The 72,089-nt window shown below is 28.0% G+C and overlaps 5 protein-coding genes across 9 annotated transcripts in view; 2 read left to right on the top strand and 3 right to left on the bottom strand.

Moving 5' to 3' along the window:
- LOC135931387 (F-box/LRR-repeat protein 7-like) overlaps positions 1-1,734 on the top strand; it is a 6,898-nt gene extending 5,164 nt beyond the window's left edge. For both annotated transcript variants that reach the window (XM_065468453.1, XM_065468452.1), the window contains 2 exons: positions 121-251; positions 1,325-1,734. In XM_065468453.1, coding sequence (XP_065324525.1) covers positions 121-251; positions 1,325-1,545 — 352 coding nt within the window. In that variant the 3' untranslated portion in view covers positions 1,546-1,734. The remainder of the gene's footprint in view (positions 1-120; positions 252-1,324) is intronic.
- A 1,519-nt stretch (positions 1,735-3,253) lies between these two features.
- LOC135931021 (transmembrane emp24 domain-containing protein 7-like) lies at positions 3,254-8,595 on the bottom strand. Its single transcript, XM_065467869.1, has 3 exons — positions 8,423-8,595; positions 5,302-5,565; positions 3,254-4,338 (listed from the first exon to the last, which is right to left on the bottom strand). The coding sequence occupies exons 1-3, from the start codon at positions 8,567-8,569 to the stop codon at positions 4,117-4,119; spliced, it is 633 nt and encodes a 210-aa protein (XP_065323941.1). The 5' UTR covers positions 8,570-8,595; the 3' UTR covers positions 3,254-4,116.
- Positions 8,596-15,155: 6,560 nt separating this feature from the next.
- Positions 15,156-15,910, top strand: LOC135922979 (protein Abitram-like). Of its 2 annotated transcripts, none has more exons than XM_065457549.1 (5): positions 15,156-15,225; positions 15,266-15,308; positions 15,354-15,483; positions 15,527-15,611; positions 15,709-15,910. In XM_065457549.1, the coding sequence occupies exons 1-5, from the start codon at positions 15,159-15,161 to the stop codon at positions 15,711-15,713; spliced, it is 330 nt and encodes a 109-aa protein (XP_065313621.1). In that variant the 5' UTR covers positions 15,156-15,158; the 3' UTR covers positions 15,714-15,910. The 2 variants fall into 2 exon arrangements, with proteins under 2 accessions (XP_065313621.1, XP_065313620.1); XM_065457548.1 differs by having other exon boundaries at positions 15,527-15,670.
- A 125-nt stretch (positions 15,911-16,035) lies between these two features.
- Positions 16,036-33,332, bottom strand: LOC135922978 (N-fatty-acyl-amino acid synthase/hydrolase PM20D1-like). The gene is made up of 11 exons (XM_065457547.1): positions 33,202-33,332; positions 32,985-33,107; positions 26,569-26,829; positions 25,275-25,314; positions 24,358-24,577; positions 22,635-22,744; positions 21,206-21,336; positions 20,193-20,436; positions 18,417-18,567; positions 16,945-17,107; positions 16,036-16,297 (listed from the first exon to the last, which is right to left on the bottom strand). The coding sequence occupies exons 1-11, from the start codon at positions 33,323-33,325 to the stop codon at positions 16,086-16,088; spliced, it is 1,779 nt and encodes a 592-aa protein (XP_065313619.1). The 5' UTR covers positions 33,326-33,332; the 3' UTR covers positions 16,036-16,085.
- Positions 33,333-36,358: 3,026 nt separating this feature from the next.
- LOC135931376 (dynein light chain Tctex-type 1-like) lies at positions 36,359-57,136 on the bottom strand. Of its 3 annotated transcripts, none has more exons than XM_065468438.1 (5): positions 57,045-57,136; positions 56,726-56,852; positions 37,528-37,651; positions 36,958-37,035; positions 36,359-36,862 (listed from the first exon to the last, which is right to left on the bottom strand). In XM_065468438.1, the coding sequence occupies exons 1-5, from the start codon at positions 57,101-57,103 to the stop codon at positions 36,792-36,794; spliced, it is 459 nt and encodes a 152-aa protein (XP_065324510.1). In that variant the 5' UTR covers positions 57,104-57,136; the 3' UTR covers positions 36,359-36,791. The 3 variants fall into 3 exon arrangements, with proteins under 3 accessions (XP_065324510.1, XP_065324512.1, XP_065324511.1); XM_065468440.1 differs by lacking the exons at positions 56,726-56,852; positions 57,045-57,136 and adding exons at positions 48,354-48,395; positions 48,446-48,569 and having other exon boundaries at positions 36,373-36,862; XM_065468439.1 differs by lacking the exons at positions 36,359-36,862; positions 36,958-37,035; positions 37,528-37,651 and adding exons at positions 50,985-51,216; positions 51,734-51,785; positions 51,834-51,955.
- Between the last annotated feature and the right edge of the window lie 14,953 nt (positions 57,137-72,089).

The raw sequence follows: 72,089 nt of genomic DNA, 5'->3' as shown, positions 1-72,089 counted from the left end.
CTATAAGACCAAACCGTCTAACTCCGTTAATGGCATCTACTGTGAATGCAGGATTAATCTCAGTCGAGTGATATAGTTATCACTCTAATAACTCCCGCTTTTATATTAACAATTATAAAGGATATTAATAATCGGAATTCCGAATGAGTGCTGTCAAAAGATCCATTCCAAGGTACATATCGATCAATATATAGAACTCATAGCCCAAAATTGTTCAGACATCGAGGAACTAGAAATACAATGGGATTCTGGTAATAATAATTAATAATATTCTATATAAATTCAATTTTTTTTTTTAAATCGTGAATCTTATTATTGCAAAAAAATAATAATAATAACGGATATAAATGTCCTGGACAAAAATATCCACATTTTTGTCAAAAAAATAAAATAAATTTAAACGTTTCAAAAAAGGTGTAAAATTGGGGTATTTTTGTCCGGGTATTTTTGTCCACACCCGCTATTACTATCACTTACCAAATCATAGCATTTTTTTAAAGGTTCTTTTTTTTCAATCACACTTTCTTACTTTTTATATTATTTATTATACGTTTTACTCCCCTAACTTCTAATCCTCGATATTTCCTGTCCAAATAAATCATTTTCCTTCTGTACTCTTCAAAGTCAAACCTTAAAAAAATGCGAACAGCAATATATACATATATTTACCCTACCCCTCTTTATTCCCAAAAATATATTTTAGTCCGGTTTATTTTTACTAAAGCATATATTGCTTCTTAAGCGGGTATGCATTTTCTATTGATATTATATTATATGTATATAGTTTATGTAATTTAAGGGAGATAAAATTGGGCTTTAAAAAAGTGAATGGTAATGGAAATATTACTTCATAACATAGTCAGCCATTTTTGAATATTTATTGTAGCACATTTGCAATGGACAGTGTCATTATTACAAATACTTTTGTCAATTGCCATTCTCATCTTAAAATCCCAATATGTTTTAGCTGCCTTAAAATTTAATAAATTATAAGATTTTTATAATTTGCAATTGTCGAAATTCAGATTTATTGTAATTGTAATAGGAAATATAGTTTATTAAATTTAAGGCAAATAAAAACATTTTGGGCTTTTAAAACCAGCCATCTTTGAATATTTATTGTACCACATTTTGCAATGGACTCTGTCATTATTGCAAATAATTCTTTATTTAAAATTCGAGGTTCAGGAAATATTATTCTGACGATATACTCTCCAGGGAAAACAGAATACGGAAAATTTTTTGGGGAAAAAAAATGTGACATTTATTATTACTTAAGTTCGTGATGAATTAATTATTTCAAGTAATACATTTAAAAAAAAAGATATAATGAGGTTTAGCGAAAAATCTAGCAAATTTATCGATCATCTCAGAACCAAATGCAGCAAACTGAAATCCTTCGTGTTGGCTGAAGGGGAATATTACGAAATGGTGAAATCCAACTTCGAAAGAGCCGACAGATACCACATAGTGAGTTCGAGAAGCAATTGCGTCACGAGCGTCTTACCGCTATTAACCCATTATAGAAAATTGTGTTTCACTTAATACAATTTTTTTTTATCCATTGCTGAAAATGTTTACTTGAGTTGAATTAGAAAAGTAACTTTTTTTTAAAATAAATGTTATTTCCCAAGTTGTATATGTATCTTATTTTTTTAAAAAAAATATGTATATTGTTTGATTTCGATTTAGCGAGAGTTGTAATTTTTTTTTTGATAATAAATTATGATTACGCGTAAATATATGTGTGAACAATATATGTCGTATTGGGATCACTGATGTATACATAAACTATTAGGATTGGCGATTCATTTATTAAATGAGGTTAATAGTGTCCATGCATAGGAAGTCAGCTGTAGCGCCATTTTTTGTGGTTTGCACCTCGATTAAATGAATGAATGACTTTAATGTGCATTCATATAATGATAAAATAAATACAATTAGTCGACGTGCAAAACCACAAAATCGCGCTACAGCTGATCTATGCATGGATACTTTTGGTAAACAAATCTCCAATCTAGTAGTATATATACATCTATGATGGGATATGGACATTGGTGATTCGGAAGCTGAAGGCCATTTTTAAATTATAAGAATCTAACCGGAAATGTATTTCAAAATATAGTTATATAGTGTAAATGTATTTCGACATGTATCGAGTACAACAACCGTAAATTTCGAACAACTCCTTTATTTATATTGATTTATCAATATGAATTTTTTATATATAAATTAAATAGAGGTCTAGGGAGAAATTTGTTCAAAATTTATACGAAAGTTCTCTACACATGGTGGAATAAAATTTCCGATTAAATCGAAAATATCATCTGGTTGAATGATTTAAAATCGAGGGATTCCTTATTCCCCATGTATTCCATATCCCAATACAGCAAATATATATGAATTTGAAAAATAATTTTATCATTTAAACTTACTTCAAATATATAAAAGTACGACCCAGTCATTATTTTATGTTACTCGCTCATAGTAAATCGGCGGACCGGTTTTTAAGTTATAAAAATTTAAAAACCGATTCCGGACTATCCGGTTCGGTCTTTGTATACCTTCGCAAACTTTATTATAATATTTTATTTCCTCTAGACAAATTTTTTCCACTTGGATAAGGTCAAAAATGCCGATTGTAAAGCTTGTTTTTGAAAAAATTATTATGGTCCTGTCTTCAGTCCATCCAATCTTGACCGGGTGTAAGCTTTAAAACTTGTTTAGAACCAAACTTTGAAAAACATATTTTCTTCAGATTCCGGTTTCGGTTCCTTTTATAAAAAAGGGATTCGGTTTTCGGTTCTTAATTTTGTTCTATTTCCGGTTTTCAAGCTCTTATTAATAACAATAGAAAAAATAATTCTACGGCAAAAAAACCAGAAATCGGGTAATAATTTTAAGCGATCAAAAAAATATTTTGCATATGTTTACCGCTCCGAATATAATTAGCTAGGCGCATGAGGTCGCGCGGATCTCTAAAATAAACCTTCCGAAAAACGTCAAACTTTCTCGAACATTATTACAAAAACGGTAGCATTTTTTGTTAAAACCGGTTTCTGGATAAAATCGTTTTTAAGGATCGGTCCGTTCGTAGGTCTTAACCATACCGCTATCTTGCGCTATATTGAATTAGAGCTTTGATGATAAATCAGCTGATCATAAAAAAAAAAATTTTTTACGATTAAGATAATGTTTTTTTTTCCAAACTAAACACAAAAAGTTGAATTTATTTATTTGAATTAATCCGCGATATTATATTTTTATAAAAATATTATTACAAAAATTTAGAATAATGAAATCAAAATTAATATTATCTAACATACATTAAATAAGGTAGTTTGTTAAAACGAGTCAAACCACGTGACTCGCAGGATAAAATGAAGAATGTTTTTAAAGTGTATAAAACGAGTAAATAATATTTATTTATACAGATTGATTTTCGCAGATATAGTCTCTCGAATTATTATAAGGTTTTTTCCACTCTTCGATCGATTACGTATATAAAATTTTTGTTTAAAAAAAATTAGAGGGTGTGGGGTTGAATGGAATGGGGATAAGAGGACCCCTAATATAATTTCTTTTATATAATCAAACGTAATTGAGTTAGAACTTTATAGTAATCACACGATATTAGGCTAGTTAAATAATATAAGGGTAAATTAATAAATATAAATATGATAAATGAAAGTTCTAAGAAGAAAAAAAAATTTGACCAAAATTATAAAGGATTGATTGAGCTAAGGGAAAATGTAGTTAGAATGAGGGGATTCTCAGATCAAAATTACAATGATAGATTTTTTTAGAACCCTTTACACAAACAAAGCCAAAGAGACCAAAAAATTTATATTAGTTTTTTTGCCATAAAAGAACCGAAAATATACAAAGGGGATAAATTTTCTATTTAATAAATGAAAAAATACATTAAATCTATACTTCTTTAGATACAAAACAAATAAAAAAAATTAAGTAAATTTGAACCTCGGGCAACCCTTAATATTATTTAATTTACCCAAAGCCTGGATAAGGGGCAACAAAAAAAAATTATGCGCATGTATAATACTCATAATTGTAAAAAAAAACAATTGTTCTAACTACTCCACGATTATAGGCTTACTATCTCCCCCCTTGCTTATCGGTGAAGAAATTTCTGAGCACGACAATCTGACCAACACCTATGATGAGTATAGCTAGTGTTTCGGAAAGGGATAATACGGTGACCCGATTGTTGAGTTCTTCGCCGAATATCCGGCCCGATGCTTCGCTCAGTTTGTAATGTGTTTGATGTTCGGTTATCTCGTTGAGGTTATCGTGGATTGTCTCGGAAGCGGATTCCATCTTAAAAAATATTAAGCGCGAAATATGTTTATTTAAGCTACATGTTATATCTGGAGCCATAGGGCATGGCTATAAAAATCTTTACCGATTCTGATAAGATACTTTCAAGCCATGGCCTAATAACTTTTTTATTAGCTGCAGGTCAAAAATTACTGAAGTTGTTAAATATTAATACTATCTAGCCAATTATAAAAAGACGCAATAACCTATTCTCCAAAACACCCCCGCCCCTCTCCCTTAAATGATGAATCTATGTAAGTAAGAGGACAGCTGGGGGAGGTGGGTTGGTCAAATAAAAACAATTCCTCGGATTGAGCCAGACCTTAAGCAATAGATCCAATTTTTATTTAAAAGTAAAATAAGCACGAAATTTTAAATATTTTCTTTCCCCATTAAAAAAATATATATATTTTATATATATATACAAACAAATGATATGAATAAATTAATAATATTTAAAAATTATATAGCCACCAGGAAAATAATAATAAAAATAAGATCTGCTTCGTTTTTAATATATTTTTTTTAAGTTTTAGATTTGATACCTTATCAACGCGTATAAGGTAGTAAATTAAACAATTCCTTTATCTCACTCTACTAATCTCCACCCCTCTCATTCGCTAAGCGTGACTGGGAAAAATTGAAAACAAAAGCGAGCATGCGTAGCTCATCCATTTGTGTTTTTGTATTTGAAGGCTAAAAATAACGCTTTTGTTTTCAAATCAATTTAGTCGCCTCGAGCATTGGATTAGAAATGAGATTAGTTTGAAATAAAAAGACAATTAAAATGTCGCCCTTTTCTAATGATAAATTTTAAGGGGTAAGGGGGGGGGGATATCCTTACTGATATTGACATTAATTCCATCTCAAAATCAAGAGTGGATTTAGAATTCCGTATTTATCGGTCGGCTTAAATCCGATACCCTGGAGCGTTCGAGCGTGCGCGTAAATATAAGGGCGTACCATGGTAAGCGGATGGTTCACTGGCCCGGGGTGTTTTCCGCCGAAGGTTTCTTCCTCCCCGCTGACCCAATCGAAGTAAATTATTTTGTGGGAGAAGGAAGAGAATTCGTTGTTGAAGCAGGCCGAGTACTCGCCAGAAATGTTGGAGATCCATTTGAAGGATTCGAATTGTTTTTGGCGAAGGGAAAATAAGACCAACTCTTTGCCACGTTCTCCGGGGCCGTTGATGGTCAGGTCCACGTCATAATTGCCGCCAGAAATAACCTAGGAGGTTTAACGTTCAATTAAAACAATATATAAATGATTAGAAGAGTATCGTAAAAAAAATGAAAAGGGGGGCAGGTATGGCCCTTTTTTAAAATATTCAAAAAAAAAAGGTTATCATGTGGGGAAAAAAATATTGCTTTAATTATTACGTATAGTGAAAGCTTGTTTATTTTGGGGTATTTATAATTAGGGCAACTCCCTAATTTGGCCAAAATTTTTAGTACCAAAAATTGTGCGACTGTCTAATTTAAGAAAAAATATTTGGCCCCTAAGGTCCCGTTATTAAGCAAGTTTTAATGTGTATAATATTTAATTTTAAAAAAAAGGTAAATATACATTAATTTTTGTGTAAGTCGCAATTTCAAAATAATTACACATATTATTTTTTTTTTTTAACCAGTGCAAAAATCGTTTCCAAAAATAATCTTTTATTAGTAAATCTTTTTGTAATTTTCATGCAAAAAAAAATCTTTCAAAATGGAATCAAAAAAAAAAGTAAAGATTTTTGATCATAGCGAATTTTTCTTTATAGCAATAAAAATATAAAATAAGCAGCCAAATCCCAAACTACACCTTGAGAAAATGTTTAAAAATGGAAAGACAGTAGCAGAGATAAGGCGATTTGTATCGGTCGTTACTTCTAAATATTTAACCAATATTTATTGACACTACTCGGGTTTTTTTGGGTATAATGGCTAAAAAATCGTCTTAATTTATGGAGGCGCGTGCTGAAGAAAATTTTATTAGACATTGTTACACAAGTTAAGTTATTTTTGCTTTCTTCGAAGTTGTGTTAAATATATTTATTTTTTTTAAAAAAAAAAACTCGAAGCTGCAGTGATAGTTTTAAAAATTTTTATTAGCCGCTTTTTAGTCAACTAAAAAATTGAATATTTAACCAACTATACTATTGATATTGATCAATACATTATTATATTACAGTAAAACTTATCAAAATTGTGCTCTTGATAATTCGGGAAACTTCATAATACGACCAAAATCTGGGTCTCAACTCAACTTTGATTAAGACAGGTTTTAGTGTATATTAATATTTAATTTTCAAATATCATAATAGAAAATAATATAAACATTGATAGTACCAGGTTCAGGCAGGGGTACAAAATAAATAATTTAACAGTTTTTAGATTTAATCTATTAATTATTTATGAATAAAATATAAATACAAAGCATGTTTCTAACATAAGCCTGAATTAAAGGATATCCAATGGAAACTGCATTTACAAATATTTTGTTAGTGTATGTTATGTTGTTCATGTGCCTCTTAGGACAAGAGTATAGGAATGGTGGGAATGATTTAAAAACCTTGCCCTTTAAGGAACTCGTAAATGGAAATGTAGGATATTATTGAAATAAAACATACATATTCAAATGATACTAAATAGAAGACCCCCAACCTAATATCATTTTTTTTTCAAATAGAAAAAAAAATGAAGCTAAAAAGTAATTAATGAATAAAATGGAGATCTCTTCACTTACATTGATTAAACTGCCATTTGTGATGTGTAAACTTTCATCAGTAGGATTTTGTCTTAAACTGATACTTGGTCAAATAGTCTGAAATGACACTTTAGGGATCTACAAAAAAAGGTCCAAAACAATTGATAATTGATTTAAATTACTATTTTTTAAATAATGTCTAGCCACAACCTAATTTGAAAAGATATTTAAAATACATTATAAATTTCTTGGTTAGGTTGGGCCTTATTCAGGACAGGTTGGTCAGCCCAACCCATAAATTTATTTGCTGGCTTGTAAATTTGGTTAACCTACCTCTAATATAAATTTGTATGTCAATATCTGACCCAGTCTATAATATTAATTTGTATGTCAATATCTGACCCAGTCTATAATATTCTTTATGAAATGTAAGGAGATAATTTAGTCAAATTCTAAATTTTGTTCTTCAGGCCTAGTATATAATACATATATAAGTTGTCTGGCCCAAAAACCTTTTCCAGGCCCATAATTTTAGACTAAACCAAACTCCACTTTGCAGATCACTAGTCAATTTATTAATATTATATTCATTATTTAAATCTTGTTTCTTTACCAGTTTTGGAAATTGCTACATTTTACATAATGCTTGACTTAAAATAATACACAAGTATGTTTATACCAAACAACCATCCCTTATATTATTTTTAACCTGCTATTGCAAACTATTTGGCTTAGAGCAATATAATTATCAATATTGTTATTACTTTTTATTGTTTATTGAAACTCTGATTTACCCAAATCTAATTTAACCAATTAAATATTTTTTGACCACCATATATGTAACTCTCTATTATTTAAAATAGGCTAACATTGCCAGTATTAATAGATAAATAAGTAATATTTAGATTATTAAAAAAAACACAAATGCAGTTAACAGTTACAATACATTTATATATATATATATATGATGGCTAAAGCGATATTAAATTACCTGATTAAAAATGCTTATATTACAAATTAAAACTTTCCATGCATAAATATCTTGGAATATTGATAAGAGAATAAAACCTGTATAAAAAAATTATAATAAGGAGGCATTAGAATTATATATTTGCTTAAGATCAGTTGAGCAAATTAGAAACTGATTTAAAACATTGTAAATTACATTTGCAGATACTAATCTCACCTTAAAATATTTTTATATAACTTATTATAATATTTTATTAAAAACTTTAAATTAGGTTAAAAATATATATATTCATATAACATAGAATAACACATTAATGGCTATTAACTAAATTTTAAGAAAAAGTAAAAGAAATATAAATTTTATTAAAGTAAGAATTTTAAAAATTCTTATAAAATCAATTAATGATAATAATTATAAAATTTCTACTTGAAATTCAAATTTTGATTCAGTTCCTTTGTCAATAAGCCTGAAATAGCAGTTTTTTTTATTATCGGGCAATTCGAACGTGAATTCGTAAGCATTAATAAGATATAATTGTAAACATGATATAAATAATGATAGCAGGGTCCACATGAGGTTAGAAAACGTTTACAGTGACATTTAAATTCCGAAGGAATGTCATTTAATTAAATATTAAATTCGTAAGCGGAATTAATTATATTAAACATATTTATTTAACTAGTTTGAAAATTCATAATTACGACTATTGACCTAAATTATATTTAAATTAAAAGTTTAATTAAAATAAATATTAAAATTTAAATTCTTTGATGAACCAAAATTGGTATACAAATACTTCTCAATTTTATTTGAAAATACATGGTTTTCTTAATAGGCAATTTTATGTAATTACTTTTTAAAAAATATTTAAAAAGGGTAATTAATTTTTAAATTAACAGATGGCCTCAAAACGGACATAATTAAGTGCTCTGCAGATGGTACTAGTGTTGTTAAAATGCCAAATTTGGATGAATTTTTTAAAATGGCTCGATTAAAATTTAAACCTATATTATGTAAATATCAAGATTTGATAAATAGATGTGATATCCAAGCCTTCATGCTATCTATAAGTTAAATCTTATTATTTTGGTTATAATCTTTCGGGTCATTTAAAATCGATACGGATTGGGCCTAATAACACTAGATGGCACTGAGGTTGCCCATACCGGTACGGTTTTTGATTTTTTTAATACAAGTCCTATATAAGTTGTTTAACAACAAAATAAATAACTATTTATAATTGAGTCGTTAAATTAAAACATACTTTTTGGATTATCCCTTCAATGAAATATCAGAATACAATAAATATATTAAAAAACATAATTTTGCCTCGTCTGGCCCCAAATTTTTTTCAAGTGTTGTCCATAGGGTTGGGTTTACAGAACAGAAGATAATTATATCTAAAAATAATAATATAATAATCATCAAATTTCATTTTAAATTTATTCTATTAAGTTTTTTGTTTATAAGAAGCAATAGAAAAAATTATATAAATATATTTTTAAAAAATTTTAGAAATAAAGGTCATTAGTTCACGGTCAAAATTATGTATATTTATAATATTAAAAGACAGAGTCGAGTTTTTACAACCAAAATATTTTCTCAGTGTTGTTAAAAAGCCCGATTTATATCAATTTTTTAAAATGGCCCGATTTAGATTTTACTTAAAATAATATTATGTATGCATTGAGGTTTGGCAAGTAGATGTCCAATTATTTCTGTCAGCTATGAGCTAAAATCTTTAGGCTTACATAATGTTATTTTGGTTTGATCTTAATCAAGCCGTTTTTTAAAATCGACCTGAATCGGGCTTTCCTACGATTATTTTAATACTAGTTAATAAAAATAACATTCGTTTTCCTACATCTATAAGGGCAACATAATTACTACAAAATTTACAAAAATTCTTTTAAAAAAATAATATCTATTAAAAAGTTTTTTAAAAAAAAATTCCAGAAATATTATATAATACAATAAAATAAAAAACGTATAAATAAATATACAATGGATTAAACTCCCCCTAACGGTTATAATATTTACATTTCTTCGGAGATATTTTTAAAATATAATATGCTAAGGTGCTTTAATATATTTTAATGAATGTAGCAATGGCGTAGCCATAATTTTTTTATGGGGAGGGGGTGGGAACAAACCTCTGCTCATTGTTTTTTAGCCATGATAACTGGAATGCAAAATATTTCATATTTTAGGACACTAGATATTTATAACCATTCCCACAGGCTCCCAACGATTTTCAATAACATTCATTTTTCATTGTCATCATGGAAATTATGTTATACATAGTTTGCAACATCATTTTGACAAAGATTGTCTATAATTTTTTTAAATTAAAGTTTATAACTTTCCTAATATGAACAGTTGTATTTAAAATTATCATATAGCACTAATCAAAAAGACCTCAAATATATTATGAGTTTGTTTAAAAAAACTGATTAACAATCAGGCTTGCCAGGTCGTATACTAATAAATCTGCAGGGCAGGATAAATTTAATTCTAAGGGAAAAATATAAAGATCGCGAAAAATAAAATAAAAATATCTTCAAATAAGTATAAAAGTATCAAAATAAAAATCCATTTCATCATGAAGATGATGAGCTTCATCTATAGTGTTGTTAAACGGCTCTATATTTAAAAACGGCTAATCCAATATTTTACCCAAAAAAATTACTCAAGCATCGAGATTTCGTTAATAGATGTCCTAACCTTTCTGTCATGTATTAGCAAAATCTCTAGGCTTGCATATTTGGCTAGAAATATAGGGTTAGCCGTTTTTGACAACACTAGTAGGTATGTTTGGTGATTGAACTGGATAATATAAAAATATTTTCTTACTAGGAGAACGAAATATATTATTTATATATCTATACCTTTATCAAGAAGATTCTCCAATATTGTAATAAGGTATAGTTGTTGTGTCTGTGCTTGACATTTGTTGAAATAGGAATAAATTAATGATTGTTTTTTTTATATTGACAAATATATATAAATTGGAATATGACAAACTAGGCAAGTTTTATACAATGCAAAATAATTTAAAATTTATTTCTTAAAAAAATAATATAATTATCAGATTCTTCAGATCAATCATTATTTATAATAAATTAAAAACAAAAAAATAATTGTTTTTTTTTAATTTCAAGCATTTATTAACAATTTAGTAGATGGTCAAACTCCCAAACATCTCCTCCTCTCCCCACACCCTACGCCACTGGCTGGATTCTTAATTAGAGATTCTTATTAAAAAATAGTATGTTTACTTAACTTTCAAACAAATCAGCATTTTTATTAATTAAGTAATAAAAGAAATTAATGCATAAATACCAGTATACGAATGTGCATAATTTTTAGGTTTATTTAAAATGCTTTTTAAAAAAATATTTATATATTATAGACCTGTACGCTGACAGCGTTATCGGCAGCGGAGTTCAGCGTCTACATGAGCGGGAGGGGTAGGAACAGTTTGCATCCTATTTTTTGAGGGGGTAGGCTGCTTTAATGGGAGTAGGATAAATTTTTTGAGATGAAATAGGACAAAATTTATTGCTATAAAAATTAATACTTTTATTATAGAAATATTAAAATACAATTATCAACCAAATCTATACATTGCAAACAATCATACACATTGTTTTCCATATAAAACTTTCTGCTATCCTTTTTAATTTAAAAGGTTTAGATATATCAGCAAGCTCATAATGCCATAATAATTAATTCATTGTAAATAATGGATGTTTTAATTGAATTTATTATCTAAAAAATAAATTCTTTATATTCGCAAAATATCGATAGTTGGTAGTAGAGATAGATTATAAATTACTCTGAAAAGAGTATTAATTTATAAATTCTCTGAAAAGAGTATAAATAAAATTATAAAGGTGAAAATAATAATAGGGGGGTAGGCAAAGGTTTTTGAAGGGGTTTTGCATCCAGTGAAAATCCTGTCATGTAGACGCTGGCGGAGTTTCTTTTTTTCTAAACAATAGGCTGACGGCGGCAAATCGATTTAGATGCCGCCACAAATTTGGCTGCGGTACGGGGGCGTCAAATATTTTTCTAACTTAAATTTCTTAATTAAAATTATAAATTCATTGGAAACACTTTTAAAATAAAATTATGCTTTATAATGTTTATAACTATAATTTAATTGATTTTATTAAGTAATAATTATCACGTATAAATATTATTTTATTTAGATTTATAGGACATAATGATGATCTTTTAGAGTTTAGAGTGAGCCCAGCTATGGAAAATACACGCTAGCTGGGTGTGCTCGTAGCTGGAACGCACATGACCTTTCTAGCTATATTGAAAGTTTAGGAAAATCTTATTATCTTCCATAAATCGAAGACATTTTTATCTCTAAATTAAAAAAAGAAAGAAAGAAGGTGAAAATAAGGAATTAAGCTCTTTTTCTCGATTAGTTAAATAGTCCTAGTTGCTCAAGATTATCATTATGAATAGATGAATATTTGGTAGCCAATGACCTAAGATAATTTACAATATAGTATATACTATATTGTAAACGAAATAGTTTTCCTATATGTTTTTTTGTATAATTTATACTTTAAAAAATTATTAATTAAATATTGATAATTTTTCTTTTTTAATACAAATGATTGGAGTCAATTAAATTTGGGCAATCATTTATTATTAATGGAATATATTTTGAAAAAAAAAATATATCAGCCCCGACCAATTAATAATGCATTTAATTATTTAAAAAACCTTAAATTTTGAGATATAAATTAGAGATCTGCAAAGGTAGGCTCGACCCGAACCATTGTCAAAGGCGGGGACATCTCCAGTACCGGTGTCCCTGGAATTGGGAAAGGAGGGAAAGCAACGTGCGAACGGAGCCAATACGATATATAGGAAGAACAGCAGAGTCCCAGTCCCGGCCAGTAGCAAAAATCCCTGGAACAAGGAGAAGAGTAGAATGTGAGGAGGAACAGGAACACAGTCAAAGGGTGGCGGGTGGAGAACAACAATTCTGGCCTGTCGAAGATCTGATGGAAATAGATGAAGCACCAAGCGGAGTGGCAGCGGGGAATATTATGACAATATGGGAGCTATCGTTACTCGTTACTTCTAGAAGAAGGTAACGAATGGTTTTCTAGTGGTTCAACGGCTCGATTTGGGCTGATTTTTATGGCCAGTCCACGGTCGACTTGTTATTTAAATATTTTTTATAATGTCATTAAAGCGGAGTGGCAGCGGGGAATATTCTGACGATATGGAAGCGAGAAACAGGAAGCAGCGGATGTGGGTGAAAATCAACGATTGAGGGAAACTGAGGAGTTGTGGGAGCTCGAGGCCGCTCTCGGTAATGTGGGGAGTTTAGAAGGAGACTTGGGAAGTTGGTGGGATGTAATGATCAATGATTCTGAGATATGAAGCATCTGATAGGAGGATGCGAAAAGACGGTGGGGAAATTGAAGAATTATAGGTAGCTATCAAGGGATTTATTTACGGTGGGAGCGTGTCGAAGGATTCGTTATTTATATATTGCGGAATTTTAGTTGAGTAATGATTATTAAATAAATGATCGCGAGTTTTAGTTATTTTATAAATAAATGTTATAAATTATTGATTATTTTTAATGGGTGATAAAAGCTTTGAAGTTATTGTTTTAATTAATTAATTTTTATTATTTTTCATTTTGTAAAAATTGCGGAGAATAAAAAATAAAGGTAATCGTGAAAATAAACTAATAATTATATATATATTAAAATTAATATTGGTAACATTGAAATTAATACATATTCTTAATCGGGCCGTTTTTTAAAATCATCCCGAATCGGGCTTTTAAATAATACTAATTGATTGTCAGTTATCTTTTCGAATTTGAATAAGAAACCCTGCTGTGGCTTTGTTAAATTTAAAAAAATTATTATATTTTTTTATTTAAACATTTAAGATCGGACCCATAAACAAATGAGACATTTTTTGAAAATTAATTGGGCTAATAATTATCGGATTTTTGACCTTGATTCCGTTTGACATTATATTATTGTCAGTAAATAAGCTAAAAGGCTCCAGACTATAAGATATTGAAGAATTTAGTGCCAAGATTGGCTTTTGATATAATGTTACCTCCTAAATAGACACCCTTTTAGGTATGCTAGATTCACATCCCAATTGCAGTTTATTAGAAAGCCGTAGATTATTAGCGAAATAGATCACACAATTTTGTGGATTAGAATCTTTCAAAAAATAAATGACGTGTATTAATTTCTATTTGTTTATTGAAATAACATTACTTATAAAAAAATATCCTAATATATTTATACAAGTCTAGATAAGATTAGGAATTATTATGACATAGAAATCTGATCGGGAAGCAAAATTATTTTCAAAAAATTAGTTGATTCTTAAAACGTTGATAATTGAATACCATCAATCATGCTTCTCTAAATATAACACCACTTTCATCATTTGCACCAATTAAAGATGCATCTTCTTTATTTTATCCCGTGCAAATTTTTAAAAAAAGTGCTAAATTTAAAAGAATATAATGTTAGAAACATATAGGAATATAATTAAATTATAATCCCGATTATAAATAAATATCGAATTACAATCGATAAGTATATCAATAATAAAATTTAAAAAGAAATCTTAATTTGTATTTTCAAAATATAATTTGTATATTTAAAATTGGGTCATTTTTTCTAATCAATAATTATTATAAATTTATTTATATTTTATATGCTCAAAAATTTAAATATTTTTTTCCAGCGCAATTTTATGATTTAAAACTTTTAACCCGATTTCAAATACCGATAATTAAGTATTCGAAATGATTCTTTTAAATAACTATAATTCATTATCAAATTTTAATGTTCATCTTAGGATATTTTAAAAATAATTATCCACATCCTGAAAAAATTTCTGGCTATTTGCCTGCAGTAGAAACGCTGTTTTACTTCGATAAAGTCAAGATTAAATTCAAATGGATAAAAAAAATTTAATTAGTTTGTAAACCCTTTTCTTCCTTCTCCATCCATCAGATTCTTATCTATCATTTCATCATCTAATATGACATATATTTTTTCATCATTATTATTACTTGACAAATCTGTCAATCCTGACAGGTGATATGATAGGTTTTTAATTATTTCTAGCAAAACTAGTACGTTTTATGGAATATGAAGAAGATAATTTAAGTAAACTGAACGAAAAATACTATACAAAAATCATCGATAAAGGTAACTAATTTTTATAAATATATATATATATTTATTTAAGATTTCATTGGTAATGATATATGCCTGTTAAAGTTTTCAAATAAGTTTGATTATATATATTATTTGTTATTTATAACTTATTATAATAGAATAATTGTTATCACATTAGCACCATCTCATCCTCTAATAATAAGTGATTCCAAAATTAAAAATATAGATTTTCAAATTTCAAAGAAAGTTAATAGGCTTAAAAACAAGGTTTCTGGAAAAGGCAAAAAAGTTTATTTAAATGCATGTTAATTATATAAAAGTATATATTAAGGGTGCACAAGTGATAAAATTAAATTCATTACTATGCACAATTGAAACAGAAGAAAATATTTATAAGATATACCCTGCATGTGAAGGTAAATTGATTGAAATTAATGAAAACCTTATTACTAACCCTGATTTATTATTGCAAAAAGTAATTATATAATTTAATAATTATTTATGTCTATAAAGCCTGACAAAGAAGGGTATATTGCAATTATATTGCCAAAACTGGAATAAATTAATGAAATTTGAAAATCATGAAACAAAATTATTAAAAAAATAAGCTTTTAACAAAATATTTTTAATGTATAGTGTTTTTATATGTTTACAAATGTATGTGAAATATCTCCATTTATTAATTACATGTTACCACTAAATGATCTTTTCATTATCAAAATATAAATAAATATATTGAATATAAATGTTAAATATAGGAATTAGTTATAATAATAATTTATATCTTATAAATTAAATTTTTTCCAAATATGGCTTATAATAATTATTATATTTATGTTGATTAGATTAAAAAAAATTTTTTTTAGCTTAAGTTAATACAATATATATTATTAATCTTCAATCTTCTGATCTGCAAACATTTTATTCACTATAAAATGATAGTAAAATGTAACACACTGAGCATAATTTAACAAAGAAATCCTTTCATTGATGCCATGGACTCTATTTAGGTCACTTGATAACATTTTAACTGGTGAAAATCTGTACAAATCATCAGCCAAATCCTTAAAATGTTTAGAATCAGTACTGGCTGGGAATATTACTTTATTTTAATATGTAAAAATAATATTTTAAAAAATATATTATTTCATGCAAGTATCAATGTCATATAATTATACATAGACTTACGATGAATTCATTACAAGTATACATCAATGAAAAACAACTGAGAACGCCATATTAGTTATACATAGTATATAAAAAAAAATAATCAGAGTTGTGTATTTTACAATTGACTGATATTTGATCAGAAATTCAAATAAATGTTTTTAAAATGATATTAACTTAATTTTGTAATAAATTTTTTTATGCAGATTTTTTAGAGTATTTGACTCTACTCCTATCAATTGACCGACTTGACAACCATGAAAATAATATATTTCAAGGCTATTCTTATAAGAAAATATGTATTTATCAAACCAAATTCAAATAAATTAAAGTATTCTGGATCCTAAATAGTTTACCAAGATGGAGTGTCACGTGGTTCACATGATGACGCTTTAAAATGCGTTATTATGAATGAATCATCAGTTTAGGTATTATTATATGCCATTGGCAAGTAACTGAACAATTATTTGGCTCAAGAGTGATATGAAATTTTACCCTTATAAAAATAATCCTATTTTTTCTCCTCAAGGAAAAATGTAAGAAATAAAATAAGGAAAGTTGTAAAATTGTCGTGTTATTTACTGGGTAAGACCAAGGTCTCAGAGCCAAATATCTGTTTAATCATAGTGGCTAGGGACTCGAAATAGCGTGAATGAATGCTGGAGACGGGCACGGTAGGACCAGCGCAAGTTAAATGGCTTTTGACTCTGGTATCGTTAATGGCGTTGGCGTTAATTTGAGCTACCTTTTTAATTGCCGATTTAAAAATAAATAAATATGGTTATCTGTCTAAATTTTATATAAAAAAACACTAATTATTTTATTTTAGTTGGGGGGGGGGTGTTCAAATTATCGGATCATTATAGCAGAGGAAGGCCTTTTCAATGATAATAATGTGTTAGGAGTAAGTAGTGTTGTTAAACGGCTAACTCAATATTTTAGCAGGAAAAGTATCGCCTAAGCCTCGAGATTTCGATAATATATGTTGAGATCTTTGTTCCTTCTATGAGCAAAATCTTCGGGCTTGAGTAATATTTTTCTGGATGAAATATTGAGTTAGCCTAAATAAATATATTCTTTTTTTAAAAAAGGGCGTCTGACTCTATAAAGCAGTTTTAATTTATTAAATACAAATATTGCGGAGGAAAAATGGGAGTTTAAAAAAAAATGTTTTAATTGGGATATATCAATGGGGAATTCGGAATCTCAATTTTAAATCTGAAAAATCTTTGGTCCGACTCATTTGAGTAGTGAATTGTCAAAAACTGGACTAAACTTAAGACGGCTTTTAAATTGTAGGTCGGGGTTTCAGTTTCATCTTTGACATACCTACTAAAATATGCATCGATAATTTGCATTATTCCTATTCGATTCGAATAATAAAAACATTATTCGATTTGTTTCGTCTAATATTCGATTAGAAAATTAAATTCTCTTAAAAATATTTTCAAAAATGGGAAAAAAAAATCCATTTTGAATGAATCTTTGAATTATTTAAAATATTTATGATTTCATTTTGAAAGATTTCTTGTGCATGAAAATTATAAAAGGTTTTTTTGTACTATTTGGAATTTTAGGTAAAATTTGATCAAACATCTTTCTTTAAAAAAATATACAAAGATATTTTCTAAAAAAAATTTTTTTTTATCAAACTCTGGAAAAATTAGTTTATTAAATTTTTAAAGGTGATTTATAGATGTAGAAATAAAAAGTTCTGTAAAGGAACATGTTAAATACTTATAAATAATTTTAAATATTTATGAATAAGTAAAGTTATTCGAATTAGTTATTAGTTTCCGATTCAAATCTAATTTTTTTAACTCGTATTCGTAAAATCGAATCAAATAACGAATAATAAAAAATTTCTAACCGGAATAAACCATTATGAACCTTTATAATTAGCTGAACCGAACCTTTGTAAATTTTTTCTTACGTAACCATTATAATTTTTTACATACTGAACCGTTATAAATAACGGTTAGGGTCCCTGATTTTAGGTATAAACATTACTTATGAGCATAGACAAGGGGTAGGTGAAACTATAAGTCTATTACTTGTTCGAGGGTTTGAGAGGGATGAATTCTTTGGTTCAAGACAGCGTGAGCATGATTGGGCACGACGTTATCCTTGATTCCACTTTGAAATATGGTAACACAACTGGTTGTTCGTTGACAAGAGTTAAGCATAGAGTTGCGAGCAAATATCCTAAAATAAATTAATGGTTTTTTTGTAAATCTGTATACAGATACATTTAAAATGTACCTTTAAAACTTGTAAAATATAGTTTTAAATTAATTTAGCAGGTATGAGGAAATGATTACTCGTAAGGTTTATTGATACTATAAAAGGTGAATCATAATAGGATATATATATAGGTTTTCAAAACTAAAGTCTAAAAATTCCGTGTTTCCTACTAGATCCCCAGAGGTAAATAATTAAATGCTTGAGTGACATGAACATCTACAGATTTTATAATGATTGATAACCAATAGTATCCTTAAAAAAATATTTTTTTCACAGTTATTAACCCCTAATTCGTTGGCGTAGCCAAGGAAGAGTAGAAACTTATCAATTTAACATTTTGTCACCATTTTGTTGGGTTTATATTACTATTCCCATTCCTTCGAAAAAAAAATTAAATATTTAGCTAAATTTTTATTCATAGGACATAAATGTATCTGAAGGTCAATTAATTTCAGAATTTAAAAGGTATGAATGAAAGATCCAGTCTTGCAGATAATCCTCCAAGAAATAAAAATGGAAGCATTGCATACTCTAAAATATATTTTATTTCCAAATTATTAAAATTATTGTATATTTTGACAATGATTACCAATTAGTAAAAGCACGAATGAGAGGACCTTTTCTTTCATTACAGAAAATAAAAACCTATATCAAAATTAAGATATCTTAAAAAATGATAGAATAAATTAGCTTTACTCATCGAGATCTAATTCCCCAAAAACAGAAGATATTTTTATTAAACTTTTTTAAATAATTATAAAATGTTTAATTTTTATATTTATTTTGATTTACAAACCGGTTTATATAGCTATAATATTCTTTTTATCCATATTATATTCGCTCTCAATATTTTGAATTTTCATATTATTAAGTGTTCGAAATTATCATATTTTCAAATATGATTAGTTCTAATATATATTGTCTGATAATTAGTTCTAATAAATTTTTATCGCTCCAAAAAAAATCATTTCAATATAAATAAAATTATACCCTCTTCCCCCTTCGTAGGAAATTCCCGGCTACGCGCCAGAAGTGTGGCTTATATGTTACGAAATTATCCGAATATTATGATGGTACTCATAAAAGTATAATACCACCCTCTCTCTCGGCACACCAGTAGACAATAATTTTTGAGTTTAAATGAGGATAACTCCTCGATGATGAGAATATTTTATTAAAAAAACAAACAATAATAATTTTAATAATCATTTAATTATATATCATATATATATATAAATATTAAACTGAATAATAAAAAATGTATCGTAATTGTATGGGTATCTAGATACTTTTTCGCTCATACCTGTATCTAATACAATTTAAAGGTATCTTTTAATGATTTCCGATGTTCTGTAACTATATCCAAGGGGCCTTCTATTTTTTTCTGCACTTTAAAATTTCTAACATTTAAAAAAAATTAGCATACCTATAAAATATAGAATCTCTCCTACAGCGATAACCTAATACTATTTCAAAGATCAATGTCTGACATAAAACCGATTGCTTTAAACAAGGGGGGGGGGGGTTGGAGATTCTGTCTACATGCATTCATTTATTATTTTTAAAAATATACAAATATTTTTTACCATTTGCAAACGAATCCCCTAAACAAATCGGGATGAGAGAAAACGACCCTTTGCCACATAGATTTCATGTATGGTGCTATTGTTAGGGAGATAAAGCTGAACACATCCACGTTGTCTCGAGACAAAACTTTGGTTCCGATCGGATGTCGAACTCGGGTCACTCGCCTGATAGCTCGAGCCAAAATAGTTAAGGCGGTCTCAGCAGGAGGGATGGATGAATGGTAAACCCTCGAGTTGGTTTGTTCTTTATTCATTTATTTATTTAGTTATAATAAACAAAGATAAAGGTCCGGTATTCGGTCTTAACCGACTAAAGTATAAAAACCGAATTCAACTAGCCCAGTTTCAACCGAAATCGATTAAGGTGTAAAGTGTGAAAGTGATTAACCGTGAGATTTCGAAATCTCCTCTTGAAATTAAATCAATATATCTCTTACAAAGGATTATTAAAATATTATTCTAAAACATTGATTATAAATGCTAAACAGTTAGGTTCTGTACCATTGATATCTCTATATTATATTTAAAATTCATATTATGAAAATTTTTATATTAGATTTATCGCTTCAAAAACATTGGGGGGGGGGGGCATTTAAATTAAAATCTCACAACCATCCGAGGAATTTTGATGGTGTGAGATTTCGAAATATCATAGATCATTTTCACACGTTACACCGATTTCAGTTTCAGCCAAAAAGTATCTGGCCGTTGATCCTATCTATATGATAGCTCCTCGATATCAAAAATGTTATATTAGAGATGGTGTATTTAAATAATTTATTTTTTTAATTTTCACGTATTAAAACTGCTAAAATAAAATTCAAAAGTTAATTTGTAGTAAAATGACAAGTGAATTTTGTAAGTGATATGTTTGGTGGAATGAAAAATTAAATAAAATCTGATTTAAATCAATAGTTTATTTTTAAAAAAGGAATCCCTTGATTAAAACCGAATAGATTTTTATTTCCACAACCTGCCAGAATTTTTTAAAGAAAAAAATCTTCTTAAATTACCTATGAATTTTCCGTTTTTAAGGTCCGTTATAAATTCATTTCCGTGCCCCTCGCATTTGGAATGGGTTTGGTGAGCGTTCATATTGACGCTGAGGCGGAATCTAACCGTACTCTTTTCCGATATACTTATGCTGATATTAAAACAAATAAAACCATTAAAATTTTTTTTATTTAAACCATGCCCACCAAAACTAGCGATAAAAGATAATATATTAAAATTGGGGACCCTAAAACAACGGGATTCCTATTCAATTTCCGGTTAAAAAATTCGTTCTGTCGCGTTCCAGGTCTCGGATATTCAGGTACGCGTTTTTTATATTTAATCTAATTAATTAGGTCTCGGAATATTCAGGTACGCGTTTTTTATATTTAATCTAATTTTTTACATCTACTAAGCATTACTATTTGAGTATTGATTTCAAAATGACAACCTTTTAGACACACTAACCCGTAAATAAAATTATCCATTAAAATTCAAAACTTTGATTGTTAAACATTACTCGATTTTAGTGTACTTTCCTATTAGGACCTCCTCTTAAAATATCCGTGAAAAGTTAGTTTTTCATATATAAAGTCAGTATATCCACATTTCACTAACCTACCTAATTGGTGACGTTTGATGTTAATACAAGCGCGGCAGAATTTTCAGTGTCCGCCATTGTAGTACGAAACCAGATTTATAGATAACACAAAGCAAAAAGGGGATATGTAAGATAGCGGTAATTTTTAGGAGGTATAAAAAATATAAAAGAGGAGACAAATATATCTGATAACTAGTTTGGATCTGTTTTACTGATGCCATTATTTTGCTTAGTAAATGTTTTTATCGATTTGGAAAAGACGTTAAATAGATTATCTCGGGAGTTGAACTGACGGTGCCTGCCACAAAAGAATATTCCAGAATATACTGCTAATCTCATTTAAAAACGTATACGAAAGTGATTGAAAAAGTTTTTTTTGTCGGGTTGAATTGCATAAAAGATCAGAATTTTGAGCCCATTTTTAACCCTTCTTACCTTAGACACGCTAACGCGAGTAGACTTGCAGAAACCAACGCCGTGATGCGTATTGTATGAAAATGATAATCGTAAATATGTGACAAAAAAAGAAGTAAAATTGTGTTATTGGACCTGAGTGATTAGATGGGTTACGGAGATAGTGTGCAAGCGTAAGAGTAGGTTTCAAATAGGGGAGTACCCAAAAGCTAGCGATTAGAGATTTGGAGGATGTTCGAAGGAGATGGTGGCAAGAATTCCAGAAGGGGTAGCTAACGTGTAAATGTAAACCCCTTTCAAGTAATTTTATTTGAAGATGTGCTTTATATAAGTAGTTTGGTAATAAATGAGTGCGTGAATAAAATAAACCAACGAATCGATAGAAGACGGAATGAATTATGTTACGTAAGTAAAAATAAATAAATATTATATACCAAGCAACATTCCTAGGTCCATTGGCAAGCGGCAATATTGGTAAATCTGTGTAAACATTCGTTCCTTCATCCAAGATGAAGGACAAGGGCTTTTCTATGTCTGCACTTTCCTAAAAATATAACGAGTTCGGTTTGAGCACATTTTTTTTTAAAAAATATAGGCTACACCAAAACCCGTTTATTTTTCTTAAATTTACTTTTTAAAATTATCTATAATTTACGCAACTGTCAAGGTTGCTTAATGGAGAGTTCCATCAAAAAAATGTCATTTATTAATATCTAGACTGACCATCTCTCTAAATGCGTAAGTATATATCAGCTGGTTGCGCCTCCATCTTGGTTTCCAATTTAATAATTGATATAAAAATTTTCTGAAAACTTGAATATTAGTTTCATTTATATATATATATTATAAAAAAAAATATTATGTGAAACCAAGATGGCGGGTGACCAGCTGATTTGTATTCGACGATCATTCGCAACGCATTTCTAAAGAATGAATCGTCATTCTAGATATTACAATATGTTGATATTATATTTAAAAAGAAGCCATATTTTTATTGGTCATCCCGTTTATAATTGGTTCCCCTAATGACCAATCATATTCAATTACCCTTATGAAGATTATTTTTTCGATGATAAATATCACTTTTTTTTCTTCCCTTCTCATTACAAAATTACAATATCCAACGATTTGGGATTAAATATTTATTTTTGAATCTAAAACAAATCATATTTCCTCCCTTTTTAGATATATTTATGTATTTTTGAATATCCAATAAAAATATTAATTTTAATTTCGTCATTAACAATTATTTATTTTTAATAGCCTCTTTTAATAAAAAAAAAATAAAAAAATAATCGATAAAAGTTCATTTAATTTATATATTTTTTTAAAAAAAAATATTTAAAGAAGAAATTCAAGGACAACATAACTAAAATATGAATCATTAATATATTTTTTTTTTCGAAATTAAATTAGAAGAAAACCGTCAAAAATGGCGAATAGTCCTATATCCATATCACCAAAAAGGGAGAGAAGGGGTTAAGGGAGTGTTGCGAAATCGGTTAATTGGAAACATCCCTTCGAGGCGCAACGAATCAAGCTAAGCCGCCATAGTATTCGTTTAAACGGTTTAACATATCGCTTTAGTCTAAAACACGGTTCAACCGATGGTTTTCCTATTAAAACCCGATTCAACCGATTTTAGTCTATCCTCCACGACGTAGCGTAGGTCCCAAAAATTTGACTAAACCGTAATGGAGGCACCTTTCGACTAATATTGAGTTTGATATAAATAATTCACAATCATAGTTTTATTTGCCTATCTCTTGATTAAGATCTGGTTGAATGAGGGTGTGAAAAAAAAGACAAAAGTAAATGAGATTGGAAGGGAGACCTAAGGATAACAGTTTGACCAAAAAATTGAGTTAGAACGTTATAATAGTTAATCCACGGTGTTTTAGTTTTAGATTAATCGAGTCTATTTCGACGCGATTTTAAAAAATTGTTATAGTATATTCCCCATTCATTTTCAATAATAATGTATGTTTTAATTCTTGATTTTGAATATAATATAATTTTTTGGCGCGAAATTATCGCATTCGAAATCATATTCGCGCGAGATGCTAATGCCATAAAAGGGCCGGGATAGCTTAGTCAAAATCTCTTTATGACAAGGAACTACACTTCAAAAAAAACAATTATGAATTTAATGCTTACCAACTCTGAAGCTAACATCTCCGCTATAACCTTGGCCCCGTTAATACCCCCTACCTCTTCGTCGTGACCGAAGACTAGGTAAAATGGCGCTATATTTCCCAAATATCCAGAATTCGCTAATTTATCAAGATCCTGAGATTCATCGAGGAAATGTTCTAAGGCTTGCAAAACGCCGAGAACCACGTGTTTGCAATCCAATGTGCCACGACCATAAATGTATCTTTTGTTTAAAAAATATATAATCATATGGTAAATGAGATTATTGAATGCAATAATCACTAGCCCAGACAAAGTGATTTATTTATTTCTAACATACATTCGTTTCATATTGCGAAGCAAAAAAAACATAAATAAATTGGATTTCTGGGATACAAAACAAAGACTTTGCATTTGTAGACTTACTGAACTCAACCAGAAAATAAAGTGAATGATTGATTATTATTTTATTGACAATTTCTGTAGCAAATTATTTTATTTGTTAATTATATTTCGTATAAATCATCAAATATATATACCAATATATGATGCGTCGTGTTAATAAATAGCTAAGTAAAGTAAACGCAATTATCAATCACTTTATTTTCGGATAATTTCATTTACATCCTATAAATATAAGGATATTTTATATTAATTGCAAAGCCACAGTAACCGTCTCTTAAAAAGTTGCGTTAATTCATCGCTAAACGAAAACATAGCTGTATAATTTAACGTGATGTATTTTATAGGCGACGCGATTTACGCGCTATACACGCGGTTACTATAAACGAGGCCTAAATATTCTCTCTTTATATATAATTATTCATATTTTTCAAAAAAAATAATCCCTTATCCCTATTGGGTTAATTCCCTTCCCTATTCCTATTGGATAAGCTTGACAGCAAATATAAAAACATAGATATTATAACATCAGTTATTACCTATTTTCCCATTGTGTGTGTATGTCAGCTTGATCGTCATCTAAATTATTGATAAAATAAAATAATTCAATTAAAAATTCTCTTTTTATCCCCTTTTTTATTTAATTTTCTTTTTTAGGTTCAAATTTTTTTTTAAACTTATGACTGTTTTTCATTTGTTAATTTATTTTCATCATTTTGGGAGATTAACATTTTTTCTAATCATCTACCGAACACATTTTGCCCTAAAGGAGAGTAAGATTGGTGGGGGGGGGGTGAATGCCAATGTTATAATCTTTTGTGTCACAGGGTTCCCACCAATCACAACACATCACTAAGGTCAGACATTCAGTCTCTAGAAATGCGAGTGGCCAGGATGATGTCACACTGGAATGAGTGAGGACGAGAATCGTAAGGTGTATTGAATCTTGATGAGGCTATTTTTTAAATAGAAAGAAAACTTGGTTAGAGGGGTGGCCTGATAGGATTTGGCGCTATGTACTACGAAATGCCTGCCAAGAATACGGAGAAGGGCTTGTCACACCCGAGACAACTGAATGTATTAGGGCGTTTTAATCTGCGCGATTGACACCAAGAATGAAATAATGAATTATTGATTATCAAACTCGCTCTAGGTTGTAGTTCTCTATCAGTTAAGTAGGATCCTGATAATTGGGATCGCCAATTTCCCTTTCTCGCGTGGGCCGATTAATTATAGCACTCTATAATTGTGAAGATAGAGTTTACTTTAATTTTCAAGTCAAACCGATCACGCTATACATTTCCCACAGAAGAGTGTTGCTCCTATATGGTCGCCTTGTTGAATTCCCTCAACGAAAGAGATTAATTGGTACCAAAATCGAAAGCGAGTTGTCGGGATATATAAGCGAAGGCGGCGAAATAATTCGCGGTGAAAACAGATTTATTCAAATTTTAGGACACGTAAAGAGAAACCTACATTCCATCACAGCGGTCTAGGGATAACGTTGAGTTGTTTATTAGGTTCTTACGGCTCTTAGCCAAACATTTTGTGATGCGTGGGGAACTTCTTCCCGTTAATCATCGCACAATCATCCAGTATGCCGCCATCTTACCTAATAATGAGCTTTAGATTAAAGGCCCTCCCTTACGAATATAGGGAATCTCTCTAGTTGTTGCAGGCCACAACATTTGAAAGGTTCGGTTTTAAAAAGTGTACCGATATCGGATTACCAAAAAAAAGGTACACCCATAGTTAATAATGGAGATTTATTATACAAATAAGGTAGATAATGCTTAGAAGATAAAAAAAAGTTACAAATTAAGTTATGAATACTAGGGTTAGGAGGGTCAATCTCGCCAGAAAAGGGTTCGAATTTCCAATAATCCAGATCTTCGGGTATGACCGGTACCACGTCCAAATGGGCTATGATGCCCCAGGGTTTTTCTTTAATTTTTTTCGAATCTCCGACATCTTTTGAAGGGTCAGTTATGAGGTTTCGAGTTTTGAGACGCTTAAAATCGCAAACGTATAGTAAACTGAGTTCGTTTACCACGCGCCTCTTAATGCAGGGGCATGAATGCACCCTTGGAAAAGCTTGATTTTTATTTTTGAATGTAAAGGTGAACGTTTTTTAAAAAAAACTTAAATTTTATATCTTTTTTTTTTTAAAAAATCATCTCTCTCTATACCATCGTATCCTCTAATCTATAGGTTTATTTGTCGCACTTTTTTCTGTTCGGTTATCCAAAAAAATAAAAGCCGATTGTCTTAGAAAATTTTTCATTAGAGACCTGCCAATGGGTGCCTTGGTTTTTGACCCTTCCCCATCTTAATGTGCGTGCAGGCAGGATAATATGTTTTTTAGACAGCTGGTAACGAATCTTAGTAAATGAGAGTGATTTTAAATTTTTGTGGAGCAAAGAGTAAGGATTTTTAAAAAAAAAACCCTTCCCTCTCGTGTGCATAGTTGGTCGAACAAAAAACCAATTCACTTTTGGCTTATATTTTTAAGTGATCAGGGTGGGGTTGAGTGATCGGGGTGAGGTCTAGCTATTGTTTTTATTTAAAATGAACTCGGGGCTGTCGATTTGTTCAGAAATAAAAAAAAATTATACAAGAGCATCATATTCCTTTATCCGAATAGAATACTGGAGAAAGGTAGATAAAACCTATTTTTTTTGGTTTATTTATATATGGATTTCGACATAACGAGGTAATACCTTCATAAAAGAGTAAGCGCAACCAAGGGGGGAGAGGGAATATTCCCTTCCATAGCAAATCAGCCTGTTTTCTTAAATGTCATTTTCAGCTAATAAATCCCCCACCCCCCTACACAAATCCCCGCCCTACCCCTCCACCCTTAAAAAAATGTAAACAATATATCAACCGTAAAAGAAGAATTTGAAAGTAAAATTGGTAAAAAGTTAAATAACTTTATAAGATTGATGGGTATAATTAAAATATTCTTAGAAATGATAGCGTCCAATGCCTTCTTTCCGGTAATGTGTTATTTTTTTTTTCAACTTTAAATCAATTATTTTGAGCGCGTTTTCTAATTTTAACGGAAATGTATGCAATCATGTTTGGAATTACCTACCCTATCAATTTCGGTTAATTTTTCCACGAACTTTCAAACTCGATATAATTTATATCATAATTTTTATATATTTTTTTTATTTTTATATATAAATTGTTAAATTACTCAAAGGTTCACAGCAAAATTGTCTACGATTCATAGGATAGGTAATTCCAAACATGATAGAATATATTCCTTAAAAAGCGGTCAAAATTATATTAAAATTGTAAAAAATATCTCCCGGGAAAAATCCATAAAAAAAAAGAGTTGAAAACCTTAAAAAAATATAATAAGTTAACCAAAAAGGCATCCAATATAATTTATGGGTACAAAAAAAACCAACTTGATAAGTGCTTACCCTACCCTTCAATCCTAGATAACGCTGTTATAGTGTTGTTATATAAGATTTCAGCTACTTCTCTTCTCTTCTCTTCGCTACTCATAATATTATGTGAGCATCGAGATTTTGGCAAATAGATGTCCAAGCATTTTCTGCCAGCTACGTGCAAAACCTTTAGGCTCATACATAATGTTATTTTAGTTTATAATCTTAATCGAGCCGGTTTTTAAATCGAATCGGGCCGATTTCTAAAACCGACCCGAGGGCTCTTTAACAAAACCACCCCTGTACGGTTTAATAATGTTTAAAAGGTATACTTATAACTTAAAAATTCATTCTTATTCAGAAAGCTATCATAGAATTCTAAAAAAAAAAGAAAGAAAAGAAAAAGGACGCAGTTCTAAACTAAATTTTAATCCGAATTTAAAAAAATAAATAACAAGCAAGTAACGTCTCTCGAAATAATTTATAAGTGTTTTTCCCGGCAATATGTTATTTTTTTTACGACTTTTAAATCATTTATTTGAGCGCGTTTTTTTCGGATTTTACCGGAAATGTACTCTTATCATGTATGGAATTACCTATCTTATGAATCGTCGACAATTTTGTTGTTAAAACCATTGAGTCATTTTATAATTTATATTATAAAAAAATATATATATAGAAAATCGAATAATATGAATTATATTAAGTTTGCAAAGTTCGTATAAAAATTGTCTGAAACTCTTAGAATAAGTGTTCTAAACATGCTGAGATATGCTGAAATACATTTCCGGTAAAAATTGATATAAAGTTGAAAAAAAAAATAACACATTGCCGAAAAAAAACAACATATAAATATATGTATATGATAAAGATAAACAAAAATTAAAAAAATGACCAATAATTCATTTCTCATTTTCAAACAATGATTTTTTTTTTTTTTTCGTCCTTTAAATTTTGTTTTTAGAAAATCAAAATATTTTAATCTTATTTGAAAATGACCTCGATGAAGTGGCCATATTATTTATATATTTTATTTTTTTATTAACTAAAAATTAAATAAAAATTTAAAATGTAATATCGATTTTTAATTTTAAATATTTTTTACATTTAATTATCGCTAATGTAAAATGAGGGCAAGACCCGAAGCCCTGTCGGAACGACAATTTAGCATTTTAAATCTCCAGTTCCGAAATGAAAAAATCATTTGAATAAGACCTCCCCAAATCCCTCCCTTATACTATACAAAAATTCGTGATATATTTAAAAAAAATAGGGATGTGTATTTGGCCGGTCAAATATGGCCAAATTTAAATGAATATTTTTTTTTATAGGATAATATTATATATAAAATATCAATATTTTAGCCAGAAAAATATTGCCTAAGGCCTCGAGATTTCGACAATATATGTCTAGATCTTTGTTCCTTCTATGAGCAGAATCTTTGGACTTACGTTATATTTCTCTGGATAAAATAGCGAGTTAGACGTTTTCGGCTCAAAAATAGCCGTTTAACAACGCTATATAGTATTTATATATAATGAATCTACGTAAAAATTCTATAAAATAATCCGTAGCATAGCTAATTTTAGTTTTAAAAAACATTTGGCATTTTTACTTGAATCAGAATATTCTACAAGAATGTTTCGTTCTTAATCAATCAAAGGTTACGATATATCCTGTTTTTCAAGATCTTCAATCGATTCCTTCGTACGAATATTACCCCAAACCTACCAATTCCTAACTGAAAAAGGAAGTATAACAAGGAATTGTTATTAAGACATTAGTAGACACTTCTCTTAATGCTCAAGGTGGGCAAAGCCCGTTCCAATAACTCGAGGCTCAAAATCTGATTACTTTCCGCATATTTTGGCGAATTAAATATACCGCCGTTTTGACTTCTGAAATCTACGATATCACTAAAAATATTTTGATTTATCATTTCTTTGGATAAAATGCCTAATTCTTGTATCAGGTCACATGCTTCATCAAAATCATTATTAGTAAGATGATCCCCCTTGTATTGGTAGCTCCAATAATCAGCAGTGCCGAGCACATGTATTTGGATAGTTATTTATCTTTCAAACGTATTTTTAATTTTTTTTCTCTTCAAGTGGAGAAATTATAAAATCTTGGCATGATTGATGAATTATGTGTTTTCTTTCCAAATTATGAAACTCGTTTTTTTATGTGGGGCAAAGCACAATTATCTAGTGCTGTAAACGACCACAAAAAAAGAAACGAGTTACTGTTGCTCGTTACCTCTAGAAGAAGGTAACGAATGGCGTTCTTTTTCTTCGAAAAAGGTAACGGAGTTAGTAACGTCGTTACTTTGCAGCACTACAATTATCCCTTTGCATTTACAACATTAAGATAGCTAAAATGTTAAAGAATAGTTTAAAAAATTTTAAATTTATCGTCCATATTTTTGGAAATTTCCTTCGGGCAAATATCCAACTAATTCAACAGCAGCTTTCAGAGCTTTCTTACATATTTGTATTTGCTCCTTACACTTTATCCATGATGCCCATCATTTTTCGGTTAATTGTACATAATCTATAATATAATTTTCCGATATCCTCACTACGTCATTCGTGACGTCATGTCATCGGTACGTACAATATAGGTTAATGATGCTTACTACCTTAAGGTGTTACCTTGTCAAATTTGTATTTTGTTTATTTTTCATTAGGATAGGCACTACCAAATATATTTATAATATATATTTGAAAAATCGTGATTTTTGGAAAGCACCTGTGATCTAGTCGGCAAGAGTGTCGCTTACCAATCCGATGGTTATGTGGTTCGAATCCCAGCAATGATTGAGTCCGGCCTCCTATATATCAACCCCCCCCCCCCCCAAGGACGGAACCATTAAGTTAGATTAAGAAAATATTTTGTATACGTTGACTTGGTAGTAACTATCATTAACCGCTTCTTGTAGGGTATGAAAAAAAATGAAAGTTATTTTTTATTACGTAGTATTATAATAAGGGCAGGGGTGTATTGAGATAGAAGCGGAGGAGTACTAAGAACCTCACACCCCCCCCCCCCCCCCCTCAACCATGAAATTATATTAATTTATTTTTAGGTGTTAAATTTGAATACCTATCCTCATAGGCAAAAAAAATTTTTAAAGAAAATTATAGAGCCCCCTCCAAGCCATATTTATAAGCAAAAGTGAGAGATAAGATGGTCAAAGTAGAGGTGAAACACTTCAACAACAACAAAAAACATATTTTTTTCTAAAATAAAATATTTAAATTATGCTATGGCCTTCATTTTATTTTCTTTAAAAAGTATAGTATAATATATATATATTTCTATTTGTTTTAATAACTATTAATTAATTTAACAATAGAGTGCAGAATAGATCGTCCAAAAATATAAGAATAATTCGAGATACGAATAATATCGAGTTTAAAAATCCGGCATCCGTGTCGTATGATCATTTATATTATAAATAATTTATAATCTTAATTGAAGATTTCTATCAAAAGAAAAAAATCGATCATTGCTCGTCTTGTCTGGAAAGTGGAGCTAAAATATTCACCGAGGAAAAAAAAAATTTCTAAGATATTTTTCTTTGTTTTAATCGATTTATATGTTTTTAAAAAAAAATGGGTTCTTCAGTTTATTTTATCATTTTCGTGTAATATTTTGATTGGGTTAAACCGACTCATATTTTTAGAAAACTAAATGGAGTCTAGTTACCTTGTCAGTCAAAATCGGTCCGGACCATTTTGGAAAATAAAATAACTGGAAATCATATGGTTTCTAAACTTGATTAGAATGCAACTGACTATATTTTTTGGTAAAAAAAACAATTCTGATTGGGTAGATCTTAGCTGGTCTTGGTTGACTCTCACTAATTGTAGTAAATCATAAAAGGAAATTATGCCAAGACCTAAAGATAGGGGGTGCCAGAAAAATAAATTAATAATGTACCCCCTTTTAAAATGTTTAACTATTTAAAAATTAGATTGCAAATCTTATACTGCTGATAATTTATTTTTTTTATATAAATTAGAAATTATTAAATTTAGACTTGATGCCCAAGTAATCTTTCTTGAAATCACCAAAATATTAAATTAAAATTTTTTTAAACATTCTAATCACACAAGTTATATAGGAGACCTGCATTGGTACAATTTGCATGGTCCGGCCTGGACTTTTGTATAGACTAATTCATATATAAAAAATTTGCATGTTGCTTTTAAGTTAGAATTAATAGGGGGACTAAATATAGACTACAGTGGTCAAAATTTTAGCGAAACAATATTTAATTTTCAAGCCTGGAGCAAGTATTTTTTAGTTCATTATATGTTGATAAATTTTGGCTATGTATTGCAAATTGTTTAAAAGGGAAATTGAAAGTATATAAATAAACACTAAATGAGCAATTATAAGATTTTCATAATCATTTCACTGATTGATATAATTTTAAAAATTGGCTCAGTCATATTTGTTTTTTTTAAATTTTAGTAATTTTAAATGTTTAAACATAATCTAATGTATAAAGCCATATCATTTTTAATTCCATGCTGGGTCTGAATGTAAATTATCAAATTGTATTCCCTAATCAATGAAAGTAAAAATTCTTAAATTTGCAATTTTAAAAAGATTTGATACTTTATATAACACATATATATAGGGCTTACAAATTATAATTTTAGAAATGTAAAAGTATAAAGATAGAACAAGATATAAATTTCATATTATTTCCAATAAAATAATGATAGAAAAAACTGAACTTATATATCTTAAAAATATATTTGTTTTTTTGAATTCTTATATTTAAATACTTCATAAAAGTAAAACATTAATAATTTAGAAATATTGAATTAGAACCTTGTTCAAGGTATTTAATAAGAGCTTTAATTTCTGATTCATTCACATCTCCAATATCTTTAGATACAGTTTTGAATGTAATAGCTTTTGAAAATCTTTGGAATACCTTATCCCACTCTAAATCTATAAAAAAATTGATTTTAAGAATAGCATATAAGTTTTATATTGAGATATTTTTATGACCACCAGAATTCAAATATAAATTTTATAAAAATACCTAATAAAGGTAATTTTGAGACATTTTCGTGCTTAATTAGTTCTTTAATTTTTACTGTTTTATATAATAGATAAAAAATAAAGGATAATAATCCAGCTAAAATTGTTATTATAAATTCAAACATTTGAACATTAATAAAACATATGTTTTATGTTACTCCTCTCTTAATTGAGGAATTTTTTTAGTGCATATTCATAATAATAATTATTTTAATTAAATATAGTAATAATTTCTTTCGAATCTTGCGTATTTTGCATAGTTTGAATTACCCGGCTCAATAATATATGACTCTGATATAATTTATTATGAATTTTATTTTAGATCTATAGTTAGTCATCTAGCTCTGATTTCATAATTTATTTATCATTTTATTAAAGTAATTTCAAATTCCAAAAACATAAAACATTCTCCAATATTCCCCTTTATTATCATTAGTAAAAAATCTTGTTCAATATCTCTTCTTAACTATATGTTAATTTTTTTCCTTCGGAATTTTAGTATAGATCTTTAGAATGATTGAATTAAGATCTAAAATCGTGATAAATTTTTAAATATTAGTTTTGGTTTTAATTTTTGTTAAGCTACGGACTTAATATTTTTCAAATAAATGAACGGCAATTGTTTAGATATTATTATTACGTAAATTAAATGATTTATATGCGATTTGTATTCCTAATTTATTTTAAACCACAAAGGCGTAATTCAAAATCGGCTTGAACGACATATACCCCTTCATTAAAATTAATTTTAAAAGAATTCATGAATATTGCTAGCTACGTTGCTATAAATGAGTGAAATAGTTTCAGCTTTTCAAAAGGAGTTTCTATAAAATTAGGAAGTGATAGTTACATGATTTGTACGATCTGTAGTTATCAATTACTTGTATATAATATATTAGACAACACTTGAATATAATATTTTACTTATCATGGCCTTTAAATTAGAAGATCCAGGGCATTGAGCACAATCAAAAACAATTTGATAATGCTCGATTACAAATTATTTTTGGCAATATATTCTTATATCTAATCCTAATTAAATCTTCATTTAAAGTAATTTTATAATAAAATTTTAATTTTTACACTCCAAATCCCTAATGTTATTGGTAGGCAGGCGAGCTAAAATATATAGCTCGTAGATGGGTTGGTCGAATTATTTAAAATTATGAACGCACATTTTAAGAATATTATGCAAATAGATCTCTCGATTTGAACAATTTATTTTTCAAAACAATATGCCTAATAAACTACTCATTTTAATGCATCTGTTATACAATTTTATTGAATATTAAGTCTTGTCATTCGCTATAGTAGCAATGAGGTCTAAAAAAATGCAAAACTTTTTATAAATGGTGGGGGAGGGGTAGAACTGGGAAATATCACATTTCTAATAAACGTATCAATATTTTCATTTTCCTTAAGAATAATATTTATTTCAACCATAATCCTTAGTTTCGTATAGCGCCATCTATTTTTTTCAATTTTTTTGTTAAGGCGCATATTTCGGAAGAGCCGATAGTATCGTCAAGGGTATGACATCGTAAATATTTTTATAAAAGGTGTCTATATAAAAGGGAAATGTAAATTTCCGAAATCATACTCCCTTTATTGCTTAAAACACATGTAAAGAATATAGGCAAACCGAAAATTAAACTTAAATTGGCGTCAATTTTTTAAAAATTTTTGATAGATTTTTAGGGTTTTTTTTACCTTCAATATAATATATTATTTATTTCTTTACTATAAATATTTTAAATTTTACAGATTCCAAAGTGGCTCTTTTTTTTCATCTATATCTCGGGAACCAGGTGTGCTAGCAAACTAAAATAAATGCATTCTTATTTATTTTAACCTATCTAAATGATTCCTGAACATTTTAACAATTTTAGAAGGGGTCAGCCGTAATTTTACATATTTTATTTTAAACTAGTTCTTTTTTTTGTCCCTCTTTTGTTTAGCCTTAAATACATATAAATGAAATTAGTTTTTTAGGCCCCTGTTTTGTTTGATTTTATTACAGTAAAAGTAAAACATATGGTTTTTGTGTTTTCTCTTAATCAAGGGTTTTTCATATTTTTGAATTCCTAAAAAAGGTGCTCAGTAGCTATAAATTAGATATTTAAGTCTCGAAGATCGTCCTAAATCTAGAGGTACAATAACAGTTCCGAAAAGTATAGAGGGGTTGGTTTTATCCTTAATTATGTAAGATAAAACTAACACAAATGTCGCAAAAATGTTCATTTTTTTTTTACTTTACGACAATTTTATGTTAATTTATAATTGCGCTTTTTATTTTCCCTATAAAAGAGACTGATTTTTATGTTTATAATCTTCATATATTTTTTTGGTTTATAATCTTATATTTTCATAATTAATTAATTTTTCTAAGTGATAAAATTTAAATAAAGTTTTATTACGTGACAATTTTTATATCTAATAATTTGCGTTTTATTCCCGAAACCTATTATGGTCCATACCCACACCCATGGACTGACTGGCGAGGTGCCTCCTACAATACTACCCTTAACTGAAGCCCCACAAATTAAGACCCATATAAAAATTTGATTGATGTTTAGCAATATCATTGCATTATAATAGGTCTATAATAAAAGTATTAATTTTTATAGCAATATATTTTGTCCTATTTCATTTAAAAATTTAATAGTTAACACTCTAATAAAAGCATAACCCCCTCAAATTCTAGGCCCCTGAAAAAAATTGGATGCAAAATGTTCCTAACCCCCCCCCCCCCCACCCCGTTCAATATAGATGCTGCTCCTAACATACCCTTAATGTATAATGACGTTATATTGTAACTCTAAAAAGTTATTGATTGGCCATATATAATAATAGCATTAAATTAGGGCAAATTTTACCTTATGGCTGAAGAGGTTAGCCTAAAAAATATCATCAACAACCTTTACACAAAATATGTGTGTACCTGTCCGGAAGTTGAAAGTGGAGGGGGGGGGTGTAAGAACATTTTACATACATGTATCGTCAATGGGGAGTGAAAAATATTTAGGGCGGTTGGAAGTAAATCTGAGGGTGTTGCGACCTTTTTATAGACGCTGCTAACATTCGTATAATTTATCACGAGATAAATTTGGGATTTTATATTTTTTGGTTTTTATATAATTATAACAATATATTTCTTTATATTTGACGGGATAATATTAATAATTTATAACGTAAAACTCTATATTCACGGTCACAGACAGTTTTGGTTTTTTTTTTTGATATAATACGACATCAAATTCAAATTATATAAATAATGAAAAATAATGAACATGGCTTCTCTGAGAATATAGATATAGAGTCAATATATACATTTAAATATGACATGGGAACATGTAGAGATTTAGATTTTACAAAAAAAAATAGGATTTATGTATGAAATGATCGCCGTAAAATCTGAGGCCAATTAGAGAAATTAAAGAGAACTTTCTAACGAGGATAATGGTATAATTAATAGGGAAATCCCGTCTTAATTTGATAAAACTGCTTTAAGGCCGAATTTGTTGGATATGAATATTACCTTATAAAATTCTAATTATAGTTTGTTATATATATTGTGATTGATGCGTGCGTTCAAATAGCCAATCCAAACACGTTGACGATACAGTACATGGTTTTGTTTTCCCATCTCACGGTGCAACTGCCTAACAATAATGAATACACATTTAAAAATATATAATGTTAAAAAGGAAAAATAAAATAAAATAATGGAAGAAATAATATTTAAAAAAAAGGTAACCATCGGTAGTGTTATCCCAGTAACATGAGCTAGCGGTATGTAAACCAGCGCCATTTTTTTGCATTATAACGCACGTGACTTTTTTTTGATAATTTTACATAATTTTATCATAAAATATCAAAAAAAACTGACATTTATTTAAATCATGAACTAATCCTTTTTAACCCCCCCCCCTCTCTCCAACCCCAGTCCAGATGATACTTATCTATTTTTTTTATATGCTTTATCCTAAATATCAAAAAAAAATTAAATTAAATTTCACCAACTCTCAAAACTTTACCGAAAATAAATAAATAAGCTATTTTAAATTTAAAAATAAAAATATGTCCAAAACATAATTCTAGATTTTTTTAAATAATTTTAAATATTTAGCATATCGAAGATAGAATTTGCAAAAGTTTTTATAACTATATGTATGTTTTGAAAGTGGTTTTAAACACAGCGCAACCCTGCACTCACAGTTTTAACCGCGAATGCAGGGTAATACGGAAATGGTATATTTATTTTAAAAAAATGAATCAGCTGTGGACGTAAAATTAATGATCTAAAATAAATAAAATAAAAAATTACCGATATATTTAAAAGGTTTTCCCAATTTGGTCAAACGGGCCAAACAAGTTTCCACCACATTGGACGTCCATTGATTGACTTTCGTGGGTAGGTAGGTGTTGCCCCCGATTATGTTTTCGACTCCCTTTCGTAATTTTTTAAAAAAAACAACTCTTTTTTATATTGAAAAAGAGGAAACGGAAGTAAAAAATGATATTATGAGTTTCCGCTGACATGGCGTTGCCTGGATTTCGATAATGCCAATTACGTGTTAAAATTTTGAATTTCAAAAGCAATAAAAACGGTTAATTAATTTTTTTTTCTCTTTAAATTTTAATCGCGAGTATTACGTGAATGTGTTGGCGCGTAAAAAACTTGGAAGAGAAAATGTTTTCAAATAGACCATTTCCCCCGTATAATGTATTTCACACCTGACAAAACCTTTATACCCTGTAAAGATTAATTTAAATCCTTTTTTCTTTCGAAAATAATTTCTATTATTTTAACAATATTATACCCGATATTACTCAATATCTAGCTCCATATGGAATACATAAATATATAAAAAAATTTGCGACTATGTTTGTTTGTAATAAATTTTATATTCAAGTGATTAAAAAACTTGATTTTTGGAACTAATTAAATATTTAAATGCAATTTAGAATAAAAAATATTAATTAAAAAAAATATATGAATTAGAGAGGGGTTGAAGGGTGAAAAATGACAATTTTGAAGGCCTAAAAATCAATAAAAAAAACACTATTTATTTATTTTCGATTTCGTATCGTAAAACTAAGTATTGTAAAAAATATGTTAAAGCTAAAGGAATTATGTAAATGAGAACTGAAATAACAAAAAAAAATGGTATAAGAATATGAGCTGGGCATCCGTGGATGGGGCAAAACAATTTCCGGACCGGAAAGGCTCGGGTAAAATTGGCGGATAACTAGATAAAATATTTTTAGTCCCGTCCAAAATTTCGGCTCAGAATTAGGGCTAATATATGTCTTTTTTCTTTCATAAATATTTTATTAAGGAGTAGGGGGTAAAATAGAATAGGGTATCACGGATCAATTCATGTCATTCCAATCTCTAATAAAAAAAAATAGCACGATGCATATTATAAATACAAATTAGTTTGGTGATAGGATTATATAGAACTTTGTGTTCTTTCAGGCACGGAAATATTTGGAAAAATAAGTGGTATCATATGGATACCACCTCCCCCCCCCCCTCCCAGCCATATGTAGGTAGCTTCCCATCTAAATTCTGGTGCCTTAAAGGATTAGGGGTTTTTCCATATAAGTTATACGTGTACGCTGAGAAAAAAACATATGATAAAATCAGAATAATCCTCCATTTATACGCGTATCTTAAATTAGTTTCTGTTTAGAAGAGGGTTATCACTAGAATTTGATCACTTATTTATATGCAAAAAAAAGATTAAGGCTAGATTAATAGTAAAAAAAACGTTAAAATCAGGATATCGCCCTCAAAAACAGATGTTGGATACGAAAACCAGGCAAGTTTATCGCGTCTTGGTGTTTTTTTTGGACAGCGCGATCGCGCCTAATCTCCTAGATCCAGCTTAACGATTACATTCTTCCCTAGTTTCCACGGGGAAAGATAATACGAGCAAAATTTCGTTCCAAATAAAAATGATAATAAAAGTATATAATATGATAAAAAAAAATTAATCTTCTAAATATGAAAAATTAGAAAAAGAAGAAATTATTATAATTAATAAATTTTTTTAAAAAAATTTTCGACCTCTATTTCCGGGGCATTTATATATTTAATTCTTCCCACCTTCTTCTTAATTATGAATTGTTATATATAAAAAATAGATAAGATGATTTTAAGTACTTATATTGCGCACAAAATTACCGTTTGGCGTTAGCAACCATTTTAAAAACGAGAAATAGGTTTTCTTCGCTTTGTAATATTATATAAAATGTAATATAAATAACTTACTTATTAAAAAGGAATATTTAGAAAATTAAAGAAATAAGAAGGCAGACAAGACAAATTTTCTTTTTTTTTAAAAAAGCTTATTTAAAATTTAGAATCGACGGATATTAATAAAAAGGCAACCTCAATTTAAACAAGGGATGCGTTACGTTTTTTTTATTAAAAAATTGCGGCAAAACGTAAACGCTCAATTTGTGTGAATTATTATAGTAAAAATATAATTTCGAATTCTTTCGAGAATATTCGAAAGGTAAGTTTGGGTGGTTTAGGAGGGAGAAAAGATTGGAATTCGAAAAGAAAAAAAGGGCGAATCGCAAAGCAGGGCAGCGAACCCATAGGGTTCAGAAATTTGAAATTGTTTGGTTAAACGTTCTGAGATTACAGACCAAATTGAGACCGATCTATGGGCAACGCATCGAATGAACCCGGGGTGAGTTCGAACAATCGGTTCCGATTAAATTGCTGTAAACAAAATCTCTGCTAAAATATATAAAATCCATGAACCCTAATTCGAGCTCGCCCCTGTGAGGGGGGGGGGCAAGAAAATTTATAGAATTCTAACTTGCTAAAAAAAACTTGAGCCCTGTAATCATTTCAAGAGTTTTCTAAATATACTTAGCTTTTGGTAGAGATTCAAAGGCTAAGAAAAACATCGAACATCGGGCTGGATTATAGGAAGGAGATCGGAAAAACCGACCGCGGATTAGGGCGAAAGCTATAGGTCATAAGCTACCCTATTGGCATATTTAAAAATTATAAATCCCCTCCCCCTCTTGTATTTTATAATATTCCTGTTAACACGCAACGCAGAATAGATTAAAAGCGATATTAGGACACGTCAAAACTAAAACTATTAAGTTCTCTCTAGAAAATCTGTGGTGACTGACAATCTTTCACGTAGAAATTGGCAAACTGATGAGGAAGATAGTTTGTTTCGGTACCAGAAGATTCCATCAGAAATAAGAGACGGGTGGTGGGCGCGAAAAAAAGGGCCCAGAAGTCCAATTATGATATTGAACGGTCTCCTGCGGAGTGAAATTTAAGATTGAAGGGGGAGGGAAGGGATTTCGTTTATATTAACCTATTCCAACCGACCGATAGCGAGAATGTTGTTAAACGGCTAGATTTCGCCTATTTTAAATGAGAATTTTAGCCAAATATTGCGCAATATTTGGTTAAAATACATCAGAGACCTGCAGGCCCGGCCGTAAGCCCGGGTACACTAGCCGGGGTGTGGCTAGGCCGGAAATTTTTTAAAAAAAAACCCGGACCGGGCTGAAAATAAAATCGGGGCTGGGCCGCGCAAATGGTACCTTTGCAGGTCTCTGATATAGATGTCCAAATATTCCTGTCAGCTATGCGCAAAATCACCAGGATCGCGTAATAATTTTTGGTAAGCTAAAACATTGGGCTAGCCCGTTTTTTAAAAAATGGAGCTGTTCAACTACACAAATAGTTGGGACAAAATTTATTTCCGATTAGTAATTATTCGCCGAATGAATCCTCGAGAAACGAGCTAAACAAAGTAATTTAATTTTCAACAAAAAATGTTAAATATTTTTATAGAATGCAAAAACATTATAAAAATTCTCTCAAGGGTTTAATTACGTTCATTTAAACAAAATAAAAAAATAATAATATTCATTAAATCTTACAAGTTAGTAAAAGTAATCTTATCTAAATCTAACTATAATATTTTTAATTATATCAAAAAATTTTAAATAAGAAAAAAAATGAAAACAAAATTCAATAGAGAAATACGATATCACATTTTTTCCGTAGCAGAAAAACCAGCTGATTTTTCAATCGTTAATTCAATCATTTCCTCATTTTCAAATTGGAGTGGTCAAGATAGTAGAAAATAACAACATCGAAACCGTACGATATTTATTGCACCCCGCTGGAAAGTGATATTTAGTATTTATTTAAATACCACTTTCTCATGCCATATGGTTATTCATGGAGAGTGAGAGAGACAGTGTTAATGGTGTAGCATAAGAAGTAATATAACACTTCGAAAAAAAAAATTAAGGTAATATTATATTATTATATTTTTTTTCTTCTTCTAACAGTGATTGGTTAAAAAACATCTGTTCCGATGCGTAATTAACAATTTAACATGGCACAGCGGTTTTTTTTATCGATTTTCGCAAATTAGGTGATAATAATTTTAGAGTTTAATAAAAAAAAATTTATTAATGTTTCTTTTTTTTTCATGAATATTTTTTTCTTCAGAAATTGTAATTAAACCTGTTGCTGTTAATTATCTTATCAATTAAATTAATTCGTAATCCAATTATTTGTCGAAAAATTGATGATGAACAGAACGTCCGGTTTGAATTCAGTAAGGACATGTGTGTTAATAGCCAGATCATTTATCTCATAATTCGAGATGCACACTGAGCTTTCTGAAAGATTTTAAACATTGGGCGTGTAACGGGCGGGTTAAAAAAACAGTTTTTTTAAAACGATGTACGGGCTATGAGCGGTTTGAATTCTTTAAATATTTATCGGGCGAAACGAGCCGAACAGACCTCTATTTAAAACATATTATTTTTTTTGTATTTCATAACAAATCGAATAGCTTACTATCCGTATTCGCATAATTACGAATACGAATAATTTACTATTCGCTTCGCATTCGTTTCCGAATAAACGGCCTCCTATTCCATCGTAGCCGATGATGATGACGATGGAAAAAAAAAGGTTATCAGACAAATATTAATCTCCCCTCCACCTCCCCATACCAAATCTCCAAATTTTAATCTAATTATCAAAAAGATGAATTTTATTTGTTAAAATATCTTCATAATCAGACATTTATATAACTTCAAATATTATAATCAGTAGAAAAAAACGAATTATAATTTGTTCGTTTATAAAATAAAAATATGGTTTGAATCGAAGCGTGAACAAAATTTTTTTAAAAAAAATCTTTTATAAAATTTTTATTTTTTTAAACTTCAAAAAAAAAATACGGGAACTTATTTTTTAAAAATTTATCAAAAATTATTTTTTTGCTTATCAAAATTCATTTATTTTGCTATCAAAATTAATATGAATTTCCCATTTCCTCATGATATTTCACAAATGGAAAAGTAAGGGGGGGGGGAGAAGTTGTCGTTCTCTACTTTTCTTATCTTACCAAAAGCTAGACTTTTCGCGATTATGCTATTTCTTTTAGAGTTGACACTATGATATATATATATATATAAATATGTAATAAATATGCATTTCTTTATCTAAACTAAAATATTTGATATACGCGAGATAAAAGGTCAAATCTTATAAATTTATATTAAAAAATAAAAACAAAAATCCCATTTCGAATTTGATTTTTTGTCTTCTTGGATAAAATTATTGATTTTAAAACTGCCGTCAAAAATTTGCTTCATTTTCATTGGTTCAAAAAAAAATATGAGGAGACCAATAAAAATGAGGGGATCGGAAATTATCTGCAGATCGTTATTCACTCATAAATAGATCACATGATAAACCCACACGTAATCGATAAATTTACTCATTTTGATTCATTCACCCATATATTCATTTGAGATAAAAAAAAAATTACTCAATAGTTATTATTTATGATCATAAATAAATTAGAAAATCTTAAAATCTGTCAATTATTTATGATGAAATGAAAAGTGAAAAGAAATTTTTCTTATATATACTGGAAAAAAAAATCAAAGTATTTGAAAAGTTAATTAATTTTTATATATTAGGTTAAGTAAATAATATTCACATTATATTTTAAAAATAATAAATAATTGATTGTTAATAAGAACAATGTCAGATAAAAAATGACATTTTTATTATTTATTAATATTTCAATAACCAATATTAAAAAGATGAAAGATGTGAGTTGTAATTAGAGCAGGGATCCATATTCTTTCATACACCCCCCCCCCCTCCTCCCAGCACCCCAATCACGTTTACCAAAAAAAAACGCAGATAGAACAGTTTTTTTTTATCATTTACGAATCGAAAAATTAATAGATCAAAATATAAAAATTTCTTCAATTTCGATAAGAAAATAGAAAAACCTGTTAACATTTTTGTCGATGTCCAATGACGCGGACAAATATCCTTTAGCGCCTGAAAATAAGACAACAAAATTATTATTTTATCAATGTGAATCGTAATTAAATTTAAGAGCCAGTCAATTCTCGTGCCAACATATACAACATAATCAGCTGGTATATAGATCAAATTTTTATTTCTTAAATAAACCCTCACCATCTGCCCCTCCCCTGAAAAAAATTTGACGGTTAGAAATTTTTCTTCTTATTCGTTCGATAAGTAAATGCCAGTGTATTATCTTAGGAAAACACGTGACTACTAAAAAATCTTATCAACTTTATTGGGCGATCTTTGAATCGGGTCCATTATAAACTTCTCACAGCGATTATGTCAGTGGACAGAATATTCCAACGACACAGCTAAATCTACCGTATCTTGTAACTTCCTTTTATAAACCGCCATAAAACACGCTTCAGTGATGAACCATTTTTCAAATCCTCTGCCAGGCGTTTAATTCGCCCCGCCCCCTCCATTTCTGCGAAAGGATAATTACCCGCGTATTTATTCCTTTCTTGTATATTAAAAAATTAATTATACAATTTTATTTAGCTTCTCCGGCAAAAAAAAAATATATTGATTTTTGCGATTCATAAAAAATACTTATAAAATAATAAATTAATTCCAAAGATTACAATTTTTTATATATTTTTTTTTAAAAAAAGGGATTTTCCTAGAGGACACATAAACTTATTATGAAATATCGTATTTTTTCTCGACATTTCGCATGTATTTTTTTTTTCTCTCTCCGTTTCAAGGTCTTTTTCACGAAATTCAGCGCGAAAAAAAAAATGTCGATATTACAAAATTATTTACATCACATTTTTTAATAACCTTATATAGGGTAAGGGATTATTTAATTTAATTTTATTATTTTTTTTGGCTAAGGAATATATTAATATATTAAATAAAATTTATTGGAAAATCAATGATTATTATAATACCTTAATTAAGGAAAACTTCAATTATAAAGGATCCCTTCCTTCCTTCCTTCCTTGAAAGAAAGAAAGAAAGAAAGAAAGAAAGAAAGAAAGAAAGAAAGAAAGAAAGAAAGAAAGAAAGAAAGAAAAACAAACAAATTTAATTTAACATTAAAATTATTTTTAATATTAATTGTAGATAGTAGTATCCAGAAAAATATTACGCAAGCCTAAAGATTTTGTCTATGACACACAAGATTGAACATCTATTGACGAAATCTCGGCACTTAGGTTATATTTTCCTGGCTATAATGTTTAGTTAGCCGTTTTTAAAAAATCGACTCAAATCGAGCCGTTTAACAACACTATTCGGTGAATGAGAGTACTGTTAGATGCTAAGGGCTTAGAAATGTTGGAGGTAACATTGTTAAACGGCTCGGTTTCTAAAAAACGGCTAATAGTACGCACAAATTGAGCGTTTACGTTTAGCCGCAATTTTTAAATTTTAAAAAAAAAACGTAACGCGCCCTTTGTTTAAATTGAGGTCGCCTTTTTATTAATATCCGGTCGATTCAAAATTTTAAATAAGTTCTAAAAAAAAAGAATTTGTCTTTGAATATTATCGTCTGCGTTCTTATTTCTTTAATTTCTAAATATTCTTTTTTTTAGGATTATAAGTAAGTTATTTATATTACATTTTTATATAAAATTACAAAACGAAGAATAAAAAAAAAGTATTGAAAAAAAAACAAACCTATTTGCGCTTTTTTAAATGGTTGCTATCGCTAAAAGGTAATTTTAAATCTGCAAGAGGCCATTAGAAAGGCATTATTGGTGCTTGCAACGCAGCTTTCGAAAAGCTTAATTTGTTCGTACCCCAATTATTTTAGCTAAAAAACATTATGCACGCCTTGAGATTATCCAAACCGTTCTTCACATCCGTTAGCAAAAATCTCCAGGACTTGAGTAATATTTTCCGGCTAAAATCTTGGGTTAGCCCGTTTTTTAAAACCCGATCCCTTTAACAACACTAGTTGGAATGGAAGTGTCGATTAAAATGAAAATAATTCAGATTCACAATTCAAATTTAGAATGTTGTTATTATTTGCCGGGGTCCAATCTAGCTATGAGGAAATTTCGAATTTAAAATCCAAAAGATAATTAATGGTAAATCGTTATTTTATTTTATTTTATATATAAAATAGCGTGTCACGGTTTTTAGCCATGTCTCATGTACTAACACTCCCAACCCCATATTAGGTCTAAAATAGCATTCCTTAATATATTATTTTTAATCCTATAAAGGAAGGGGCATTTTGCCAGGCGTCGATAGGTCAATTAAGTTTAGAAAACGTCAAATAAGCGAAATTCGAGACGCTTTTAGTCTCTGGTACAGGGATCTTAGACATAGAGTTCTACTAAAAAAAAGTTTCTTAGCGCCCGATTTTATAATATAGATAAAACTTAGGAAATATCATTTTATTACAAAAAATATGCAAATGAATAATTTAAAAAAAAAAAATTGTTTTCATGATATCTCCATCAAATCTCAAGTATATTTTCTTATGATAGGATTTAGATTAATAATTATTTTCAGGGTTTCGGATGAGTGCCATCACTTTATTTATGATGGTAAGGCAAGGCCCTACCCTGCAAGCCCCTAGTTCCTAGGGCACGTCTCCTCCTAGGTTAAAAGTCCATTATTCCACATGTTAATACTTAGAAAAAATATATATAATCAGCCTTCATTTAATAAGTCGATCTCGGAGTAACATATAAGAGTAGGCAGGTACTTTTGTCAGAATTGGAGAGGGGGGGGGGAGTATAAAGAAAAATCGTCATTGAAATGTGTCATATTATTATTATTTATTTTTAAAATTATTTTGTGTTAATATTTATCAAATTTATAAATAGGGGCCTGTTTTATAGTAAAACTCGTGATCTCCAAAGGTATAAAAGGGACAAGATTTTTTTAATTTATGACTTTTATGACATTTTGTTTTTTTTTAAATATATTTAATCAATAAAATTTAGAGTTGAAAATCTATTAATTGTAGTTTTAAAGTTGTGTTGGGTAAATTGAGTGAGTTATTAAATAGCGTTGTTTTGGTAGGTTTTTTTTATTGCATTTAATTTTTATAAAATGTAAGATGAGTAAGGATTTATCATATTTGAATAAAAGAAATGGATGGGAAGAGGGGTAGCTTTGATTTACATTTTTTACTGCTATTTTTGATTTGGTAGGAAGGTAAAATTTTTGATGGGTAATATTGTCAATTGCTTAAGGGGTGTGTATAAGTCTACAAAATTGGGTAGGATTTTTTAAAAAAAATTTCAGAATTATATAGTACAAAAAAAAAGAAAGAATAACTAAGATGTAACTGATAAATTGATCTTTATACATTTTGACCAGATAAGTGCACATATAAATTCTCATTGGTGTAACAAAAAGCAGAGCCTGTAACATGGGAGACCCCAAGGTTTTAGAAAATTTTAACTTTAGAGTCCCCAAGTGGCAAAGTCATTATTTAAATTTATTTATCATGATTATTTTAAAAAGTAATATTGGAAATTGCAATAGAGGAAAATATCTAAAATCTTTGAATAGAAGTTTGAGAAGCCCTTGTGTGGGTAATAAATCTGTGTTCAAAGAAAAAAAGAAATGGCAGGTGTAAAAACAAAATAATTGATAAGAGCATTGTCAAGATGAAAGATTTCATAATTAAGAAAAATATGTAAAAGTATAGTTATAATATAGCATACATAAATATTATTGCTAATCAGATTCATGTTGAATTTAAACATATAAAATACAATGTAAATGTTACATATTTAATTTTCTTAACTTAAAGAAATAAATTTGCCTAAAGAGCAATAAATTATTGGTCAAATAAAATTTCACAGATCAAAATGATTAATTTGGCTTGGTATTGAACTGAAATTGCCAAAATTCTGATGTTATAGATATAAGTCATTAATTTTGCATCAAGTTAAATAGGTCAAAAATAAATATATTAATTTATAAGAATATCATTAAAATAATATGTATTTTGTATTAAATATTTGTGCACTTTTTGTATATTATGCAATAATTTATTTGAATTGTGCAATTACTTTTATATATTTGCAAATAATTTAAAATTTAAATGTTCTTATATAAATTTTGTCTTATTTGATTATTAAATTATATTTTATGCAAAATAATTACATCAACCTCGGGGCACCAAAGATAATACTTGCAGCAATGCACCATAAAAAGTTACATCACTGTATTTTGTTTAGTTCAGAGGACAATATAAGATCTAATAAATGATTCTTGCCTAAAATAAAACTTTTCAAAAAATCCCAATTCTATTTCAATCAATCAATTTTATAAGATTAAAATTTAAGCTTAGTTTTGCCTGTAAATGAATATAATAAACCTAGCCTATGAAATGCATTATATTAATTTAAATATACAATATTTCCCAAAATATAGGCAATTTAAAACTTTTTGAAGTAAAAATTTTTTCCTTATATATAAGATGTAAAATTGATATTATTATCAGTGGCATAAAAACAATGTTGCAGGTCTTCATGTAGAGGTGCCTCTATTAAAAACAAATAATATAGCATCAGTATTTTAATGTGTAGGCCTCTAAATTTCCAGAAAGGTCTTTATATAATCAAGCCCCATTGGGGCACAACCTTTCCCTAGTTTTAAGCCACTAAGCACTATCTTTTTCTTGTTTTTAAAAATTTTAAATATCAATAATTATTAATTAACTTAATTATCATGTTCAAATATTAACTAACTTATTTATTATATTCAAATATTTAACAGATACTGAAATAAAAAAAAGTATAATGAATGTTAATTATTATTTTTATAATTACCTCTTTAATAATGGTACTGACTTCTTCAACAATAAATTGATTCTAAAATGAATATTTTTTTTAGCATTATAGAAACTTTTAAATAGATTTACTTCATCATGTTTGTTTTCCATAAAAAAAATAAATTATGAAATTCAAAATTCTATAAAATCGCTGGTAGGATAGCTGTACATTTTACAAGAACATATGTTGTGACTTGTGAATGTTAGATAAATGATGATGTAAAGAGTGGTGTATTTGAATTAATTTATCAGCTTAAGGGTTTAAACCTTCCATAAATGATAACTTAGAAATATACTTGCATTGTTTATATTGAAGCATCATTTGTTTAGTATATTAAGTAAATCATACTAAACATACTTTACAAAACCCAAATAATTACTATATTTGAGTATTCACCTTCGTATAAGTTCGCATCATTAAAATTTAAATGGAAATAATAATTTATAGAAACTCTATATGTGCTTCTGACTGATGTGCTCCTTGCCTACAAACCCGACAAAAACTAACTGTTATTCTTAAAATACAAAGCTCATACATAATAGAATAAGGCTTAAGTTTTCATTTGATGTATTATTTATGGTGTTTAAGATAAGATATATTTAAGAGACCTAAATAGTCCTGTTTTAAACCCTTATGTTATATGACAATCGTTTTTATGTAAATTTAAATAACCATATACTAAATTCATTATCAATTATTGTTAGTGTAGTATTATTATTAAATATACTTTTTTGTTAAATCTATTGATTTAATCATGGGAGTGCGTTATTCCCCTTACCCTATTTACACTATTCCTATACGAATAACAATAAGAACCATAATTTTTGTAATTTTTTTTGAGGTCATTACCCAAAGAAATTCGACATATATTGGTACATAGTGTTCGCATTTGTATATTTTTTTTCATTACTCCATCTGGAGCCGTACAATATTATAAAAGGTATTTATTATTGGATTAAACATAAGTATTTTACGTTGGAGTCAAGAACCTTGATGACTAGTAGGGGATAAGAGTTGTTAAAGTATCAAGATATATAATGTTTGTATCACTTATCTCTAGTATATACATTTTATACATTTGATATTTTATGTTTTTTACAAATTAAAATAAAATATAATTAAAATTTTTCTTACTTTTTTTTATATACTTAATTTATAGAATAATATTCCCAAGTTTAGTTTACTATCCAATTTAATTTTTTAAAAAAGAAAGCAAATTATACTTTAGTAGATAAAAACTTTAATAATGTTTTATTAAAAACTAAAAATAATATTTTATAATAATTTATATTTTAAATAAATATATATAATATATATATTAAAGAATTAAAAAAAATGTATGGCCAACTTCTAAACTTGGTAATTAGCAATAGATATCAAATTTTATGTGCACAACTTAAATTTTATGAATATATCTTAAATGCATTTTCAAAAATGGTATCTGTATCTGGATACATTTGATAAGTGTTTACATTAGATTTGGACATAAGAACTGAGATCATATATAAGGTTTTTAAACACAAGAATATAACGTCGGAGCTTAGTAAATTCATTCATGGCTATATTTTATAGACTAGGGTTTTTTGGCATAGAGAAAGAAAGAAAGAAGGAAAGAAAGAAAGAAGGAAAGAAAGAAAGAAAGAAAGAACATCATATATAGAATAGTTATTCTATGAACATCAGATAGGACATCATATATAGAATAGGAATTCTATGAACATCAGATTTGTAAGTCATTTGTCTATATGTAAAATAATAATAAAACAAAAAATTAAGAAAATAAAAAACAGGAAAAAAAAAATAAATATTTTTATCACTCCTTCAATCTTTTACCATATCTTATTAATTTCCAAGTCCCCATTAAGGCAATAACGATATTGCTCCTTTCCGATATTGTACCATATAATCTAGACTATCCCCTCCTATTCCCCAAATCAAAATTAATAAGGAAATCTAAATCAAGTAAAATCCAAAGCAAACTACTCCTCTATCCCCTTCAGTTTTATTAAAATGAAGATAGATTCTCCATAACTCATTATTCTCCACTTCACTGACCTCTTCTCCTCGAATTTTCATTATTCTTCACTTCACCCACTTCTTCTCCTTGAATTTTGATGACGATCTTGCCCACTTCAATGTTAAAGATTTTTGAGTTGAGTTCTTATCAATTTGTATATAAATTAGGTACTACCAAACGATTTTCAGAGAGTTCACCAATGTGAATTTAATTAGAAATTTATTCTACAGATCTGAATTATGGGGTTTCCTATATTTTATTTTAAGATATTTTTTTTTTATATATCCTCAAACTAATTGTTAAAAAACATATATATCAGACACCTGCAGAGATACCAATTGAACTACCCGATCCGGATTTTTTTTTTTCAAAATTTTTTTACGGCCCGGCCCTGATTTTATATTTTAAGGCCCGGCCTGGCGATTTTTTAAAATATATTATATTTATTTTTGATTTTTATAGCTAAAAATGGCGATTTCAAATATTTGGTTAATTAATAAAATTTACAAAAATGTATGCGTAAAATGGTATGATTCCAAATAAAATTAAAAAAATTTTTTTAAAACAATAATATAATAAGTTGGGTAAAAATTTTAGCATTAGCCCTCTTTTAAACTTCTATGATAATATGACAATCGTTTTTATGTAAATCTTTTTTATTTAAAAATTTAAATCTTTTTACATAAATTTTAAATCAATAAACATTCACTAAAATCATTATCAGAAAAAAAAAGTTAAAAACATAAATTTAAAAAAAAAGTTGTTTGGGTGGTGTATAAGCATATCTATATTTCGCTAGTTATCGACAACTATTTTCAAGACGTTCTCTCTCTTTATCTGCTCCTATGATTAAGAAATATATATTAAATGTAAGGTCTTTAAAATTTTATAAAAATGTTTTTATTTATGGCGGAATGGAATATGAAATCCAGTGGGAACTCAAGGTCTCTCAAATTTATTTACGATTTTTAAATTTCATGAATCCGACATGACAACTAATTCATGCATGTGTAAAGTAAAAAACCCTAAAAATTTCCAGATATTTTGGCCACAAACATTTGAGTAATCTTTCATTTACATGGGAAAATAATCATTAGAAATTTATTATAATAGTTCACCACAAGAGTGTCCAAAGTTTACAGTGTGGATACTTTATACATTTATGATTACATTTCCGGTTTCATCAGATCTTTCAAATCTGGAAATTGCCCTCAATAAATGATTTAATTGTCAGATTCTAAATTCATATGGTATTCATATATAGATATATATATAATTTAAAAAAAAACACCGAAATATTAATAACCTAAAAATAGTTTACAATAATTATTAATGGTGTAGTATTATTATTAAAATATACCTTTTTGTTATAACTACTGAAATAATCACGGTATTCCGTTATATCATTATCCCTAACAAAGCATTTATCACCATATAAATCGAAATATATTTTTATATACATTTCCCCAAATAAATATTCTAAGAATCCTGGTACATAGTTTCCGCATTTGAATATATTTCGAAATTTTTTATCGTTTCTGAATCTCGAAAGGAAATCAGTGAGGTTAGTCCGTATCCCAATCTAAGGTATTTATATTTGGGTTAAACAAAAGTATTTTACTTTCATGTCAAGTCCCTTGTGAACTAATAGCGGATCAGAGTTGTTAAAGTATTAAGATACATAATGTGTTTACATATCTTATCAAACTTATTATTATTAAAGGAATTTATTACATATACTTGATATTTTACGTCTTATAAAAAATTGATAATAATTTTTCAATTTTTTCTTGCTTTTTATACTTAATTTATACAATAATATTGCCAAATTCAGTTCTCTATCCGATAAATTTAATAACAAACAAGATTAATTAAAATGGTATTTAACGATAGATCCCAATTTTAGATAGCCCAGATGAAATCCTAAGATCCTATCTTAAAGGCATTATAAAAAATGATCTGTATCTGGATATATTTGGTGAGTATTTTCTTAATAATTCTGGTAGTAGTATTGGGGCATAAGCGTGGTCATAAAATATATATCGCTGGAGCTTAGCTAATTTAGTGGTGGATCTGGGTTAATTTTAGCATAAAGAATAGAAAGAAAGAAAGAAAGAAAGAAAGAAAGAAAGAAAGAAAGAAAGAAAGAAAGAAAGAAAGAAAGAAAGAAAGAAAGAAAGAAAGAAAGAAAGAAAGAAAGAAAGAAAGAAAGAAAGAAAGAAAGAAAGAAAGAAAGAGAGAAAGAAAGAAAGAAATAAACAAAACAAGGAACAGCATATAAATTAGAGGCGGGCACGGGCCTGCGCGGGCCTAATTTTTTATTCACGGCCCGCTCTCTCACGGTCAATAAAAAATATTCACGCCCATTCACGCTTACCACTAAAAAATTTTCGACCCGACCCGCCCGCTCACGAAAGGCAATATTTTGATTGACGCCCGTCACGCCCGAAAATTCACGGTGTTTTTAAATTTTTCAAAAATTTAATGCTACAATTTTTTACACTTTTTTGAATTTATTCTATTTATTTCTTTTAATTCCATAATTCATAATAACAAAAAATAAATACATAATTGTTAATCCAAATTTTTACTTAGAAAAAGAAGAATGTCTATTTTTTTTTTTATTTCAATTGTGTACGCCTTTCCTCTAATAGGCGATTGGCTACAGAAAATTAACCTTTCAAGAAGCTAAATTTGCCAGGGCTGACAAAATTTTACTCCAATTTTCTCAAAAAAGGAAATAAATTTTCCTGCTTCCAAAACTTCAAAATATTACCATTGTTATTTGTTTTATGGGATGAATCTTTTAAATTCACACAGCTTTCATCGGTAGATGTTGATGCTTCATCAGAATCATCTAAAAATATGTTTCATTTAGAATATATGGTTTTTTGTGAATGTAGGATGAATTAGGAAAGTTATAAATGACAGTTGGCATTGACTTATCCATATCATCTAATTTTATATCATTTCACATTTTTAAGATTGTTTTGTAAATATCTTCCTTTTCTTCGTCTATTTAAAACTTAAGGTTTTTGAAATTAGGATCTAGAATTAAGCCTACCTTAAGTGCTCGAGAATAAATGTTAAAGTTTAAGTAAAAAATCTCACGACAAAACACCTAAACATAAAAAGAAAATAGAACTAGGAGGGTGACACCAGATGTTGCTTATTAAAATGCCTGAATATTTTTTGTTTTCAAAAAAATTTTCTTTTTTAAAAATAGAACTAAATTAAATTAGAAAATATCTATTATTATAATTATAAAATTGCAAACTTATATTTATTAAAAAAAAATTAAAATTTCCGTGATTTACGGGAAATTCATGTTCACGCCCGATCGCGCTAGGAAAAATTTTGGGAAGGCCCACCACGCCAAGTCGCGCCTAATAATTTAAAATTTATTCACATTCACGCCTTGACCCACCGTGACACGATGGGTCACGCGTAATTTCACGGCCCGCACCAACCTCTAATATATATATAAGAGTAATTATCCAGGTTTTGGAATATGATTCCGCTATGATTAAGTCTTATAAAAAATTTAAAAAGTCGCACTAAATTTGATTTATTACAATTTTGTTAAACTAATAGAAATTGTAAAATTTCACAATAAAATCACACTAATCTCATTCTCTCGTAATCATTTTATACGTTTTAGGGTTATATTTAAATAAGATGATCGTATAGATATAGTTATGTAGGGTAAAATAATTCATGATTGTAACTATGTATACTGAGATGCGTGCTTATAGCATGAGTCAGTGAAAAAAATATATTTATCACTGCAATTGGAAATCTTGATATTTCAATGTGTAATTTAGTATATGTTATATTATACCCTTTCCATCATTTTACAATTTCATGCACACCTTTATTTAATGATTTTTGGTCAAATTAGTTTTAATATAAACCTAATGAGCACTCCTCTATAATAAAAATAATTTTATTGTTTTTTATCGGCGAGTATTTCATCGACGAATGACTTATTCATCCTAAATTCACGATAATTTCTCACTTAGTTCCATCTTTTTTTTTATGTCACCCATGATTAATTTTCTTTTTTTTTTGGAATTTTATCTACATTACAATGACATATAATAATACCAAGACTGAGGATGCGTTCGTTAAAAGTGTACATCAATGAAAACAGCTGGGGTCGCCATTTTGATTACCCGTATCATTATTTAAAATTTTAAAACGAGAGGCCAATTTATTCCTATGTCTGACGTAAACTTTATCAAAGAATTGCCTGAACGTCGAGATAACAAGGATGCAAGTTATCAATTTAATAATAGTTTTTAACAATAATTACTATTTAGGTTTTACCAAAATGGCTGGTCCAGCTGGTTTGCATTCAACGACGCTTTCGAATGCATCATTGCGAATGCATCGTCAGTCTAGGTATATATTATATGTCATTGCTACATAATAAATAAAACAATTCTTATACGTAAATTTTCATTAGGGGGTATTTAATTTTTTGTTAAAACGCAACTTGCAAAAATATAATCCTGTTTCTAGTCATGTAACTCTCTCACACTAATAGTGCGCACAAATTGAGCGTTTCAAACGCTGCGTTTCAAGCGCAAATAATGCATTTCAAATGACCTCGTGCAAATTGGTAAAATTACAGTTCGGCGTTAGCAACCATTTTAAAAAACGCAAATAGGTTTGCTTTTTCATACTTTTTATTATTATTCGCTGTGTAATATTATATACAAATGTAATATAAATATAAATAACTTACTTTTATCCTAAAAAGGAATATTTAGAAATTAAAGAAATAAGAAGGCAGACGATAATATAATTTTCAAAAGACAAATCCTTTATTTTAAGAACTTATTTAAAATGTTGCGTTTGCAACGCGGCGTTTGAAACGCTCAATTTGTGCCGCACTATAACTCTCATTGCGTTGTTCACAAAACGTGATGCTAAAGATGAAGAAAATGTTTATATAAGGTTTCATGGAATATAAATCTCTATTATCCCATTTTCAAAGGTAATTGTAAGAAATCCCAGTTAAAAACCTCGAAAAATTAAACAGAAGCGGATCTGAATATAAGTAAAATTTTTGATTCTCCACACTTAGAAAAACTGCTCTTTCCTAATTCTAAACCCTAAAACTTTGAGGGAATTCGAATATAATATTAAATATTTCTGTAAATTCCGTTTATTTGGGATACTTGAACATTTCATACATTCTAAAAATTTTATAATCACAGTTATTATTAGTAAAAAGACAAATTAAATAAAACTATTTTTGGTTGATAACATTTTCTTATATCCATCAATGTTCTAAGGTTTATAAAAATGAAAGAAAATAAACTTAAAATTTTTAGAGAGGTAAAATTTTAATACACAAAAAATAAATATTTTAATTAATTTTAATTTTTTTTACTAATATTTAGAACATAATATAACTTATTTGAAATCGAATATTCTACAATTAGCAAATTCATAAAGCCTTTTTGTATTTTTTTTTCAAAAGTTTCTTGTGTTGGGATAAGGGATTTCATTCCATGACCCCTCCCCTTCCTCCCTACCAGCTGACTAAGCGCCTGAATCAACAACATTAATTTTTTATATATAATTTAAAATTTATATATCAAATTATAAATTCTTAAAAGATTTATATTTTTCAACAAAGTTAGACATTTATTTTGTAGTCATGGTTTGTTATCCGATATCTTTCAAAGCAAATTTAAATGCTTAAATAGTTAAATGACGTGTACCCTATTTATTTATATGATAACAGGGGTAATATTAACCTAATATTTAACTTTTATATAGTAATATTAATTTCTGTAAAAAATTTATAAGATATACAAATAAAAAATATTGCGATATATTATTTAAATATTTAAATTATATTTTTTAATTTTTTAATTTAAAATTTATTTTTCGCGTAAGTGAACTGAGGTTATTCCTATATGAACGAATTACGAAAAATCTATTCGAATAATCCAAATTGATATTCATAATTACTATCCGAAAATTATTCAATTCGTAACTATCGGATAATGTTGTTAAACGGCTCGTTTTGAGCCGATTTTTAATAACGGCTAACTCAATATTTTCGCCAGAAAAATATTGACTAAGCCTCAAAATTTCGATACTATATTTCTAGATCTTTGCTCCTTCTAAGAACAAAATTTTCAGGCTTACGTAATATTTTTCTGGATATAATACTGAGTTAGCCGTTTTTAAAAATCGGCTCAAAACGGGCCGTTCAACAACACTACTATCGTACCACTATAACTATATATGTGGGAATACCTTATATGTATGCCTTTATAATCAAAATTTATTTTTAAAAAAAAATAATCGATTAATTATTTTAAATAATAACCCTCTCACAAAATGCACAGCAGTGTTTTTTCACCATATTGCTACCATAACGGCATACATAATCTATTAGACACTCATCTGCATCTGCGTTGCATACAGGATACCCAGAATATTTGTTAGTTGCTAATCTATAGAAAAATAACGAAGAAGAGAGTATACACACACAATGAATGAAATTGAATTCTGTTTTATTAAAACTACACCAAAATATTGTATAATTTTAATAGAGTACATTTGAACAAATAATTTTTTCTTGCAGAATTTTTTAAACAAATAATTAGTATAGTATTATAAAATATTAAAATATAATTCAAATTTACTTTTGAGCTTGAATTGAACGTAACGAGAATAATATAGCTACAAAAACTTTGAAAATCATTATTTTAAAAAAATAAAATAAAATATAAATCGTTTAAACGTTTAAGCAATTATAATAATTAAAACAATCTAATTGTTAAATCATCACAAATCTCATATCATTATATGAAAATCTAATAATTAATTATAGTTGGCTGGCAGCTTTTTATTTTAAAAATTATATATTAAAATATTTATATATATATAATCTAATGAGATTTAAACACTTACATTTAAATACCGTTTAGCTTTAGCTACTCTTTACATTATTCGTTTGTTGCCTATAAATAGGCTTTCTGGTTAGATTGAAATTAGCTTAAAATCAGGTTAAAAAAATAATCTTTGTAAAGGATCGCACTCCGAGATATATCGATACTTAGACTCACCTATGATAAGAATTAAAAAATTGTTTCTGAGATAATCCGAAAAATTTAGTCAATATATATTCAATCTGGTTGAATGAAGAACTTATTTTTTTGTTTGTGATATTTTACCACTGCTTTTCGTTCACAGATTTCCCATTGAGTAACACATTTTCGGAAATTGTTTTTTTTTTAAATTATAATTTATAAATAAATACGTTAGAAATTTTTGCCGATTAACTTAAATTCTAATTAATATAGCATCGAAACTTAACTTTAAGAATTTATTCCAAAAAGTAATTTAGATAAAATTTAACAAAATAATACTAATAAAAATCAAAATAATAAAATGTACCGCATTGTACCTAAATCTCAGGTTAGTTGTACAAGATTAGCAATTAGGAAGAACCTTTTTTTGCATAGATTTTTTTGAACATACTAATAATATCTATAATTAAATATGCGGGAAAGTTAGTCTTTATGATATAATTTGGATTTCGGACTCCACCGAGATGTAAGCTTAAAGGATGATTTGGCCTTTATTCCAAAAATAGCTAAATTCCGTAACAATAACAATAAGGACGAACGTTGATGGATACTTATTTTTCTTTGACTTTTCTTACTACCCGTATATTATGTACCAAGTGTAATTTCTATCAGGGAGAGCCAAAATTTGAATACAAGAAAACTCTCAGTATAACATGTGTTTTGTCAATGATAAAACAATAACCATCATATTGAAATCTATCTTTGATTGACGGATCTCGTGGTATCGTATCAGTAGCTGCATAATTCGTACTTCTAAACATTTTGAAATTTTTTTTTTGATGATCTAAATGAGTCCTCATAATATTAATTCAATCATTTAAATCTAACTTTGAGTTACATTCCAAATAAATCCTATTTTTTTTTAAATGTTAATTTATTTATATCTGAATCTATGATTAAGAGTGAGCAAAGATTAACAGCGAATTTTTTTTTTAATTAAGATTTCTGGTAATTAAGATGAAAGGTAAACTTGGAATGCTATTCTTTGAAAAATGAAAATATTATTGATGGAATTGCTTTTAGATAAAATAATCACTATTGAAAACTGTAAAAGTTTAAAATAAGCATTATTAAGCGTAAAGGAATCCTAAGAAGCAAAACAAAAAATATCTATGATTACAATTTTCAAATTAAAAATAAAATGGATATGTTAGGACAGAAATATATATTTTTTTAATCATTATAGGTATTTCTCCTAGGTAAGAGAAAATTAATTTATAAAACTTAATCCCCAAAACTTAATTAGGATTTGTCAAATTTTATTCAAATTATATTACATTTAATTATATTTTCCTTCAGATGAACGCTTCCTGAGTTAAGTCAAGGACTTCTAATTTTCATTATTGTACCCAATAATCTAGCCTAAAATTTTACCTACCTACTGATCCCCCAAATCATAAAAGAAAAATCCAAAGCAAACTACTCCCATTATCCCCATCAGTTTTTATTAAAATGAAGTTTATAACTCATAGATCTCCCACTTCCCATCTCTTCAAGTTGATCTTGCTCTATATTTCTGTTTCGATGGAGATTTTTGAATTGAGCTCATATCAGAAAAGATTTCTAATTTTTTAACACAATAATATAAAATCTAAGGCGACAATGGTTTTTATGTAAATCTTATTTATTATCATTAAAAAATTCAAATCTTTCATCAAAAAAATTTTTATAAATCAATAAACATATACATTAAAAACTCATTATTAGAAACAATAATTTTAAAGCATAAATAATAAAAAAAAAATGTTGTTTTGTGATGTGTGTAAAGCATATCTATATTTCTAGCTATTTTTCCACAAATCTTCTGAAGATGTTCTTCCTCTGTTTCTGCATCTAAGGAATAAGAAATATATATTAAATGGAAGGCTATTCTATTATATAAAATATATTTTTGTTTTGGGATATGGAATCTACTAGGAATTAAAGGTCTCCCAACTTTAAATCATTTACCGAGAGATTTAAAATTTTTTAGAATTCAACCTGAAACCTATTTCAAGCATGTGTAATAAATTTCCCAGACATTTTGCCATATAAATTTGGAATATAATCTTTCATTTGTAATGGGAAATAAAAAATAATTAAAAATTAATTATAATAGTTCACCACAAAAGTGTCTAATTACCTTGTTAAAAGATACATTTTAAATGGATCTAGATACAGATACATAGTCTAAAATAATATCTAGATACAGATATTTTGATCAAAAATCTATCTAGATACAGATACCACATTTTTATATCTAGATACAGGATCTAGATACTTCTAACTAGATCCTTTAACAACTCTGCTAATTACATTAGGAGTATATTTTATACATTCTGTATTACATTTCCAGTTATATAGGATCTTTCAAATTTGAAAAATTGCTCTCAATAAATGATATAAAATTGTTAGATTCTAATTCAACATGGTATCCATATGTAGATATTCTAAAACAGTTTATAGTAAATATTGATAGTGTAGTACTATTATTAAATATACTTTTAATCTACTGAAATCATCAGGGTAGTCCGGTATTCCACTTTCCCTACAATCTTCGCCATAACTATCGAAATACATTTTTACAAGCCATTCCCCAAATAAATTTTCCAAGAATCCCGGTACATACTGTCCGCATTTGAATATATTTCGAAATATTTGATCGTTTCTGAATCTCTCAAGGAAATCGGTGATGTTAGTCCGTATCCCAATCTAAATGAAAAAACAGTTTATATTTGGAATCAAACAAAAGTATTTCACTTTTTCGAGTCAAGGCCCTTGTGGACTAGTAAGATATCAGATGTGTTAAAGTATCAAGATACATAATGTGTTTGCAATCGCTTATCTCTAATGTAATACATGTTTTATTCTTAAATTTAAAAACACACAAGGCTAATTATACTTAAATTAAAGTGGGGATATATATCTCAGCAGTTAAAAACTTTAAGAATGTTTTAATTAAATGCTAAAAATAATATTTTATTATAATTTAATGATACATTCTAAATATATATATATCAAAGATAAATGGCTAACTTAAAAATGATGTGGTATTTAACAATAGATCACAATTTTTATATAGCCTAGATGAAATCTTAAGATCCTATCTTAAAATCATTTTTAAAAATGCTATCTGTATCTGGATACATTTGGTGAGTATCTACTTAACAACTCTGGTAGTCATAGTACAAAATTACATTAATGTTTGGCATATGCCTGTGGTCATAGAGGGTTTTTATACACAAATAAATATATCGCTGGAGCTTAGCAAATTTATTCATGAAGGTGCTTTGCTGATCAGGGTTTTTTAGCATAAAGAAAGAACAAACAAACAAAAGAACAAACGAAAAAACGAACGAACGAACGAATAACGAAAAAACGAACGAACGAACGAACGAACAAACGAAAAACGAACGAACGAACGAAACGAACGAACGAACGAACGAACGAACGAACGAACGAAAGAAAGAAAGAAAGAAAGAAAGAAAGAAAGAAAGAAAGAAAGAAAGAAAGAAAGAAAGAAAGAAAGAAAGAAAGAAAGAAAGAAAGAAAGAAAGAAAGAAAGAAAGAAAGAAATAATGAAAGATAGATAGATAAAAAGAAGGAAGAGCATATATTTAAGTAAGTATCCAGGTTTTGGAATACGATTTCGCCATATTTAAGTCATTCAAAAAAATTTAAAAACTCCCACTAAATTTGATTTATTACGATTTGCTAAACCAATTACAAAATATAATAAATATTGCAAAATTTTACTCATCTGCTCCTTTATACCAAATAAATGCATAATACGTTTTAGGCCGCATTCATAGTGGATCCGACCCGACATTTAACAGCTGATCGATTTTTAAAATCTGTTTATGAGATCAATTTTTTTTTTGTAATAATATTAATTTTGTCTTTAATTCTATACATGATAGTAACCTAAGAAATATTGGTTTAAATAAAGAAAAATTGATTCTCATAAACCGATTTTAAAAATCGATCAGCTGTTAAATCGTTTTGGATCGGATCCACTACGAATGTGGCCTTAGGGTTAGGGTTTATAATATGATCGTTTAGGTAGATATGTACGGTAAAATAATTCAAACTATATTCACTGAAACGCGTTATTAATTTTAAATTCAGGATAATCTTACTTAGTTCCATTTTTTTTTTTTGTAATTGTATATACATTATAAATAAAACATTCTTAATTTGTTCAAATTTGCATTAATTTTTTTTTTGGTTCAAACCTCAACTTATTTTTTTTTCTGAAAATTGCTGTTGACAGGATCGAACGAAAGTCTTATTACAAGTTTTGTACTAACATCTCTCGAACCTTTTATTTAATCTTGTTTGACCAGAATTGAACGAAAGTCTTATTATACAAGTTTTATACTAACATCTCTCGAACCTTTTATTTAATCTTGTTTGACAGAATTGGACGAAAGTCTTATTACAAGTTTTGTACTAACATCTCTCGAACCTTTTATTTAATCTTGTTTGACAGAATTGAACGAAAGTCTTATTACAAGTTTTGTACTAACATCTCTCGAACCTTTTATTTAATCTTGTTTGACAGAATTGAACGAAAGTCTTATTATACAAGTTTTGTACTAACATCTCTCGAACCTTTTATTTAATCTTGTTTGACAGAATTGAACGAAAGTCTTATTACAAGTTTTGTACTAACATCTCTCGAACCTTTTATTTAATCTTGTTTGACAGAATTGAACGAAAGTCTTATTATACAAGTTTTATACTAACATCTCTTAAACCTTTTTTTAAATCTAGTGTAGTTAGACGGCTCGATTTGAGCCGATTTTTAAAAACGGCTAACTCAACATTATGGCCAGGAAAATATTGTCTTAACGTCGAAATTTCGCTCAATAGATATTCAATCCTATGTGCCGTATATGAACAAAATCTTTAAGCTTGCATGATATTTTTCTGGGCAAAATATTGAGTTAGCCGTTTTTTAAAATGGGCTCAAATTGATCCACAACACTAATTTAATCTCCACCACTAAGAATTTTTATTATTGAGAGCTGGCTCCAACATCGATAAGCTCATCTCTAACACTTTATGCACTTTTTATAAGGCGAATGAGATATTTTTTTTTATGCTTAGAACTTATAATTTTATGGGTTTCACTTTTTCCTTCTTAATATTTTAAATAATTTTTATTTTGCTTTAAAATAATATTTACGAGTATAGGCAAATTTCCCAAAGAGGGGAATTTCCCCTTGCTTTCCCCCTTCCGCCACCACCCCTAGCTTCGCCTATGTTACTATAACAAACAATAAGTGAATTATTATCGGGGTTGGCAAATAGGTCAAATACTCTAAAAAAATGGTAGAAAAATATGTAAAGAAAATATAAATACAGGCGTTTCACAATGCTGCTTATTTAATGGGTCCCCAATATCAAGGGCAGCATCTTACTAGTAGCGAATCTAATAAAGTAATGTGATATAATGCAGCTTTTAGGCATTTTACAAGGTGGTGATGATCGAAATATTTCAAACGATACCATGTGGAAGCCAGGAACTTCCACTAGAATCGATCAGGTTCCGGCCTTAAGCTCACATGAAAGAATGGAGCAAATCGAATAATTTATTCGAATAATCAGAATTGATATTCATATTCAATTCGTAATTATAGGACCACTATAACTAATACGTAATATATCCTATATACTTCATAATAAATTATAAAAGAATTTATCGATTATAAACCGCCTCACAAAATTTGCAACAGTTATTTGTCTTCATATTCATTCCATAATTGCATACATAATCTTCTAGACATTCATTTTGATTGCACCCAGGACACTTGGAATATTTTTTAGTTATTAATAATCTACAGAAAAAAAAACGAAGAAGAGTGTATACAATATGATTGAAACGGAATTATAATTTATTAAAATTACAACACAACAAAATATTGTTAAGATTTAAGGTAGAGTTTGAACTAATGTTGTTAAACGGCTCGTTTTGCGACTTTTAAAAACGGCTAAACTCAATATTTTAGCTGGAAAATTATTATGCAAGCGATTTCGCTTACAAAGGTTTGAACAACTGTTAACAAAATCTCGAGGCTTACACAATATTTTTCTGGCTAAAATACTGACTTAGTTTTCTCGCAAAACTTTAAAAAAAAAAAAAAATAAAATGTAATCCAATTTACTTTTGAACTTGAATCGAATGTAACGAGAATAATATTGCTGTAAAAACTTTCAAAATCATTATTTTTTTAAAAAAAAATAATAAATTTATAATTGCTAAATGTTTACGCCAATATAAATGATTAAAACATTCTCATTGTTAGATCATCACAAAAAAATAATATCTTAAAATATAAATAATCTTAAGGAGATTTTATTTAAATGCAGTTAAGCTTTAGTTACTCTTTTTCAATAATCGCTTGTTGTTGTCCAGTGTCTACATGAGGGGGGGGGGGGTAGGAACAGTTTGCATCCTAATATCTATAAAGGGGTAGGGGGTAGGGGTAGGTGGTAGGGGGTAGGAATGTTAGAAGGTAGGCTATAATAATCTAGAAAATTTTCCATTACATTTTTAAATTATCTGTGGATAACATTTTGGTATTTTAAGGGGGATAGATATATATTTTTGAAGGGGGTTTGCATCCAGTGAATATACTGTCATGTAGACGCTGTTGTTGTCTAAAACAAGTTTTCTGGTTAAATAAAATCTAAAATTAGCTTAAAATCAGGTTTAGGTAAACCTTTTATAAATTTATAAAGGTTCGTGCACGGAGATCTAACAACATTAGAGTCACTTATGTAAAAGTTCTGTAATAATTGGAAGCACTAGCAATAAATCATACGCCATTTTTAATAGTGCTTCTTACCCCCATAATAGCCAAAGTTAAGGGGCAAAAAAAGCTATAAGCCAAAATAAAAACTTTGTCATTTGAAAGTACTAACGATGAAACATACATAAATCTATTCTTTAGTGCTTCGTTAGTAGAGATTAATGCTTCAATCACTTTTGAAGCCGAAAATGAGAAGAAGAAAAAAGCTTTCGCGAAAAAACACAAAATTAAAGCAAATACCCAAAACATAAACTATTAAAAATAAATAATAAACATTTAGTGCTCGTCAATATTTAGTACTTATTAATTAATAAGTTATTAATATAGTTAACCGCCTTATATAAAAGAAAATTATAAGCTAATTAAAAATTATGACGTCACAATTTATACGCTAAGTTCCCCGAACGATTGGAAGCACTATCGATGAAACCTTATACCATTCCTTAGTGCTTCGTTAGTAGAGGTTAGTGCTTTAATCAGTCTAATTGCCCCTATATAAAGTTGATAAAGAAAATAAAAATAAACAATAAATGGCGACCTACCATAACAAAAATTATGATAGTACTGAACATCCGGTTTTCGCCTAAATTCATTGCTAACCGTCTTATGGAAAAATAGATATACACTAAAGAAATATTTTGAGGCTAAATTCTGGCCTACAAAATTATGGAAGCTCTAAAGATGAAATTTAGTAGGGGTTAATGTCGAAATTAAAAATATTAACGAAAATAAATATAAAAAAATGGCGTCACACCAAAACAAAAAACTAGAGCAGGGGAGTACATCTTGTTTCAGCCATTATTTAGTATTTAAATGGCAAATTCAAATTCCGTAACAGATTTGTATAACCAGTTTATAAAAAAAAAATGTTATTCTAGATAATATCTAATTACTAGCATTCTATGCATCAAAAAATATATTCGTAAGTATTCCAAATATTAATCCGATGACAACATGCACTTTATGATCATTCTGATGAAAGAATATATATTATAATTACCAATATTTTATCCAACTAAATATATAATTATATTTATTTTTTAAAGATATCATTTAATGTACCTATATTTTTAATATAACAATAAAAATTTTTATAATATTTTAACCAAAAGCACTTATTAACCTCTCTTTATTTACCTCCGAAAAACCTCCAAGGATAGCATTTTATATTTCCTTAGAATTTATTTTGAAAAAAAAATTAATACATCGCGCCATCTAGCGAATAGATATAATTGCATTCTTTTAAATATAAATATATCATAAAAGCATTATAATTCAAGTATTTTAATATTTTAAATAAATATTATAAGTGCTTAATCAACTAAATTTTATATTTTTTTTTATTCTTTATCAAAATCGAAATAATTAATTAAACATGATGTTATAATTAATTGGTACGAAGTGAACGCAATACTAAAATACATTTTTATATATATTCTCACACTTCATTTTTTATTATTGAAATGCAATCTTTTTAGCCAGGCAGGAGCCTACTATATTCATCATTTAAATAAAAAATTTTTATAACTTCGAAATAATTAATTCAAATGTTATAATTAATTGGTACGAAGTGAACGCAATACTAAAATACATTTTTATATATATTTTCACACTTCCTTTTTTATTATTGAAATGCAATCTTTTTTGCCAGGCAGTAGCCTACTATATTAATCGTTTAAATAAAAATCTTTTTATAACTTCTACTGTGTTTTGATCTATTTGGGATTAGGAGTCGAAAGAATTCCTTTTTGACGAAGAATGATTTTTGAATTACGGATCATGTAAAATGTAACGTTAAGTTCTTTTTTAATTTTTTGTATGCTCCAATTCGGAGGTAACGTGGTTAATAAAAGATACTTTTGTGTTTTAGATAAGAAAGTGTAACTATTTTTCATATTTTGAATTATCAAATCGTTGCTATTATTTATTTCCATAGCTGGTTGAAGAATTTCGCCTATTCCCTTTGAAATTCTTGCAAGCTTTTTCTTACGATATCTCTTTTCTTTTAATCTCTTTTTTTTAATTGGAGATTGTCCAATATCTAATAATGTTGAATTTAAGGATTCGAAGAGAGATGAAGAGAGTTGTGGGTTATCATCATTTTCTGTTTCTATGGTGGTATTTAAAAATTCATTTGTAGTTGAAGGGATGTTGTATTCCTCGTAAATTGGAATATCCTCCTTTTTATATTTATATAAAGTTAAGCGAAACGCAGCACAGATATAATCTCCAATGTCGGAGTAGTGTTGTTAAACGGCTCGTTTTGAGCCGATTTTTAAAAACGGCTAACTCACTACTTCACCCAGAAAAATATTACATATGTCTGAATTTTCCGCTCATAGAAAGAACAAAGGTCTAGACATATATTATCAAAATCTTGAGGCTTAAGCAATATTTTTCTGGCTAAAAGATTGAGTTAGCCGTTTTTAAAAATCGGCTCAAAACGAGCCGTTTAACAACACTATGTCGGAGTCCCTTCTTTGAAAATGCTTTTTTATATTAAAAGGATTTTTACGAATCATGATATTCAAATTTAAATAGTATTATTTAATTTTAAAAATAGATAAAATTCTTGTAAAAAATAGACAACTGGAATTGATAAATTTATTTGGAAAATAAATCGAAAAACCGATAATTAATTTAAATCATATTTTTCTATTTTAAAATACTTGCGCTATCTGGCGGAAATCTTATTTTTATGCCTAAATGCGATTTTATTCAACAAATATTATACTATAGAATATAAATAAAAGGTAGATTGACTTATATTTTAAAAAATTAAATATTTAGCTATTTAAAATTATTACGCCATCTTTTTTATTTTTTGAATTATTTTTCTACTAAATTCTTTTTTTTACCATTCTGAAAATTTTTATATGGATAATTCTTGATACTCTTTACAAGATATCTGAAAATTGGGAGAAAAAAAATTTATACTAACATTTAAAAAAATTAATTATAAATTTTTGACCTAAATTTAAAAACAAATTTATAAATTAAAAAATTAATTTCATTTAAAATTATGTGGAAGAGTTTACTTAGGGTTATAAAATGAGCCATAATAGATAAATATACTACATTTAATATAAATGTTATCCCGATTTTAAAAAAATCCTTCGAAAAATGACCTCGCAGAGCTACTTTGATACCCTATATCTCCGGTTCTAGTAGATTTAGGGGCTAATATTTTGGATTCGTCAATTACAACACTTTATTAATTTATATACCAAATTTCAGCAAAATCTGAGATGGTCGGGTTATAAAGTGGTTGATTTGATATGGAATGACCCTTATATAATCTTTTACTAAGCGCGAGTTGCGCACTAAAACTGCTATTGACTAAACTGCAATTTATTTTTGTAAGGTTGCCTATAGGCCAACCTAAAATAATTTAAAGACTCAATTTATAAATTGTTAATTGTTACTTTGATGAAACTTGACATAATTTTTGGATCATATGTTTATTATATATATGTTAGCGGGCAATATGTAAATTTTTTCAATGTGTTATAGTGGTATGCAGGGTAAATTTGTTATTTCGGCAAAGTGTACATTGCCTAAATAACAGGCAATGTGTTATTTTTGTAATATTATAATTATTAAAAAAATTTTAAGATGAATATTTTACTTGATTAATTTATAATATTTTTTTTTAGATAAATAATATAATTTCTTTTAAATATGATATTTTTAAAAAAATAATATTTTTTAAGATGATTTTTTTATATATATTTATTTTTTACGTAATTTTTTTCTGAAATTTTTAATTAAAAATAATGTTTAGGACTTTTCCTGACCTTTTTCCTTTTTTTGTTTGACATTATTCCTTTTTGATCGTTCCATTTATTATTTTTAATTGACATTTTCCCTTTTTGATTGACACTTTTCCTTTTTTGATTGACACTTTTCTCTTTTTTGATTGGGATTTTTCCCTATAGATTTTTCATATAAATTTTAAAAAAAATACTAAAAATGTCTATGGCTGAAATCGACTGAAATTTATATGATAAATACTCTACACATGCTAGAATACATTTTCGGTTAAATCGAATTTTAAATATTTTTTAAATTGCTCTCGGTAAAGGTTTTAAAATCAAGAGATTCCGAACCCCCATACTACAAATATATCTTTTTTTGTAAAATTAACATAAAAAATTTTTTAAAGTGGAATATTTTTTTAATAGCTATTTTATCTGGGGGTATTTTTTTTATCTTGGTATATTTTTTGTCAATGTCTTTTTTTGTCCGAGTACATTTATATGTTGGCAATTAGGAATAAATATTATATAAATTAAAGTCATAACTAGGTGAGGTAGTGTTGTTAAACGTCTCATTTTGAGTCGATTTTTAAAAACGGCTAACTCAATATTTTATCAGGAAAAATATTATGCAGGCCTTAAGATTTTGCTCACAGGTGGCACAAAGATTTGGACATCTATTAACGAAATCTCGAGGCATAGAAAATATTTATCCGGCTAAAATATTGGGTTAGCCATTTTTAAAAATCGGCTCAAATCGAGCCGTTTAACAACACTAAGGTGAGATCAGGGGCTAGTCGGAGCAAGGGACTTGTCATTTTAGTGGAATTCATTTGGAAAACACTTTAGTTTATATTCTCAAGTTGAATCATATAATTGAATTCTAATATGTCTATTTGAGGGCAAAAAAATATTTTATACTCATTCAGCTAGTGTTTATAAACGGCCCAATTTTAAACTGGATTTTTAAAAACGGCTGACTCAATATTTTAGCCAGAAAAATATTAATTAAGTTTCGAGTTTTCGCTAATAGATGTCCGATTTATACCTATTTTTAAAAACGGCTAACTCAATATTTTATCCAGCAAAAATATTACGATAGATGGACACAATCGTTTAACAACACTACGTTCCAGTTATTTAAATTATTTAATGATAAGTGTGTGTTTTTTTTTAAATTAATTCTTAATTTATTTTTATAAATAATATTTAAATTTTTTTTACTTTGTCCTCAAGATTTAGTTATCATTTGGAAAATAATTTATTCTACAATAGTTCAATATTTAAAATTTTTAAATATACCTTTTCTTTCTTTCTTTCTTTCTTTCTTTCTTTCTTTCTTTCTTTCTTTCTTTCTTTCTTTCTTTCTTTCTTTCTTTCTTTCTTTCTTTCTTTCTTTCTTTCTTTCTTTCTTTCTTTCTTTCTTTCTTTCTTTCTTTATTTCTTTCTTTATTTTTTTTTATCAGGGCGGGCCTATAAAATTTTTCTTTAAAAATACCCCGGTCGGGTTTTATAACCCATGCCATATATTTTAAAACAGAATATTTTAAATGACCATTATTAGCAATAAAAAGTAAATGTAATATTAGTCAAATGTAGTTTACCACAAAACTCTTCAAAATTAGGTGGGAAGGTGGATAAATCCATTACCCATGTCCCTTAATCCTGTTACAAATTTGGCTCATTCAGGTCTTGAAACCTATATAAAATTTAAATATTCCCACAAAACTTCTTTTGATATAGAAAGAGATATCCTATTTTGTAACAAATTAATTAATTTCAACTATTATTTGTAAATATGAATAAATTTTTTCTTTTTTAAAAAAATATATATATAATAATAAAGCGCCAGACGAATTCTATTTAATAAATCTTAATTTTTGTTATGGTTTGACTAACAAATAAAAATAAAATTTTTTTTTAATTGCTTCTCTGACGCTTCGTCACTGGTATATGTTGGGATTAGTCGCAACTTAAATTTAATTTCTATGGATATTTACTTAACAGTTAACACAGTCGATGTTAAAACTTGTTATATTAATTTTTTAAAATACAATATTTTTTATAATTAAAATATAATTTTTTTTAAAGTTTTTTGTATGAAAATAATTATAATTTTAAAAATATTTTTATAATTCAAAAAATATAGAAACCTAGCGTGCGTCCAGGATATTTAATAAAGGATAAGTGCTTTTATATATTATATACATTATATTTGCTTACTTTATTCTTATTATGGTATCTTTTCCAAATACAATTGGATCTTAGATTATATTATGCCATTATACGATTTATAGTTTATTATAGCTATTTTGATTCCCTGCCATTATTTTTTTTACTATATGAGCTATTCAGGTCTTTCTTTTATAATTATTGTTATGTTAAAGCTTTGCCAATTTATATATCAATTCTTGATATAATTCCTTAGGGAGTAGTGTTAGTAAGACATGTTAGAAGTATCTATTCTTGTAAAATTAGTACATGTAGTATTGTGTCATAGTGCTCTGCTAGTTTTCAATGACCTGTTGATTGCTGCTTTATAATATTCAAAATTACTTATCTATACTTGGCAAGGGGCATATCATTAAATTTTAAGTGTATAGCATAGTAATCACGAATAATTTATTTATACTTATATATTTATCCTTTAACTATTGGTTGTATAATATATTGTAAGGTAGAATGAGTATATGATTAAGTAGTAGCAGTATTATTTTATAATTTGAATGATTAATAAGGTATTTTATTTATAAGGTTTAATTTTAATGGTATAATAACTAGAGCAGTAGTTGTTCTTATATTATATATTTGCTGAGTTAATGTAATTTTCCTCCTCTATAAGTAATTCTACTATAGGTGGGCAATTAATATTTATTGTTTATAATGTTGGTATAGCTGATATTATATTATTCCATAGATAAGTAACTGAATTTTTGTGAGTAGATTTTATTTTTCTTTACTTTCTTGAGTTGATCTAATCTTTTACTTAGTTATATTATATTAGTAATGACGGTTAATTACCAAGAAATTTTATCTAGTTTCTTCCTTTTCAAGAAACTGAATTTTACTAGAATTATTATTTTAGGAACCTTTATTTATTAGTGTTTCTATTTAGGTCAAACTTAACTTTATGGATGTTAAAATGTGTACATAAAGTGTTGCATTATATAGGATATGTATAGTAGTTAGTTCCTTACTAACCTGAGGGTTGTTGTTCTTTAATATCCAATATTTCATTTATAGATTCTATTTGATAAGGGGTTGATCACTTAATTTAAGATGTATAGTAGAGTAATCACAATTAATTTTATCTTTTTTAATATCTTTAACAATTGATTGAATTTCGAATATGTTTATAATGATGTATTGCTATTTACATAATTAGCTAAATAGTAAAAGGTATAATAACTATAGCAGTAATTCCTCTAATATTATATTTCCGCATTAGTTAATGTAATTATTTCCCTAAATAAGTAATTCTACTTTTGATAGGCAATTAATATATTATTTCTTAATAATCAGAAAGTAGGCAATAAATATATTATTTCTTAATAAATCAGAAAGGGATTATTTTTTATGGTTGTAGTGTTAGTATAGTTGTTATCATTTTCTTTTGATAAGTAACTAATTATAGTGTAATAGATTTTACTTTTCCTTTATTTTCTTGGGTTGTTCTTATCTTTGATTCCTTATCTTTATAGTTAAATTATATTTCAATAATTAATCATAACGATAATCAAGTAACTTGACAATCGACTTCCAAAGTTAAATTATAATTATTTAATTATTGTAATAATGATTAAGGTAATTTAATGAAATATTTAATGAAATAAAGTAAAGGAAGGTCGGTTAATTACTATATGAAATTTTATATAACTTCTTCGTTAGTTTAAGGATAAGTTACTATTTAAATTCTAGATATTATTATTAATTAACTATTAAGATTATCGGAAATTTTGAAAGTTTACGCTTATCTCGTTTTTTTAACTAAAATTAACAGAAATTTTCTTTTTCTTGTAACTCGATTGATATTTTATTTTCTT

The sequence above is a fragment of the Gordionus sp. m RMFG-2023 genome, chromosome 1, assembly GCF_954871325.1.
Source record: "Gordionus sp. m RMFG-2023 chromosome 1, tfGorSpeb1-WG-v2, whole genome shotgun sequence".
NCBI classification, from domain to species: Eukaryota; Metazoa; Nematomorpha; class Gordioida; order Chordodea; family Parachordodidae; genus Gordionus; species Gordionus sp. m RMFG-2023.
Note: the sequence above shows the minus strand (reverse complement) of the source record. Positions and strands in the feature narration are given on the sequence as shown.

Coding starts and splice junctions, on each gene's coding strand:
- LOC135931021 (XM_065467869.1), bottom strand. CDS start 8,569: ATGTGGACCCTGCTATCATTATTTATATCATGTTTACAATTATATCTT. Junction 5,566..8,422: donor AATCAAAATTTGAATTTCAA/GTAGAAATTTTA, acceptor TAAACCTCCTAG/GTTATTTCTGGCGGCAATTA. Junction 4,339..5,301: donor TGAACCATCCGCTTACCATG/GTACGCCCTTAT, acceptor ATATTTTTTAAG/ATGGAATCCGCTTCCGAGAC.
- LOC135922979 (XM_065457548.1), top strand. CDS start 15,159: ATGGAATATGAAGAAGATAATTTAAGTAAACTGAACGAAAAATACTAT. Junction 15,309..15,353: donor CTGTTAAAGTTTTCAAATAA/GTTTGATTATAT, acceptor TTATTATAATAG/AATAATTGTTATCACATTAG. Junction 15,484..15,526: donor TTTCTGGAAAAGGCAAAAAA/GTTTATTTAAAT, acceptor GTATATATTAAG/GGTGCACAAGTGATAAAATT.
- LOC135922978 (XM_065457547.1), bottom strand. CDS start 33,325: ATGTTTGAATTTATAATAACAATTTTAGCTGGATTATTATCCTTTATT. Junction 33,108..33,201: donor CTCAAAATTACCTTTATTAG/GTATTTTTATAA, acceptor ATTTTTTTATAG/ATTTAGAGTGGGATAAGGTA. Junction 25,315..26,568: donor GATTGACCCTCCTAACCCTA/GTATTCATAACT, acceptor TCAATAATTTAG/ATGACGATCAAGCTGACATA.
- LOC135931376 (XM_065468438.1), bottom strand. CDS start 57,103: ATGATTTTCAAAGTTTTTGTAGCTATATTATTCTCGTTACGTTCAATT. Junction 37,036..37,527: donor AAAACCTTTTAAATATATCG/GTAATTTTTTAT, acceptor ATCAAAAAAAAG/TCACGTGCGTTATAATGCAA. Junction 36,863..36,957: donor CTGGGATAACACTACCGATG/GTTACCTTTTTT, acceptor CATTATTGTTAG/GCAGTTGCACCGTGAGATGG.